General features: G+C 49.1%; 4 protein-coding genes across 7 annotated transcripts in view; all 4 read right to left on the minus strand.

The window, feature by feature from the left end:
• LOC109454915 (putative serpin A13) overlaps positions 1-5,434 on the minus strand; it is an 8,568-nt gene extending 3,134 nt beyond the window's left edge. Inside the window, exons 1-2 of one of the 2 annotated variants that reach the window (XM_019746097.2) lie at positions 4,959-5,177; positions 1,530-2,129 (exon numbers count right to left, since the gene is read on the minus strand). In XM_019746097.2, the coding sequence (XP_019601656.2) occupies positions 1,530-2,112 (583 nt within the window). In that variant the 5' untranslated portion in view covers positions 2,113-2,129; positions 4,959-5,177. Of the gene's footprint in view, positions 1-1,529; positions 2,130-4,958 lie in introns of both variants that reach the window. The other variant, XM_019746116.2, reaches the window with a different exon arrangement.
• A 3,565-nt stretch (positions 5,435-8,999) lies between these two features.
• LOC109454903 (alpha-1-antichymotrypsin) lies at positions 9,000-16,943 on the minus strand. The gene is made up of 5 exons (XM_019746085.2): positions 16,803-16,943; positions 14,255-14,908; positions 12,290-12,563; positions 10,485-10,635; positions 9,000-9,427 (listed from the first exon to the last, which is right to left on the minus strand). The coding sequence occupies exons 2-5, from the start codon at positions 14,889-14,891 to the stop codon at positions 9,224-9,226; spliced, it is 1,266 nt and encodes a 421-aa protein (XP_019601644.2). The 5' UTR covers positions 14,892-14,908; positions 16,803-16,943; the 3' UTR covers positions 9,000-9,223.
• Positions 16,944-28,633: 11,690 nt separating this feature from the next.
• SERPINA5 (serpin family A member 5) lies at positions 28,634-44,328 on the minus strand. Of its 2 annotated transcripts, none has more exons than XM_019746055.2 (5): positions 44,196-44,328; positions 32,360-32,992; positions 30,679-30,949; positions 30,156-30,303; positions 28,634-29,664 (listed from the first exon to the last, which is right to left on the minus strand). In XM_019746055.2, exons 2-5 carry the CDS (start codon positions 32,973-32,975, stop codon positions 29,476-29,478), a joined length of 1,224 nt encoding a protein of 407 aa, XP_019601614.2. In that variant the 5' UTR covers positions 32,976-32,992; positions 44,196-44,328; the 3' UTR covers positions 28,634-29,475. The 2 variants fall into 2 exon arrangements, with proteins under 2 accessions (XP_019601614.2, XP_019601620.2); XM_019746061.2 differs by having other exon boundaries at positions 44,186-44,310.
• A 6,280-nt stretch (positions 44,329-50,608) lies between these two features.
• Positions 50,609-60,442, minus strand: LOC109454887 (kallistatin). 2 transcript variants are annotated; one of them, XM_019746035.2, is made up of 5 exons: positions 60,335-60,442; positions 57,454-58,098; positions 52,823-53,096; positions 51,853-52,012; positions 50,609-51,060 (listed from the first exon to the last, which is right to left on the minus strand). In XM_019746035.2, exons 2-5 carry the CDS (start codon positions 58,079-58,081, stop codon positions 50,860-50,862), a joined length of 1,263 nt encoding a protein of 420 aa, XP_019601594.2. In that variant the 5' UTR covers positions 58,082-58,098; positions 60,335-60,442; the 3' UTR covers positions 50,609-50,859. The 2 variants fall into 2 exon arrangements, with proteins under 2 accessions (XP_019601594.2, XP_019601600.2); XM_019746041.2 differs by having other exon boundaries at positions 60,264-60,398.
• Between the last annotated feature and the right edge of the window lie 506 nt (positions 60,443-60,948).

Raw genomic sequence — 60,948 nt, forward strand, 5'->3', positions numbered from 1 at the left:
CAAGCCCAGCTCCATAACTCTCTCCTTCCTTTATTACCTGTGCGACCCTGGGGGCTGAGCCTCTGGCTGCCCTGAGCTTTTGTCTCCTCCTTTGTAAAGTCGGGTTGAATTGTATCACAACAGCATGACAGTGTTATGATAGTATCAATACCATCTCACTCACTGGTCTCAACCTCTCTCAGGGGTGATTAATTTTAAAGACAAAATGTATGACTATGGTACAAACCGCTCTGAATGCTGGGGTGGATCTGAGGGCGAGGCTGTGACTGGCTTTGACGTCTAGGGCGAGTTACCTAACACTGTGCCTCAGTTTTCCCATCTCTCAAGTGGACATAATAATGTCCACCTTATTGAGTTGTGAAGAGAAGTCAAAAAATTAAATATGCACAGTGACTGGCATAATAATAGGGACTTTGTATTCAGAGGGAGAGAGAGAGAGAGGGAGAGAGAGAGAGAGAGACAGACAGAGAGAGAGAGAGAGAGAGCGCGCAAACACGCTTACATAAAACATATGATAAATCTTCACAGACATATATTTGAATTATGCCTTACTGGCTCAAGAAAACAGCTTTTCTTCTTTTTTAAAAGATCTGTCTTCTCATTTGTAAAATGGGAACATTACTCTTGGCTTTATTTGTTTTATATAGGTGAGAAGGTCAAAGGAAGGCATGAGTGAGAACACCCCTCGAGACCCATAAAGCACTATACAAATGTGAGGACTGGATTCACCTGTTGAGACACCTTGGGGGTAACAGTGCCCTGGGAGATTAGAGGTCCCTACAGGTGACAATGTCCTAGGGGTGGCAGTTCCCTGCAGTGACAGTGCCCTGGGGTTGACAGTGCCTTGGGGATGATAGTGCCCCCTGGGGCTGAGTGGCCCTGGGGGATTGACAGTAACCAAGGATGACAATGACCTGGGAGTGACAATGCCATGGAGGTGACAGTGTTTAAAGAGTGGCAAACACCTTATTGGCTCTTTTGGAAAAATAAAAGGTCTCCTGCCTTGGGGTTCTTCCTGCTCCAATCCCTGCCTTCTGGGACCTGCGAGAAGAAGGGACTCATGCACCTAGAGTCAGTGTTGCTTACAGGGTTATTCAAAGTGAAGATGATAGGCGTCCTGCAGCAGAATCATCTGCCGGGGGCGGGGGGGAAGGAAAGATAGCTTCCTTAAATGCAGGGTCTTAGGTCCCTGACTTGCCTATCCCATAAATCAGAATCTCCTGGGGATAAGTGCAGGATAGTTGCATTTTAAACAAGCTTCCCAGGGAGTACATATGCACACTGAAGTTGGAAAAATCTTTCTTTGAAAAAATTCAACAGGGAGCATTAAAATGGAACAGGTGATGAGTTCCCCATCACTTGAGGTATTCAAGCAGACACATCAGTGGGCTGACCCCTAGATGTAAGAGTACCTCTTATACCTAAGTTAGCAGAGGAGGCTTCCCAGATGCTGTAGGGAGCAGGGCTGCAGTATGATTGGAACCCCAGTTCCCAGAAGGTGATTCCACATTGGATATAGTCTTTCTTACCTCTGAGGAGCATGTGATTCACCAGGACTGCAGCAGTTTCATTCCTCAGCTCCTCCACCCCTGCCCCAAGTTTCCCCTGAGTCTGCTTCTCTACATACTCGCGGATGCATTTCTGGGCCCCCACTGGGTCCTGGATGGCCCCCAGGCCCAGGCTGTTGAACCAGCGCTGGCCCACAGTCAGGAGGAGCCAGGGGTCCTGCACAGGGAGCCTGAGCAGCAGATCTTGGAAACCCTCCTGGATCTCAGCCTCGGACACCGTGGTGAGGTTGAACCCCAGGCCCTCGAGGAGTTGGGCTCTGCTGGCTGCTGGGGCTTCAAAGAGGAGCACAGCCAAGGCCAAGGAGACACTCGCTGGGGAGAACAGAATGTTCTCTCCGGGGGCCTCCAAAGCCAACTGTCTGTAGAGGTTGAAGGCAAAGTCAATGTTGCTCACGGAAAGTTTGTGGCAGGGCAGGGCAGGCCTGGCAGGGCTGTCCAGGGGGTTGGGGTCGATGGGGTCAGAATCTTCTTGGTTAACCAGGGCCAGACAATGAACCACAGCCGTGAGTGCAGGGACCAGCAGCCACCACCGTGAGGCCTCCATCCCCTGGTGTTCTGGGTCTGGAAACAAGGGCATGGCAGAAACAACAGTAATAGTGACCGATAGTAATCGATGATATTCATGGAGCATCTGCTGTGTGCCAGGCACTGTGCAAATGCTTCCCAGGCATGTCCCCTTTCCACCCTCACCACAGCCCAGTGTGGGGAGGCACTGTTTTTACATTCCCATTTGACAGATAAGAGAAGAGAGGCTTGGAAAGGTTAAGTAACTTGCCCAAGGTCAAGCAGCTGGCAGGTGGTGGAGTCATGACTTGAACCCAGATCCTGGGCAGGAGGTGGCTTCATGGTGAGATGAGAGGAACACCCAAGCAGACATATACACTGTGCCCCTGCTGGGAGGGCCCTGGTCCCACAGGGTATGTGGGGGCTCTGCTTTCCCCCAGGGACAGTGATCCTGGGTTCTGGAGGTGGCATAGCTCTCCAGTCAGCTGAGTCTTTTCCACCTGCTTCCGTGGCTTGGGAGGGGCCCCTCCGCCCTCTGGGGTGGGGGGTGGGAAGCTCCATTGTGTCCCCTCCTTTCCATCCCTGCTACTTCCTGCTCACACACACAGAATGGGTCTCATCTGACAAACTCAGAGCCTCCCCTCCAGCTGCCCTTTCTTCACATCCTGCCTCCACCGTATCCCAGGCCATGACCTTGAGCGTTCGCTTAGCCCCTCTGAGCCTGTTTCTCGTCCCTGCACTTGGACTTGCAGATGGCTCCTGAGGAGGAAAGGTGCAGGAGGCACGTCCCGGTGCAGGAGGCACGTCCCGGTGCTAGGAGGAGTCCTGGCAACCTGGGCTCAGCTCAGCCTCTGCCACTACGTAGGAGCCTAGCAATCCTGTCAAGTCACTTTACCTCTTGGGGACTCCGCTTCCTTTCTGTGGCTTGGTGCTATGAACCCCCATGTCACAGGGTTGTAGAAAGTCAAAGTGATAATGCACCAAGCTGACCCTGCCCAGGGCCTGGCATAGGACAGGCCTCCAGGAACAGCAGATATTATTACCCGGGCACACTTGACACCTTCCCTCCAGTGATTCCGACTCAGCAGATCTCAGTGGAACCCTAGAATGTATTTAGTAAGGGCCTAAGCTGACCCTTTTACAAGGTTAAGATTTAAAGGTTTGTTCACTTTCTGCTCAAGACCTGCAGTGGCTCCCTTCACACCTAGGAGAAACCCCGTACTCCTCATCACCCCTTAGAGGCCCCACATGATCTGGCCCTTGCCAACCTTCTGACCTCACCTCTGACATTCCTTCCCCTCCCTCCCTCTGCTCTAACCACCCCGGCCTTCTTGCTATTCTAGAATTTAGTAAGCTCATTCCTGCCAGGACCTTTGCACTTGCTGTTGGCTGCCCCAAACAGCCTTTCTCTAGTCCTTTCCATGGCTCCCTCCCTCACTTCACTCAGTTCTCTACTCAAAGGTCACCTCCTCAGAGAGGCCAACCCTCTGTGTTTGCTACTCCACCCCCTGCTTCATTTTTCTTATGTTCGTCTGGAATGATAGCACATATTTGTCTGGCTTCCCCACTAGAAGGTAAGCTCATGAAGGCAGATATTATGTCTGTGTCATTCCCTGCTCGATTCCTAGTGCTCAGCACAGAATGGACCCTCAGTCCGTGTTTGTTGAAAGGACAAATCTCCAGGGGCTCCCAGGGCCTCAGCCTACCCCCTGGAACACAAGCGCGTCCCTTGTCCTCTGGAACTCCACCCCTAACACAGGACCATTCCTAGCTCCCCCTGCCACAATCCTCTTGACCCCATTTGTCTTCTCTGGGTTTGGGTAATTATTGACAGAATGGATCACCACCCCACCCTGCTTCTGATTTTCCATGTGATCTTGGGCAGCCCTAGACTTTTCTAAACTTCAGTTCTCTTGTCCTTAAAGGGAAGAAGCAACGGAAACTCAGCCTTAATGAAAGGCTCATCAGTAAAGGTTTGTTCCATATTGTTTATTTATCAGCAGAGAGTGGACACATCTTCATTTGTCTATTTGCCTGGGAATTTGCTTTAGTGACTATCTTGGCTTCGATGAAAAGTTTATGAAAGTTCATTTCCTTATAACATTTAACATTCATTCATTCACTGGACAAGTATTGACAAAAAGTCTGTGTCAGGGTTTGAGCTTCATGCTGGGGATGCAAGATGGATGAGATCATTGCTCCCTTAGGAGTTTGGGGTTTACTGGGGACAGACATACAGGATTCATGCAGGGCAGTACAAGCTGCAGGGCCAAGTCCCCAGTACCATAGCTTTTGAGCCGACAGGAGGCTGGGAACCAATTCGAGCATTGTACAGGGGGGGAAACTGAGGCCCAAAGAGAACCTTGTTCATTCACTTGCTGACTCATTCAACAAACATTCCGTAGTCAGAGCATGAGAAACTGACAGCCTGGGCCCTGTCTGGAAGGAGCTCCCCAACCATTGTGGGAAATGGAAATACAGAGAGCTAAGTATAGCGCCCCGAGCAATGGCAGTCAGAGGTAATTGCTTACACAGCCTGGACGGGGGGCCTGCAGGAGGCAGAGTTCCTGGGAGGCTTCTTGGAGGAGGTGGCCCCTGAGCTGAGACTGGAAAATGGATCAGGAAGAGCCAGGAAAGGGGTTTCAGCAGAGGGAAGACCATGCTCAAGGTCATGGAAGCAGAGTGAGCCAGTATCACTCCAGACAGTTGTCCGTATGTGCAGCTCTTAGAGCAGGAGGGGTGCATGTGTGTATATATGTGTGTATGCATGCCCCTGTGTGTGTATGTGCGTACACATGTATGTCTCACGATGAAATAACTAGTGGCAGGTTTACCAAGCTGGCTAGGGGTCCTTGACTCTAGCCCTAGCCCCAGCCCCACACTCACCTGAAATCAAATGCTTCCCATGAGCCTTCAAAGGAGTTGGGGAGATTCAGCCGGTCTTCATGGCCCTTGGCACAGAAGTTTGTCCCTGCAGGGAGGATTGTGACAGGCTGGACTTCTGGGATTAACACAGACTGTCCTGAGGCTGCCCTTGGCCCAATGTCCACCTTCAGCACAACCAACAGCAAGGAAAACAACCCTCCCCCTCAAGTCGGGTTGTGTGAAATCCATGCACGGAAAAGCAAGAGAGCTAGAGCATGCCGGGACTCTGCCGCTGGGGCTGGTGTCCGGGGGTGTCTCAATTCCACCACTTTTGCAGACTGACACTCTCCTGGGTCTCAGTTTCCTCCTTTGCCCCCATTACTGCTCAATGTGGCCATGTAGAGTAAAGCTAGTGACGCATATGGACATTCTTTAAAACTAGTGCTGGTAAAAGGCTGAGCTAATTGCAGCAATGCTCCGCACTCTCCTGGTTTCGTTCCTTCATCCAACACGCATCTGTGGGCACTACTGCCTGCCAGACACTGCTCGTCGCAGGAACGCAGCCCAAGTCATAGTGTCTTGTCCCCAAGGAGCTTGGGTTATGATTTTAAAATGTCACGATTGCTTATTCATTCTGCATGTAGTGTTTTTCGATTGTAATTACTAGGTCTTCAGGAAAATCAATAGAACTCTCCACTTTGAAGCAGCATAAACAGAAAAGTTAATATGTACTCAACAGAGAGCGTATTTGCAAAACTTTTGCAACTCAGATACCTTCTCTTTCCTGAGTGCCAGCAGGGAAGGCACAAATGTGGCCTACCGATCGAATGCAGAGACAGAGTTTACATGGGTTAATCGATGTGACCCAGACTTAATTTTCTCCCAGATTTGTTTATTATTACTTTATTTTTACTCTTCTCATCCACTGTCTGGACATAAACACCCATACAGTCCTTCTTGCTTACGTCTCAGAATCTTCAATTCTTCTCTTGATGTTCATTCAAGGGAGAATTCAGCAGGGGTCTAGCATGAGAGTCATTCATTCATTCACTATAATGAAATTCATTCATTCATTCTTTCTTTTTGGCATATCCGAATTGATTAAGATGCATTAACTACTGGGGAATTAAGCACAATCCTGCCCTTGGTGATTTTTGTTGTTTCAGATTTGGATTATGGAAGAATTCAAACATACACAAAAATAGAGAGAATGACATAATGAACCCCCACACACCCATCAGCAGCTTCAGTTATTATCAACGATTTCATTTTTTCCACCCCATCCCTTTCCCCTTTGGATTGCTTTGAAACAAATTCTACACATCATTTAATCTATAAGAAATTTTTAAAAAATCCTAGCCACAAAAGGATGTATCACGCCTTTAAAAAAACCCGTAATTCCTTCGTATCAGCACATTTCAAGTCACTGTTTCCTTAATGGGTTCCCAAATGTTTGTTTACAGTTGATTTGTCTGAGTTAGGATTCAAGCAAGGTCTCCACGTGGCATTTTTAAAACAGCCGTCCTCTCTTATCCACAGGCGATATGTTCCGAGACCCACAGTGGATGCCTGAAACTGCAGGTGGCACTGAACCCTACATATATTATGCTTTCTTCTCCACATCCACACCTATGATAAAGCTTGATTGATAAAGTAAGCACAGTAAGAGATTAACAGCAATAACTAATAATAAAATAGAACAATTGTGATAATATACTATTATAAAAGTTACGTGAATGTGGTCTCTCTCTCTCTCTTGCTCTTTCTCTCTCATTGTCCTGTACTCACCCTTCCCCTTTCTGTGTGATGTGAGATGATACAGTGCTTCTGTGATGAGGCGTTGGCGTTTTGAGGTGTGACCGCAGAACTAGCACACATTTCTTCTTTCTTCGGCACAACTTCACGGATAGAAGATTCATTCTTACCGTAGATCTTAGTAACCTCAGCACATGATTTTTTTCCCTATTAAAGTTGAGAACTTTCACCTTTTCACTTAAAGGAAGGACTTCACGGCTTCTCTGTAATATATCCGAATTGCCAGCATCCCCGTTTCCGCTTGAGCGCCATAATTAAGTGAAATAAGGGTGAACGCAGCCGCTGCGCTATTGTGAGACACTGCTACATCCCACGGACCCACTCATTCCCACTCATCCACTCCGTTTCCCCTAAGTCCTCTCCCTGTCCCCTTGGTGACTCTCCTCTTGGCCCTGGGGTGACAACTCTCCTTCGGTTCTCTTCCCTCCTCTCTCTCTGGTCACGCTCCTTGCTCAGCTGCCCTTTCTTAGCCAACCCCTTCAATGGAGGATGCGACTTCTCCTCAGACTCCATGGCACTCATTTTGGGGGAAGTCCTCCCCCTCACTCACCCATCTCAAGGGGACAAATCCTGACTGCTCCCCTCCAGCCCAGATTTCACTCCTGAACAAATCCCTTGGCAGTCTCCCAGGAACAGCAGGGTTTTGGGTGTGTCCAAGTCTGAATGAATCACCCTACCCCTCCCAGCACGCGGTGTCCTCTCTCAGGGAATTCTTTCTTCGTTACCACCAGGAGCTTAACCCAAATGTGGGTTCTTCTCTCTTTTCCCTACACCTGCTCACAAAGTCGCATCAGTTCTCATAGCCTTCGATTCATCCCCATTCTCCACCTCCAGCTGGGATCCATTTTTGCCCTAGTTTCTGCAACAGCCCCCTCAATGCCCAGCCCCCATCTTTGTCCTGAACCCTGAATCACTTCTACTCAGAAGCCAGAGTCATTTTTCTAGTATGTAAATCTGCTTCTATCAACTCTCTGTTTAAACTCCTTTAAAGCTGCTGATGGCTCTAAGGAACCATCAGAGAATCCTTACTAAGCCTCCAGGCCCTCAGAGATCCAATGGCTCCATCACGGACTGTCCCTCTCTGCAGCCCATCCGTCTCTGCTCCAGAGCTGCCCATCTGCTTTTGTTTTTTTTTGAAAATACCTCCGTCACTCTTTCTCCTGCCCAGAACATTCTCCTGTCTGTTCACTTGACCACCTTCTACTCTTCCTCTGATTGCAGCACAGAAGTCACCTCCACCAGGAAACCTTCCCTGACTTCCCCAACGGAGTATGGTGCTGTCCTCTCAGCTTCCTTTTTTCATCACCTATCTTGCCCATCAGATTCTAAGTCCCGTGAAGGCCATCACTGTGAAAATCTTCAGGGCAGAATTGTTTTGTGGTTTAGAAAGTTTCTCTGACATTAAGCAGGTTGTGATAATATCCTGTTGTCACACCTCAAACCGCAAACGCCTCTCATCCTGTGTGGCCTTGGGGGAAATTACCAGGCCTCTGTTCCTCAGTTTCCTCATCTATAAAATGGGACTCATAATAGCATCGATCTCATAGGGCCATCACATCACAAAGACTAAGTGGGTTATTCTGGGAAGAGGTCCCAGCAGCTTGCCTGGCAGAAAGATCTCAACTACGCATTCACTTGTTGCCATCGTCATTATTGCCTGTGCTATTTCTGAAGATCACACAGTTTCTGATGACATCAGCGGAATCAATGACGGAGTGATCGCTTTTATTGCCATTGTGTGTCTATTGCTCGTTTACTCCCAGACCCTCATTCTGGTTGTTCAGGGGACCATCTGTCAGGGGGAAGACTCAGAACTGGGAACCTGGAAAGTAGCCACTCTCCCCAAACTGGAAGTGCTGGGGCGCTGACCTGGGATCTCCTAGAAGGGAGAGGGTCCAGCTCAGCTGCAGGAGGGGTTCAGGGACTATGTAAGAAGGGGTCAGGGTCTGGAGCCCCTGCAAGGGTCAGCACGTGTATAGAACCTGGGGGAAGGAAAGAGTGACACTGGAACTGGGGACCAGAGAGCCCACAGAAGTAGGATTCGGGCAGCAGGTTCCCTTCCTGGTCCTGGGCCTGAGGTCTAGGTGGGCTTGGTCCTGGCCAAGCTACTGAAGATGAAGGCAGAGGGGCCCAGAGCCTGGGGTGGGGCTGCTCCCATGTGGGAGGTCAGGGGCTTAGTGTCGGGCACAGGTGGCTACAGGGCATGGAATCAGGCAGATCAGGGTAGAAAGACACAAGGAAAACACCTTTCCAAGGAAGATGGTTTATTGGTGTTGGGAGGTCTCAGGGCCTCCGGTTGAACAGTCGACAGGCTTCTTGCACATATGGGAGCCACCAGGCAAAGTCACTGTCACTTTCCCAAGAATGAGGAGGCAGGGCCAGACATGTCAACTCCTCTGTGCACAGAGGCCAGACTGCACCCAGAGACCTGGGCACCCTTAACGAGGGGTCCCACAGCTCAGTGCGGAGTGCTATGCTTCATTGGGGTTGACAACTTTGGCAAGAAACATAATGCTCTGGGTGTCTTTGGAGATTATGGATAACAGAAAGGGCCTGTTGAAATTCACAATGGTCATCGGGCCTACTTTTCCGGACAAGGGGACAATTTTCATTCCTGTGGCGGCAGCTGCTTCCGTGCCCGTCTCGGCCACTTTAATCACGGTCTTGTGGACCACCTGTGGGGACACCAGAGCATTACCCACCAGAGACAGGGTGAGCAGGAGAGAAGCAGATCGCCTCGTGCCTCTGAGGGGACTGACATTTATCAAGCATCTACCGCTGACCTGTCACGGTGCTCGTCAACTTGTTCAATTTGTCTGTTCCTCCCAATAATCTGTTACCGGTTTTGCATAGTCCTGAGGCGCACACTGTGAGTGGCCTGCCCAGGTCACCCTGACCTGGGTCCTTCTCTGTCTGAGCCCACAGACTATGCTGCCCCCCAAATTCCCGCTATTGTAGGGGGCAGGGGTGAGAGCAAGTCAAGGCATTTTTCCTTCATCTTGAAGTAGCTGATGCAGACACCTCTGTGGATCACACAGGATGGACTGGCACTGCTTTCTACACCTCTCCTGCCCCAGCTCAAATGTTCTTGGGGCCCTGGGCTACTTTGCATAAGATGTAGCTTCACATTCTTGGACCATGCAGGCCCTTCCGCACATGCCCTTCCATTGCCACACCCTTTGCAAGGCGGGGTGCAGAGGAGAGTGGACAGCTGCCCACCTGACTCCCCCACCCCCTTTTCAACTACTCTGTTTCTAAGACTGCTATGCAAGGGTCCCTAGTATTCTCTCATATTCTTGGTGATATTGATCACCAGCGTCCTATAACCATTGCTATTACCTATAACCTCTTACCTGCTCTGCCGGGCCCTGCACACTAGCCAAGACTTATCACCCCATTTTACCTATGAAATAATTGACAGGTAGAGGACTTTAATTATTTGCCCCATTGGCAGTAAAAGGTGGAGCCTGGGATGGGGTCCACCATTGATTCCACTCCAGGCTCTTCCCCAGGACCGGCTCCTATGTCACGTTATATTGCAGAAAGGTAGGGACCAGCCCCCTGGATGGTTGTTGCCTAGCTTTCCTGGGCTTGGTGGAGTCCCAGGGAGGGTGATTGGATAATGAGAAATGCAGGTATGTATGCAAATATAAGATTACCCAAATATCTGCCTGGCTTTCTTCATTCAAGTTCCCATAAGGAGGGTGAATTATTCCAACTTTAAAGACTCACCTGAGTAACTGCCAGGTTCCTGTCCCCTGTGACTCCTGACAGGTCAGCCTGTAGGGTGAACACTTCACTCATGCCCAGCTGGGGGAGTGTGTCTTCCAGATTATAGTTGCTAGAGATGGAAAACTTTGGCAGGTAGAGCTCATCTATCACTCTAGGAAACGAGAAACATAAATGTGAACATCTGCTCAACTCTGCCCACCTATCTCCTGCCTCACAGTGTGATTCCCCCGGTTTCCCTCCAACCACCTTCTTCTCTCTGGAAGTAAATATTCCTTTCCTCACTTTCTTGAGCCTTTGTCCTTCCTCTTCTTAATTCATTCATTATCTACTCACATTAGCAAGTGCCTACATGTGCCAGGCAGTGTGCCAGGGCTGTGGCTGTGGCTGAGGCGGTGCCCAGGCCCATCCCTGCCCTTCCCCTGGAAGCTTGCAGTGCAGTGGGAAATGCCTTCATGCCAAGAGGTGTCACAGCATGCTGGGAGACCATGCTGGGGCAGCTGGCTCCTTGGGTACCAGGAAGGCTTCCTGTGGGAGGTGGCATCAAGCCTGAGTCCCAGAGGAGGGGAAGGAGCTGGCTGGGTAAAAAGAGGGCAGGAGGCAGATACATGAACTCACAAGAAGGTAGGAAGAGAAAGAGGGCAGCCTTAGCGGTGGGACAAAAGAGAAGTGAGGGGTCGGGCAGAGGCTAGGGGAAGGCCGTGAAGGGCCTGGGGGCTGTACTTGAAGAGCCTGGAAGATCCGGAAACAATTGAAGTGCCTCATCTTGCCTCCCCAGTGAGGGCCTTGAGGGCTGGGACTGCTTTTGCTTCTGAGCAGAGCTGGCAGAGAGTTCTTGGAGCAAGAGGTGATGTCTCTGGCCTCCAAGTTTCCCTCTCCCTTTGTATATATCTCCCTTAAGGCTCTTGTCACGGTGTGCCTCGTCATACAGTTCCCCAATATAAGGAAGCTGTTTCTCCCATGGGAGCAGACACTGACCTATCAACGCTCCCTCTTACTCACTCTGCTCTAGCCAGTCTGGTCTCACTGATCCTCAAACATACAAGGCTTGTTCCCACCTTACAGGCTTAGCGCTGGCTGTTCCCTCTTCCAGGAATGCTGTTCCCCAACATATCCATATGGCTCAGTCCCTTACCTCTGTCATGTTGATGCCCAAATGTCACTTAATGGCCACCCTATTTAAAACCACAAACTACCTCCCCGTCCCGTTTTCTTAATCCTTTTACCCTGTTCTGCTATTTCCCCCCTCTCATTTCTCACCCTTTAATGTACCAAATAATTCCTTTCTTTATTATATTTATGTATTGTCTCTCTCGCTCCCAATTACAAAGTAAGCTCCATGAGACCAGAGGATTTTGCGTTTCATTGACTGATATATCCTCAGGGTCTAAATTAGTGCCGGGCACATAGTAGGTGCTCAGTTAGCCTTCAACTGGTACAATTCCGTCTGCCCCTCTCTGCCTGCAAGAGGCTGAGACAAGGAGAGAACAGGCCTGAGTGTTGGGTGTCGTGTTGCCGATTCCTATGACTTTAAAGCACGTCATAGTCAGAGGCAACCCCAGCCCCCGTCCCAGCTGATGTCATCATCATAGAAGAAAAAACTGCCAGCCCACAGCCACACAGGCAGCAAAGGGTAAGGTAATCCCACACTCCACCTGCCCCAGTACCGGTTCTCCCACTGCTACACGCCCCCCCCCCCCAACCTTCGTGAGGCCCTGAGTTGGGGGGAGACGGGAAGCTGGGAAGAGTGGGGCTGGCTGAGAAAGAAGGTGGGCCAGCCGACAGCTCCGGGGCGCGGGGATAGTCACCTCATCTGCAGTGACTCTCTCCACCTCCTCAGCGTCTCAGGGAGCAACTTCTCTTCCACCTCCTCCATTTTGCCCTTGTCTGGGAGGATGAAGAGCGCGCTGTCGTTGCTGGTGTACTTGAGCTCCACCACGGTGCAGGGGAGCGTCTCATCCCGGAAGTAGGGCATGGTCAGGTCCTCAATGCTCATCATGGACACCTTCACCGACTTTCTCTTACCCACGAAGAACTTTGACTCGAAAGTGTCGTCGGGGTCAAAGGGTTTCTCCCACTTGGCTAGAGGCGGAGGGAGCGGTGGGAGAAGTCTGTGAAGGCCAGAGCTCCCCTGCCTCCACCCCTCTCTGCCTAGGTTCCCTGAGTGGTGAAGACACTCCACACACCAACAGCCACCCCATAGCTCCTCTCAGGGATGGCTCTGCCTTGGTTTGCAAAAACACCTTGGCAGGTGGGGAAGCCAACGGGAGTGGGATGAACCCCATGGATTGCAAAGGGGGGCTGTGATTCAAAGACCTAGTTTATTGTGCTAAATGAGAAACCCACAGGAATTTGGGCATAGGAAGTGCAAAAGAGAGATGGGGGCTAGGGAAAGAGGGGGGAAGGGGCCTGACACTGCTGTAGGAGGCTGGGCCTGGGGAGAAATGGGAAACCCCAGCTGCTTCAAAGGCGGCCCCAGTTGCTCAGCATTGCAGGGATGTGCACAGAGACCCACAGCTCGTGAAACAAGCGGAAGCAAGGAGAAACTGGGGAACCCGAGGGCAGGGTGAAGGTCAACTGAGAAGAGGGACACAGGTCTCCTCCCCCAAGAGGACTGGAGCACTCAGTGTGGGGGGGGACTTCCTGGGGAGATGAGACACCTGGGGGCTTCCTTGGAAATGTGAAGCCCCCTCCACTGCTTTGTGTGCCACCCCTGCCAGAGGAAAATTTGGAGGACAGAGTCCTAGGTTACGGCAGGCTATCGGGAAGGGAAAACAAGAGACTCAAAGAACAAACACGACACATCAGGCCTGGATTAGTTTTACAGAGGCATCCGGTTCCACGTTTCAATTTGCAGATGAGATGGCAGGCCCAGGAAGGCTTGCCCGGGCCTCAGCCAGGAGCCATAAACCGGGGCGCTCTGTGTCTCCACACAGCTCATGTGTCTCAGGCACTTCACCCCCCTCTGACTCAATGATCACTCTCTGCATCCCTATCTACTGTTTGTCCCCTTTTGGACTGCTGGCTCCATAAGGCAGAATCTATCTGCTTGCACTCTGCCCCCTCAGAACTTATGGCTGAGGTTTGCATTTGTCATATTCCTGTCTGTGAAATGGGTCGGGCACTGTCCCAAAAGGGTTCTGTCCTGGATATCGCCCTTCCCCACGGTTCTTCCCAGACGGTGGCTACACCATTCCCTCGAGATTACAGGACAGCACAATCACAGAACCCTGGGATAGCCAGGCTCCTTAGAGGCTGTCTTCCCGTGTAGATGACCACCAGCCCTGCCAGCACCCTCCCAGAGACCGAGTGCCCCTGCTGGGCCAGGACAGAGTCCAGGTCAGAAACGCCAGTGCAGGGTATAGGCAGAGGGCCTTCCTGGGCAGGCCCAAAAGCGACTCTCCAGGGACGGCGTTCAAGTTCTGACCACCCAGAGGTGATCTGAAAGGGGAGCGTCTTCCTTCTGGGAGCTGGACCAGTTTGAGTCAGAATGAAAAGTGCCACCCTGGCTCAGACGAAGGGTTGATGGGCTCCTCTGCAGTTATGTCCTGGATTGACAAACTAATTTGGAAAACCCCAGGAGAAGATGATGCCTATGGGCTGGGTGGGGCCTTGGGGTCCACGCTCACCCCCCCTCCGTCACCCCACAAGCAGAGGGCCGCTCCTCTGTAGCAGTGTGCCCACTAACATGGATTGCTGAGCCAGGACAGCAATAGCCCCGAGGGCTCAGAAATAAAGCCTGTTTCCTTCTGGACCCCAAGTCGGGCACTCACCTTTAAAGAAGATGTAATTCACCAGGACCATCGCTGTGTCTGGGTCAAGGTGTTTGACCAAATCCACGATGTTCCCCTGGGTTTTCTCCTTCACGTAGTCATTGATGAGCTTCTCGGCGGCGGCGGAATCCTGGAAGTTGGTGGCGAAGGCCTCAGAGGCGTACAGGGTCTTGGCATCGTCCTGGAACTTTTCCAGCAGCTTCAGCTGCTCGTTGACGAACATGGCGTTGCCCACGCTCAGCTGCAGCAGATTGTTGGGTTGGCTGAGGGAACGCAGCATGTGCTGAAAGCCCTGGTGGATTTCTGCCTCCGAGGTTTCCGTGAGGTTGAACTTGAGGCCTTCAAGGATCTCCACTAGGGTGGTGCTGCGGGCCCCCAGGGACAGGAAGGCCAAGGCCATGGAGATGCTCAGTGGGGAGAAGATGACATTCTTATTGGGGTTCTTCGAAGCCAACTGCTTGTAGAGGCTGAAGGCAAAGTCTGTGTTGCTCGAGGCTAATGTGAGCTTGTCCACATGTGCGCTGTGGTGTTGGTCCTCCTGGGTCACCTTCTCTTGGCCAAGCATGTCCCCCGGGAGGCCGTGGACAGTGGGGTAGAGCTGCACCATCAGCAGCCCCAGAACCAGGAGGGGTGACATTCCCTCTGCCGTCAACTCTGGAAAGCAAAGCTCCTTTCAGTCTCAGAGAGCCAGGGGGTGCCCTGCCCACCTCCCACGGCCCCCCACATGGCCTGCGTCCCGGTCTCTGCCTCTGCTAGCTTTGCGATCTCCCAGGGTTAGGTGCTCTCCTGGGCACCCAACGTGCATGATTATGCTCTAATGTGCCTTCTCTCTTTTTCAGGTAAGTACTGTAATTGTTGCCGTTCCCCCCCACCCCAGTGGAGAAACTAGGCACAGAGAGGTGAAGGGGCTAGCCCAACGTCACACAGCAAGCAAGTGGCAGAGCGGGGGTAGAAAGCCAGGTTTGCCTGGATCCTAGATGGGGAAACTAGTGATGGGTGTGAGGTGCTGTCCAACCAGAACACGTCCTCCTTCTCCTGCTTGGTGAGTGGACACCACTCAGAAGGGACTAGAAAGCAGGGCCTCCTTACCCCTTACACCTCTTGTCCGCCCCTCAACCAGAATGCCGGGAAAGAGGCCAGGGCTGAGTCAGAGACCACAGCGCTGCTCCTGGCCTCTGGATGACCAGTTGTGGGCAGACATTCTCTGCGTGATACCTGGTGGCAGTAAGTGCTCATCAAGAGAGGATACAGCAAGCAAAGCTGTAGCTAGATGGCCCTGATAAGGGTTGGTGCAAAGACCAAGGAAGGTAGAATGTTCTTTTCAGCCCTGCCAGGTTGACAGCTGATAGTTGTTTCTACCATAAGCCTGGAAAGGGCTGCTGGTGGGGAGAGAGCAATGTGGGCTTCAGAGTCTCAGAGACCTGGACTAGGATTTCATTTTGGCCACTTGTGATTGCTGTGTGGTGACAAGTAAGTGACTGAACCTCTCTGAGCCTCAATCCCCATCTCAATACAACATGTTGAGCTCAAATGAGATAAAGGACGAAGGTGCTGCCTCTTAATATGTCTTCAGAGATTATTATCTCCTCCCATGTTCCCCCTCTCTGAAACTATAAGCCAGAGCCATGATTCCATGGGGAGAGGGGATGGAGCTATTGCACTAAAAGAAGACCCAAGAGATGGAGTTCAAAGCCTGTGGCTGCAGCAAACAGAATTATTCACCTTCAGCCTCAGTCCAGAATTCAGAAGAGAAAAGGGCAGCTTGGGTGGTGGGGAGGGGTGGGGAGGTGAAGTGAAGAAGCAAGAGGGGAGGGGAGAGGAGAGGAGAAGAGAGGGAGCCAAGCTGATTCTCACTGGGAAGTCAGTGGAACCACCTTTGGACAAACCCAGGGACAAAGGCAGTTCAATTGCCCCGAATGTTTACTCTCTGGCTAATGTAACCATTTATTTGGAAAAAGAGTTCAACTTTTTTATCCCAAAAATTATTTCTGGAGAAAAAGGCTTGTCTGTTTTGGTAAGTTGGTGGCTGCCTCTGTTTCTGAGCAGCCTGTCTTTTCTGTGGTTGCTGGATAGCAAGCAGTCTGCTTGTCGGCTTGGGCCAGTGGCCTGGAGCCCCAGGACAGCCCCTGCTGAGACCCTGTGGCTTCTGTCCAGAGGCACCCAGTGCAGCCATCTGTCCACACCCCGTCTGAAAGCAGCACCTTGTGCCAGGCAAGGGGAAGCGCCTCCTGTCTGTCAGGGGAGTTCTGGCCTTGGGAGTGGAGACACAGCTGAACAGGGGTGCACAGCTGGCTCAAATCAGAATCCAAGTGTCAGGGGCAGAAATGACCCTGGATGTCCTCATGGCACTTCCACCCCTTTGCAGGTGTGAAAACTCAGACCCAGAGAGAGGACTGTCTTCAGAGCGTAGCAGCATAATTGCCAGCCCTCTGGCACACCTCCTCCTGGCTCCCTCCTGCCACGTAGTCTATTGCTCCAGGGCAAGACCTAGAACCACCCTGGAAAAATGGATTCCCTTGCTCCCAGTACGCGCAGCGCCAACGGTTACCTGCTTCAGATGGCTGAATGTAGTCAGAGGATTCCAAAGGCACAGCCTGCCTGAGTGCTGGACTTTCGTGGGTGCTAAGGCTTATTTAACCCTGCAAAGGACTCCTCCCCTTGGTTAGGAAATGCTGGCAGGAAGACCAACTGTCCTCTTCCCAGACTGGAAATGGCCAAGTGACCTCTTCTGGTAACATGGACTTAGTAATAATCTAGTTACAGGAACAGCTAACATTTTGTCTCTTCAAAGCAAAACTAAACCAAACCTTTCCCTGTTAATTTTTTCTTTTCTTTATGATGTAATTGTGGAGGAACATGTAAATACCCAGAAAATATACAAAAGGACATTGAAAAATATCCCTGATGATTGTCCTTTAAAAAACACACACAACAATTCTTGTTAGTGTTCTTTCCTGTTTATGAAATACTCATTGAAAAATGTTCCCCAGAATTTTGTCACCTGGGGAAAACTCCTGCTAGCATTTGTTGTATTTTTAAAGTCATCTTTCTTTGGTGTGTGTGTGTGTGTGTGTGTGTGTGTGTGTGTGTGTGTGTGTACGTGTGTATGTGATATGAGTCTCCATATAGAAACTCAGATATATTTTTTAAAATGCAACACTTTTTATTTTTCTATAGCTTGAGACAGCTGTGCTAACCGGAAGGCCCCAGGCATATGGAGAGCAGCAGTGTCGAGGGGGGCCCTGGTCTCCAGCCCCATCTGTCTTTGGGGGCTTTCTCTTTGTCCTGCTGCTCTCCCACGACAAGTTCACCCTAAGAGCTGGTTGTTCCTCATTCCTGACCTCAAGGTCCCTCTCTGAGCTAATCACAGGCCTTTCTTGAGCTCATGGGTAAAACCTTCCCCTTGACCCCTAATAATCACAACCCTCCATCTGTGACAAACTTCTGCGGAACCCTTACACAAGGCACAGTTTGGAAACCTCTGGATCAGTGGTGAGGGAATGGCTTTGGCATGAGGTAGACCTGGATTCTGAATATCCCACTCACCAACTGAGTGACCTCAAGCAATTTCCTGGAAATCCCTCCGTCTTAATCTCCTCCTTCTCTAAAATGCAGGTAACATTTCCCTGACAGGGTGGTTGCAAAGATTAAGTGACATCATACTAAATGTTAGCTCTACTGGGAGAGGATTTTTCGTTCATTTGTTTTGTGTAGTGCTGCATTTTAGCGTCCTTAATAAATATTTGTTGACTATAAAGCACTGAGGTGACCAAGAAGAGTTTGGCCCCATCCTCCCTGGGCCGCCCTCTTCTCCCAGTTCCTGGACAGGTTGTCGGATTGTCATTCATTCACCAGACCCATCGCGCTCCACAGACAGAAAGGCTCCATATCTGCTAGGTGGTCAATATCTGATATTGCCAGCACTGAGCTCCTCTCTGTATAGCTCTGGTTCCTGATTATGTCGAAAAAGAGCTCTGTCCTCCCTTTCATTTTAAGTATAGTCACCAAGTCTTGGTATGTACCAGCCTCCAGGAAGGAGGTTTGGGAGGAAGGAAAAATTCCAACATCTAATCTCATGACTTGCCCGGGGATCCACCAGATGTTAAGTGGTGGAGCTAGTAGAACTTGGGCAAAACCATCCCAATGCCAAATCCAGGTTCTCTCCACTCTCCCATGCTCTCTCTTAAAAAAAAAAAAAGAAAAGAAAAGAAAGGAAAGGAAAGAAAAAAGAAAAAGGAAAACATTTTCATCCTTGAACCATGAGATAAAATGACCATGTCAGGAGTAAAACTCTTGTACAGGTGTTGGGGTTACTGGAGGGTTCTTCCCAGCTTTGGTGGGGTCAGGGCCAAGGTCTCCAGGAGCTTCTTTTTATCGCTCAGGAAACCCGGCAGCACATGGGAGTGGAGACCAGCACAGGCAGGAAGTGAGTAGGGCCATAGCACCTGCTTCAAAGATAAGGAAATGAAAGGCACACTGAGCAGACTCAGTCTGGACCCGGGCTCGCAGATGCTCCATCCAAGGGACAGTCACGCTCACTGTCCCCAGACACACATGGAGTCCATGGGAACTGAACTGACTTGGACTTTGGAAGCTTGACCAAGCTGTTTCCTATTTTTTTTAGTTGGGGAATATTGGGGAACAGTGTGTTTCTCCAGAGCCCATCAGCTCCAAAGTCGTTGTCCTTCAATCTAGCTGTGGAAGGCGCAGCTCAGCTCCAAGTCCAGTTGCTGTTTTCAATCTTAGTTGCAGGGGGCGCAGCCCACCATCCCATGGAGAGCTTGTGCTGTAACCAACTGAGCCATGTGCTCTGAGCCATCTGGCCGCCCCTCCGGCAGCTCAGCTACAGCTCGTTGTCTTCAATCTAGTTGTGGAGGGTGCAGCTCACTGGCCCATGTGGGAATCACACTGGCAACCCTGTTGTTCAGAGCTCATGCTCTAACCAACTGAGCCATCCGGCTGCCCCTCCGCCCCTCCAGTAGCTCAACTGCAGCTCCTTCTCTTCCTGTTTTCCACAGGGCCTTTGTGTTGCTCCTTCTGAACCCCTGAATGCTGACCTGGCAGACATAGTTTTAGGGAAAACCTTAGGACAAGTACCCACTTGGGCTGGGATTGCAGTGGTCATGAGTACTTCTGGGACTCGAGAGGTGTGGACAAACAGCAGGAATCCGAGTCAGAGAGTGTACCACCTCCATGGAGAACATGAGGCTGAGAGGGAAAGTGCTGGTTCCTTCCAGAGAGGAGGGGGAGGAGGTGAGGTCATGGACGAAGCCTCACTCCTGTGGCACGTGGTTCTGCCAAGCTGGGTGACTTTAGGCCAGTTACTTCACCTCTCTGAACCTCTGTTGTCAATCATAGCACCTTAAGAATTCTTAGGAGGAAGAAATGAGATATTGGCAACTGCCCAAGTCCCAGAGCAGGGCCCGTCTTCTCTCTTACAGGCTGGTGGAGTCTCCGTTGGAAAAGTACAGAGACAGCAGCCTGTTGTTGCTGACACCAGCCTCTCTCTGGCTGTGTTTGCGCTGCTCTGGTTTGTGGCTTCGGGGAGGTGCTGGCTGCAGATTGGAGGTACCTTTGCAAATTCCCATCAGCACAGCCTGTGTCCCCACATGGCTTGGGGGGCTCCTGCAGAAGTATTTGGCAGGAGCAAGGAAAATTCCTGTGTCTGTTTTGCATGCTGTTTAGTCATCCATACCTCCTGTGTGTTGTGCCTTGTTTTCCATTGAGGACAGAGGACTATTGCAGCTGGCCATCATTGATGGCTATTTCAGCACTGCCTACCTCCCAGGTTCCAGGCACACCTGAGAATTCCCTGTAAGCCAGGACTGTGGGGGAAAGAGCACCCCTCTCTCCATCTTACTATCTGCCAACCCTACACACACTTCAACTTTCTGAGCCTCAGCCTCTTTCCTTTCTGTAACGTGTGGCAGGAACACTCTTTTCACATCATTCATTCATTCATTCATTCATCCATTCATTCCATGCATTTTTTTTGGTTAAGACTCTACTATGAGGATATTTACTCTGCTGGAGTCTGGGATTATAACACTCTGGTCCTTTTAGAGATGTGTCCACAAAATCTTTGATAATTCTGACTTCAAGAGACGGAGCTTAATGGTCGTCCTCTAGAGTTAGACCGACTTAGTGACTTGTTTCTAATGAAGTGAACAGGGCAAAGAGGTGGGGTATTACCTCTGAGGTACTGGGTTATAAAGTGACCACGGCTGCTCCTGTCTTGCGTTCTCTCTCTGTGTTGTCTCTCTCTCTCTCTCTCTCTCTCTCTCTCACACACACACACACACACACATCCCACGAGAAGCCATGTCTGAGCAGCCCTGTGAATAGTTCCACGTGTCGAGGACCTGAGGCCTCTTGCCAACAGCCACCTGAGCGAGCTTGGATGGGGAATTCCGCCCTTGTCAGGTGTTCAGGAAGAGCAGCCCCGGCCCATGACTTGTCTACCAGCTCGTGAGAGACGCTGAGGCAGAACCACCCAGCCCAGCCCGTCAGGAACTATGAGATAATAACTGTTCTCTGGTTCCCAGCTGCTGACTTTTGGAATGACTTACTCTGCAGCCGTAGCTTAACCCCACTCCACATCCCCTGCCTGCTTGTGGCTCTTAGGATTGGGGAAGACAGTAATCAGGGAAATCTGCTATTGCATAAGAAAGCAGGTCAATTTCACAGTACGTCATGGGCTACATGGATGATGCCTTAGTAAATGGGTGTTCCTTCGGCCCTCCTGGTTTTTAAGCAAATGTACCTATTCTTTCTTCATCCACCCATAGGCCCAGTCATAATGATGATGTAATCACAGTTGCACTATTCTTTAAGCTGAGAACTCTCACCAATACCTTCTGAGACAGGTTCAATTGTTCGACTTTACATATGAGGAAATTGAGGACGGAGCTGAAGCTAGTTCCCATGGTCTCAGGCAAGGAGTGCCCAGCTGGGACGCTGTGCCAGGCAGGCTACTGCCTCCGAGCCCACGCTCTTGCCCTCTCCAGAAACACAGTGCCACTCCCTGCTGACTTGTTCTCAGCCTGGCCTTGGAGACACAGTGACCTGAGACATGAGAAGCCCAGCAGGAAGGTGGAGGCGTCCTGACTCCGGCCTGAGGCTTTGCCTGTGTTCCCTTCCAGCCTGTGGAAAGATCCCGTGATGCAGTGTGGAAAACCCAGGCTTGTGACTTGGCGGTACCAATTATGAGTCACAAGGACAGTGGCAGGCTTCTGCTTTTAGGGATCCAGGGCCAGGAAGGTGACTGCAGGCTGCAGAGCTCTTTGTTAATTAACATGGGTGCTGCTGAAGGGAGGATCTTGCATATCCCCACTTCCTCCTGTGGGATGGACCCTCCCTCTTCCACATCCTGGAATCCACTCCCTACTCTCCATCTCGGCTGCCCACATTCTGGTCCCAGCGCTGTTCCCTGCAGCAGTGACCGCTGAGCTGTCTGCATACCTCACTGCCTTCCACCTCCCCCCTCACCCTTACCAGTCCATTTTCTTGCCAGTCTCCAGAAAATCTTTAAGAATACAGGTCATTCAGGGTGTTCTCCTGCTTGAAAGCCCCCCACCCCCACCCCCACCCCCGGCATCCTAATCCTTTCCCTGGTCCAGAAGCGGCACCAGCACTGCAGGGCCCTAAACACATTCCCTACAGCAGAGCTGTCCCTGCAGGATCTCTCAACTTGTGCCAGGAGAAGGGAGGGTTTCAACTCCCTTTACAAACAAGGGGACCTCTGAGAACATTCTGTCTCAGGCTTCAGTTTAATGCAATCACGGATGAATGGTCTTTGTTATACTCAGGGCTGTACAATACGTGACAGGAAGCCTCCCATGGTCCTTGCTGGTGAACCAGACCCTCCTCTTACTGGCCCAGACCTGCCCCACTCCCCTCCCAACAAACAGCCTTTGCCTGCTGTCCTCGTGATTGACTTCACCTGCTCTCTGCGTTGAGCCCTGTTGGCTTCTGGCCATCGGGCTGGCTGGCTGCTTCTCACTTACCCTTGTTCCCTACAGATAATGCTGCCAGATTTGGCAAACAAAAGTACCTCACAATTCCTGGGGTATATATGAGGCTGGACAATTAAGTTCGTGAACTCATCCTAGAAAAAGGGCTACATACATCACTGCTGCATATCACCTTCTAAGTACACCCCATGGGAAGCTATGTTCCAATGCCAGCACTTAGTCCACCCTTCTAAGGAGTTTTGGAATCCTTTTTCTGGAATGGCCATCAGAGCTGTCATCGTATTACCCCTGATGTCCTGAATGTCATCAAAATGTCTTCCTTTCAATATTTCCTTTATCTTCAGGTAAAGAAAGAAGTCATTGGGGCCAGATCAGGTGAGTAGGGAGGGTGTTCCAATGCACTTATTTTTCTACTGGCTAAAAACTCCCTCACAGACAGTGCCCTGTGAGCTGGTGCATTGTCGTGATGCAAGAGCCATGAATTGTTGGCGAAAAGTTCAGGTCGTCTAACTTTTTCACGCAGCCTTTTCAACACTTCCAAGTAGTAAACTTGGTGAACTGTTTGTCCAGTTGGTACAAATTCATAACGAATAATCCCTCTGATATCAAAAAAGGTTAGCAACATCGTTGCAACAAGTTCATGAATTTGTCAGACCACGTACACTGAAAAGTGATCCATTATCTGGAATCCATATTTATCTCAGTATCCTTTATGTTTTCAGCACCCCGCCTGCAGGGCGTGCTCAGGCTGTGTATTCTGGGGGTCTAATGCTCAAGGAATAGGGGAGTCTTAGGCAAAGGCCTGAGGACTTGTAGAGGCCTGGAATCTTCTGGAACCTTCCCTCGCTTAGCCCTTCCATTCATTCATCCACTATTTGTCAAGAGCCCATCTTGGGCCAAGGACCGTACCAGGCACTGGGGGTACAGAGATGATTTGAGTCCTTTGTATACATAGGGGGACCTCTGGCCAGAGTCTGAGGAAGTGTCTGGGTTGGTGTGTTTGTTGCTTGGCTGTTGCCCTGTGATGATTAGCTGGAAAGATGCCTGAAAGCAAAGAGCATCTGGCCTGTTAGCTCCTGGAGTATGGAGGTCTTCAGTCACTGAAGCTGGGTGAGGGTCACTGCAGGGAGAGGGGACATGGTATCCCTGAATCGGATACCCCTGCCATTGCTTGTACTGTGACAGAAGCATGGTGACGGGACTGTGACAGTGGAGAAGCAACAAGCTGCACGTGCGTCTGGATCCCGAGGGTGCTGGTTACAGGCCCGGCCTCCACCATGCTGACTTCTGGGTTGGAAGCGCAGGAACACTAACCAGCTCTCCGGGTGGTATGCATCTCTGTTTAAGAAACCCTGTGTAGGGTCAAAGCCTCTTCCCTTGCCTGTTTTCCTTACCGCCACTCCACTGTGAGGCCGGAGACAGGGACACGGTGTGTGTCTGCTGACAGGCGCCTCGCTGGGCACACCTGGGAGCAGAGGCCCAGACCCATGCCTCCTGGCCCCCAGTTTGTGCTTCTTTACCGCCCGCCCCCCCCCCCACCCATCCACCTGGTCCCTTCACATTTGTGGAGGAAAATACACAGGCTGATCAAACCCACGCATCGTTCCCAGCAGCCTCTCTGAGGGACTGAGGGAGATGTAGGGGCTCAGAGAGGAGAAGATTCTGGATACAGCCCCTGCCCCCCAAGCATACAATGAATGCTCAGCTCCTAGGACTGGAGGCTGTGGCTGTCTCAGCTGCTCAGTGGCCATACCACCCCCAGAAGGGTGTGTGTGCACGTGTGTGCAGCAGTGTGGGTGTTCCCAGGAGCGTTGTTATTTGTCCTCTGTATGACATCACAGAAAATCACCATGAGGAAGGGCTTGTGGACTCATGCTGGGTTCTCCCGACTTCTGTGTCTGTGGCTTTTGCCACCTTGGTGCCACCTCACTTCCTCTGGGAAAGATGCAGCTCAGCAGGAAGCTGAAGAGGTTCACTGATGTCACCTGCTTGCTGTCCCCAGCTCCTTTCAGCAAGTGCCTCTTGGCCTCTTTGTTCACGAAGATGATATCTGCCAAGGGCTTAGAGCAGTGTCAGACCCTCCGTAGGTGACATCCCAGTGCCACCTAGCATTGTGACTGCCATCACCTCCCCCTGGACCACGCATAGTATAACAGGGGCCAGTAAAGGAGGCGCCTCACAGGACACACTCTTTCCCACCTGGATCGCACAAATGGGAACAAAATGGGAAGCTCTTAATAGATTGTAAGGTTTAGGTCAGCCGTCTGCATATAAGACTCTGGCACATATTTGTATTTGGTGAGGTACTAACTTGTTTTTAAAGAAAAATCTGGTTGGGTTACTATGGAAGCAACTTGCCTATTCTGTTTCCTGGTATCCTTTGAGCGTTCGCAGTGTTACCAGGCGTTCTTTCACATGAGTACTATTTTAATGACACTATCAAGTTAATTTGAAATTAATATCAAATATGCTAAGAATAGGAAAGCTTTCCGCTGACCCCTAATTTCTTAAGTGTTATCCCAGCTCTTAACCTAATCCAGCTCTTCCCTTTATGTATATGTTTATTCAGGTTTCTCCAGTGCCTAAGAAAGGAAAGACACCTCAACATTTTAAGGCTGGTCAGCCATTTGTAATAATGTGCTGTCTTTGTCACTTCATAGGCTGACTTCCCCACACCCAAGTCCTACTTAAAGTAAAGAGGCAATTTAATCCTAATTTTAGACCATATTAATAAATACTCAAGCATACAAAAATAACAACACTAGGGAACTAATGTCCAGTTCGGTCCTGCTTGTCCCTCAGATTTTGGCTTCAATGCCACCACCTCAGAGCTCCCTCTGGGCCCCCTATGCTCCCCGTTCTTATCCTTAACTGGCTTCCTGCTTCCGCCTTTGAAACCCCCACCTGCTCCCATCCCATCTCCGCATTTTTTGTTTTAAGCACTTTACTAAACACAACTCATTTTTTATTTTGACACTATTAGGTTGGTGCAAAAGTAATTGCAGTTTTTGAAGTTATTTTTAACCCTTTAAACCACAATTACTTTTGCACCGACCTACTATTTCAGTTTTGCAGAAAAGTTGTAACGACAGTGTAGCGTTCCTGTGACATAAACAGCTCCTGTCACCATGATTCGTTTATCAAAACTAAGACATGAACATTGGGACAGCACAGGCTTGTTTGGGTTTCACCAGTTTTTCCACTAATGTCCCTTTTCTGTTCCAGGATCCCATCCAAGACACCACATTACATTTAGTTTCCATGTCTCCTGAGTCTCCTCTGGCCTGTGACAGCTTCTCAGGTGTCTTAGCTCAGCTGCTCTAACAAAATACCGCAGACTGGCTGGCTTATAAACAGCAGAAATTTGTTTGCTCCAGTTTTGGAGGCTGGAGGTCGGAGATCAAGGTGCCAGGATGGTTGGGTGAGGGCACTCGTCTCGGTCACAGATTTCTGGTTGTGTCCTCACATGGCAGGAAGGGTGGGCTCTCTTTTATAAGGGCACTAATTCTATTGGTGAGGGCTTTCAATGTGCGTAGATACCGGTCAGTAAGTCCAGCTCTCACTCCATAGCACTTGTCATCAACTGACAGGCGATGTCCTTTACTTTTCCCTTTTATTCTTGGTGACGTTTCATTTTGTTGTCTCTCCACACTAGAATGTCATTCAGCGGGGCAGGCATTTTTGCTGTTTTCTTCATTTTTCTCCAGCACCTGGAACAGTGCCAGTTCTACTGTGGACATTCAATAACCATCTGTGGACAAACGATGTCCTTCACCGTGGTTGGTAATTCTCTGTTTGTTTGTTTGTTTACCTGGCTATTTCCAGGGCCTGTGTCTGCTGGGGTCACCATGGAATCCTTGTACTAGGTCCGTACCTGACTCCCTGCAGGCACCTGAACAATAACGGCGTTTGGATGAATGAGCTAAGTAAGCAGGTGTAGGCTGGGCTGGTTGTTCCGTGGGGTGTGAAGTGTTTCCCCTGGAGACCAAGATCATTTTCTGGTCTGAGTTCCTGCAGGGAGAGGTGGGGGAAGGAGTCCTGGGACCTGGCGTTGTTCCTCTGTGTGTTGGTGGCCGTGGAGGTCACAAAAAGAGGTCCTGAGAGTTCATGTGGTCAGAGAGAGAAATAAAAGTGGGTTCCTAAGAACAAGAAGGAACTTGGCAATAACTGCAGGAACTCAAAGATGGGGTGACTGTTATGAGTTAAGATTTGATGTCCCTCCCTCCAAATTCCTATGTTGAAGTCCTAACCTCCAGTATCTCAGAAGGGGACTATATTTGGAGATAGGGCCTTGAAAGAGGTGATTATGTTCAAATGACGTCACTGGGTGGGTCCTAATCCAATATGACTGGTGGAGATTGGGTGATGAGGAGAAGAGATCCTGATGCAGACAGGAAGACACACAGAGAAGGCATCCATCTGCCAGCCAAGGAGAGAGGCTTCAGAACAAACCAACCTGCCGACAGCTTGATCTTGGACTTCCAGCCTCCAGATCTGCGAGATAAATTTCTGTTGTTAACCTGCCCAGTCTGGGGTACTTTGTTAGGGCAGACCTCGTAACCTAATATGGTGGCTAAGAAGGAGGGTCCCGAGGGGTACAGTCATGCCTACATGTGCAGGCACCCAACAGACTCTTATCTTTTCATGGAATGGAACGAATGCGGTCAATCAGAGGAGAGGCTGGTGGGTGTTGGAGAAGCAGGATGGGATGGGCGTCCCCGAGGGGGTTGACTGGAGGTGCCTACTGACGTGCAGATGAGACAGTGAGGGACAAGAAGGGACTCAGGGGATGTTCAGGGTGTGGTGTGGATGGCCAAATGACCCTGAAATCAGGAGGAGAGAGAACAGACAAAACGCCATCGTTGTGTTCAGGGTCCCCGTCACTGGACTGCAAGCACCGTCCCCATTTCCCCTGCTCTCCTTCACACACCCTACACTGGTCCAGACTGAGGTCTCGGATTTCCTGTGCACACCACGGCTCCCCAGCATCATGCTCTTCTCAAGCTGTTCCCCCTGCCTTAGAGACCCATCCGCTTCCAAATCTGCAGTCTGTCCAAGTCCTAATTATTCTTCGAGACCAGCTCAGTGCCACCTGTTCCATGAAAGCCTTTGTGATCCCTCAGAAGTTAATTCCCTCTCTCTCTCTCTCTCTCTGAGCCACTATACTATCTTGTTCATCTCAGGATCATGTGACATTTGAGTCACATGGCTCACCAGGACACCCAGCAGCGCACTTCAGTGTGTGACACAGCCAAGGCTCATGAGTCAGGACCCAGAGCCCATCCTGGTCTCACATACAGTAGCTGCTTTGTGACCATTTGATCAGGAAACTTTAGGCAGTGTTGGACCTTGGCCTTACACACATTACACAGGCAGAGCCTCCCCCTGACCTTGGACTGGCTGGGTAAATAGTGAGAGAAATATTTGCCAAAATAGAGGAGGCATTTCGCAAGGGAAGGCACATAGGAGCGGGTCTGACCCCGTGAGGAGGCCCAATCCTTAAAAGCTGTGCGGAGCTCGAATCACAAAAGTGGAAAAGCCATCTGGGTTGGGTTGTAGCCTTGCCACCAGCCAACACATGTCATCTGGGTCCCAGAGCCTGGGCCTCGTTCTAATTAGCTGAGGGTCTCTGGGTACGCCCTTATGTTCCCCTCTGTAAAATGGGTACAACTGATCTACCATGCAGGGTTGTTGAGGGATTAATGAGATTACAGGTGCAAAGTGTCCCCTCGGGCTGGCACCTAGTAGGTGCTCAGTACTTTGGGGGGATGGTCAAAGCTTGGGGTTCCAATCTTGTGAGTTCTAAGGGGCACCCTTCTGTGATATAGTCCAGGCTCTGGGATCAGAGTGGTGGGAGCTGCCCATGGAAAGCAAGCTAGGGACTTGCAGGTTGGGGTGGGCAGGTGTTCAAGGCTCAGAGTTTGGGGCAGCTGGTTAGGGACAGTCTGAGACTGAGTGAAGGACTCATTTGCTTATTCATTCATTGACTCTTTCAGATGTCGGATTCCCTTCATTTGATGGACAAGGAAATGTGGCAGGTTTTGTAACGGACAGTGAACCCACCTGGATTACAGGGCAGCTTATGGCGGAGATGCACCCGACCAGGGCTTCTGTTTCCTGGTCATGTCTCTTCTGCATCAGAGCACAGGGCCAGCAACGTGGGCCTGGGCCCCAATCCCGGGTCAAATCCTGCCTCCACCCCTTAGGAGTTGTGTCTTGGTAAGCTGCCCACTCTCCACAGGCCTCACCTTCTTCATCTGTAAAACGGGGCTAATCGTGCCTGCTTCCTAGGGGTATTGTGAGGGGTAATGCAACAATTCAGGTGAAGTGCCTAGCACCGAGCCTGGAGCATAAGCTGCTAATGTCACCGTTCCCAGAGCTACTTCCATAAGGACAATGACACCAGTGTTTGCAAAACGCTTTATTGTTAGGGCTGACACTAAAATCCACAGGAAGTCGTCAGTGTCTTCAATTGCTACTCTACAGGCCTCCATCCTCCCACTTACAGCCAAGCTCATGAAACTAACTTCATCTACAGGACGGTACAATCCTGTGATGGGCCATGTCCACCCTGCTGTCCACTTGCTTTTCTTAAAGGATGAGTGGCACCTGAATATATTAAAATCAACTGTGATTGGCAGGTAACACCCCAGCCTTTTTATATGATTTTAAGGCTCCTTCAGTCCTTAACCTGACCCTTTAATGTATACATGGGGCAGTCCAGAGAAGGACAGTATCACCGCGATGTCACACAGCTGGTTAGCTGGGACAGAAGCCCCATTCCAGACTCCCATTCCACTGTTCTTTCCAAACCATGATGAATTGATAGTTGGTATTGTGGACAAGTGGGGGACTAGGCTTGGAAATGCACTTCCTGGTAGAAATGTCTACAGAACAACCTTCTTGTAGAGCTTTGTGGCGCTGGTGTGGGAATCAGGGGCCTGGATCCTGGGTTTCTCTCTGCCACTAACATGCTGTGTGACCTTGAGCAAGTCAACCAAACTCTCTGGGCCTCGGTGCTCATCTCCACTGATGAAAGGTGAGGGCGAGATTGAATGTCCTCCAAGGTTCTTCAAGGCACCTGTCTTACAATTGTGTGAAAGGAAGCAATCGTCAGTATAACACTATTACTATGATTATTTGTGAAAGTCTCATTAGTCGATTAACCCTGTACAGATCACTAGCTCTCAGGAGATAGATGGTCGCCATGCTGTGGAGGTCTGTGGCCTTTCGGGAGAAATCCCCACCTCAGGGGTGCGTCACTTTGGCAAGAAACAGGATGTTCTCGCCGTTCTCCACAATGACCGTCAGAAAGGGCCTGTTGAACATTATCGATGGAGAGCCCACATAGATCGACCTAAACGTGAAGGTCATGTCCGTGGCTGCAGCCGCTTTGGTCCCCGACTCATCCACCTCTATCACGGCTTTGTGTACCATCTGCAAGGGAGACACCAGACACCACCAAGTCACCAGGGGCTGGGAGATGCCAGCACAGGAAATGGCAAAGCGTCTGCCGGGGGCATCACTGTCAGTTTCTGTGCAAACAGAACCCCAAAGCAGGCAGGAAAGGACATGTGCATGTGTCTTTCATTGAAAGCTAATGGCATTTCAGTGAGAGTGTGATTCTCCGATTTTGTAGATGGGAAGGAGGCTCAGGGAGATCAAGTAATTGTTAGAGGTCATGTAACTAGTGAATGAAGGAGATGCCACCTGATTTTCAGTTTTGATTGACACGGCTCCTTCCCAAGACAATGATGGATATGGTTTTCCATTGCACAAAGGATACAGGATACAAAGTGAAACCGTTGCTTCTTGAGGAGAAGGGGGGGGGAGAGAGAGAGAGAGAGAGAGAGAGAGAGAATGAATATGAAATGTGAGAACAGAACAGAAATCTCTGAAAGTTGATGCTCAGGACCTTCTGGGCTTACCTCAGACACCTGCATTTTGGTTTGGCTGGTGAGTCCGCTCAGGTCAGCGTTGGAGGTAAAGATGTCTCTGATTCCCAGCTTGGGGAGGACATTATTCAGCTGATAGGCACCCTCAATGGAGAACTTGGGCAGGTAAAGCTGGAGAGTCCTAGAAAGAGACAAGGACCTTTTGTAGATGCTTCTAGAGCCTTGGCTCACTGGGAGCATATTCCTACCAGCTCCCCTCAGCTTTATAATGATCCTTCAGCCCCTTGCCTAGAGTAGAGCCCATTCCACTCTGAGCTTAGACTTGGGCTGCCCCAGAGGTCACTGTCCACTCTAATGGCACCACCAGGAAAGCAGGTATCCAGCTTTGCTCCCTGTGTCTGGACCAGGCCTTGGGGGCTGGGACTTCACCTGATACCTCTGGGCTTGGAGATAGCTCTTGGGCTGTGAGTCCTTCCCACCAGAGTGGCCCTTGGGGACGTGTGTCTCCCTGGGAGTGTGTCGGGTTAGGCTGGCCCTGGTGGAAGCTGAAGAATACCTCTTTGTGAGCATCCTGAGCCACTTCTGCAGCGTCACCTTGTTCAGGCCAGCCTCCAGCTGCCGCATCCTGCCCTCATTGGGGAGAATGAAGAAGGCGGTGGCATTCCCTTGGTAGGGGACCCCCACCACCTGGCAGAAGAGGTTTCTGTCCATGAGGTACAAATACTGATCCTCGCGTTTCATCATGGGCACCTGTATCACCCTCTTTGAGGTCAGGTGGAAGTCCTGCTTTTTGGTGCTTTTGACGTCGAAGTTTGTCTCCCACTTAGCTAAAGAGGAACATGGACCAGAAATGAGAAATTCTCAGCTGCTCGTGAAAAGTACAGGGACAGTAAACTTATCACACAGCAAAAACCCTCCTTAGCGCAGTCTCCTTGGTAGCAGTGACTGCTGAACCCCTTGAAGCTCTTTACAACGTTGGGGACATGGTTGAATTTGCTGTGGGGCTTTTGTAACATTTGCAAAACAAAGAGGTTGGTTTTCCTGTCTTCTGAGGCCCTTAGCCCCTAATGTTGTTTGTGTGATTCTCTGATGTTATTCAAGGTCAAATATCCAAGTGGACTGGTGAAAAATACGGGTGGCTGATAAAGCTACACGATAGCTGGGTGAGTTATTCTGTTTTTCACTCTTTTCCAACTATTAAATTTTGACCTAAGCTTGAGAGAGAGGTTTGTAAGGTTCCTGGAAATACATGATTTTTTCCTACTGGGAAGTCTTCAATTATGCTTTCTATGGGACTTTTTGATCAAAGTAATACAAATAATTATCCATCTTCTTAATAGTTATCAAATGCAGACCCCCACCCCAATACCCCACTTAGCTTATTTGACAGTTGTACTCTGCACCCTGGTGTAATGGGGAGAGCCCTGGACTAGGGGACAAGAAATCCTAGAATCCAAGCTTGATACTCACCATCTGTGACCATAGGAAGGGGATTTGGTGGTTAACACTGAACGGTTTTTCTACTCTTTCTCTCCCTTCCCTTCCCTCCTCTCTGTGCCCTCCCCTCACCCCCTTTCCTTCCCTCTCTTCCTCTCCCCTCTTCATCCACTCCTCTCATCCTCAGCCAGGCCCCATACAGGGCATCGAGGGGCTCAGCCTCCAGAAGGAGAAACAGAAGTGTGAGCTGAGATGAGCAGGGATATTTATAAAAAATGTCAGGGAACTGAGGATGGCAAGATCAGCTCTTAGGGACGGGAGAGAAGACTTTTCAGAGGAACCAGCTCTTGACCCAGGATTTGTTGGGTAAAGAAATAGTCCCTATGATGGTGGGGCTCTGGGGAATCAAGGGAATGGCCGGGAAATGCTCTCTAAGGTCCTTCAAAGGCCCACAGTCCTGCCCTGAGTAACCATGGCGTCAGTTTCTGAGGTACTGTGGCCGCGACAAATTTATACTTCAGAACCTGTGTGGAAGCTGTGATTTCAGGTGTCCCCAGGGGCCTAAAGACAGGAAGCAGCTCTTCCCCAGTGGAAGAAACTGCATCCGGGGTTATTACCATCACCTTACACAGTAAGAAGGCCCCATCTTACTCATGGCTGCTTATTGGCTTCACTCTATCGACAAGCACCAGAAAAGACAATCTACTCCCACTCCTTTATGTGTGCGGGCATTGAGTATTCTTTTAACAAAAGCAGCTGAAAAGAAACAGAAAGTTCAGGTTTAAGCCCAAGGGTCTTACCTTTAAAGAAGATGTAATTCACCAACATCATGACTTCGGTGCCGTCGAGGTGCTTCACCAAGTCCACGATCCTGCCTTTAGTTTGCTTTGCTACGTAATCGTTGATCTGCTTCTTGGCCCCTTCAGGGTCCCCAAAGTTGGTGGGGAAAGTGTCGGACAGGTACAGCGTCCTCATGGCACTCAGGAAGGTATCCTGGATGTCCACATTGGACTTGGTGAACAGGGCGTTGCCGAGGCTCAGCTGAAGGTCCTCTTTGGGCCGGTTGAGCTCCTGCAGCAGCCGTTGGAAGGTTTTGTGGAGCAACTCCTCAGGGTCACATTGAAAGTCGAAGCGCAGGCCCTCCAGGATCTGTGCCTTTGTGTTGGAACGAGCCCCCAGGGAAATCATGCCCAAGGTCATGGCGATGCTCAGAGGGGAGAAGAAAATGTTCTGGTCAGGGCCAGCTGCCACTAAGGCCCTGAAGAGGTTGAAGGTAAAGTCCCTGTGACCAGGGGCCACCGTGGCGACGACGGGCAGCTCCCTGACTCTCTTTTTTGTCACCTGGGAATGCTGGCGGCGGCGGCTGACCACCTGTGGGCTGAGGAGCACCAGGCACAAGAGGACACAGAGCTGCATGGTGACTGCCCCTGGTTCTGGAAGGGAGAATGGGAAGACGTCCTCAGGAGAGTGTGCAGCCAGCGGGAGCGAGGCTTCTCAGAGGGAAGATAGGGTAGAAGCGTGCAAGACTGACATCCCAGAGAGCTGTCCCCAGCAAAGAGAAGGTGCAGCATCCAAGAGAAAGGATGGACCTGTGAGGCTGAGAGTGCAGGTTTGAGGAGGAAAGTAGGGGCTTGAGGACAGAGACATCTAATGGCAGGGAGAGGAAGTAGGCAGAGGGGTGTGGAGCCGAGGTGGGTACTGGCCACCAGGACAAGAATCCTCCCCTGGATTTCACATCAAGATACACATTACAGGGGTGTGGGATGTGGGGGCGGAGAGTTCTCCCGTGTTCTGCCTGGTCAGCATTTCTGAGGTTCCTGGGGAACCAGCAGCCTGCTTGCATACGTCACCTCCACCCTTACTTTGGCCCTGGGTGCAGTATCTGCAAGGCCTTGAGGTCCTTCTATGAACTTAGACCAAATGTCATCATGGGGCCTGCAGCACCTCTGGCTTTGTCCTTGTTCATTCAGCAAATATACACTGAGCATCTATAACACCGTGTGGCAGCAGGGTGCCAAGCTTCTGAAAGTCACCAGTGTACACATGGATGCCAATGAGTCTCCTCCTTCTCCTGCTCCCAGGGGCTGCTCCAGGACCCTGCAAGGACACCTATGTGCCTCATCAGAGCCACCTTCGCCTCTTAAGGAAATTCTGCCCTCTTAATGTGAGCACCCGGCTTCTGGGCTGCTCTGTGATGGGCTGAATTGTGTCCCCCCAATTTAAATGTTGAAGTCCTAACCACCAATACCTCAGAATGTGACTGTATTTAGAGTTAAGATCTTCAGAGAGGTGGTTAAGTTAAAATGAGGTCATATGGGTGGCCCCTAATCCCATCTGACTGGTGTCTTCACAAGAAGCGATTAGGACAGACACACACAGAGTGACGACCACAAGGGGACGCAGGGAGGAGATGGCCATCTGCAAGCCAAGAAGAGAGGCTTCAGAGGACCCAGCCCTGCAGACACCGTGATCTTGGACTTCTAGGTGCCAGAAACGTAAGGTATAAATGTCTGTGATACTCTGTTACAGCAGCCCGAGCTGACCAAGACATCTCTCCTTTCCAACCCCAGAGAGGAGGCCCTTAACTTTTGTCTCTCTATGGCCTCCCAGGTGGGCCCTGAGGGGTCCTTGATCGTTCAGGCCTCATCCTCGGCCTTCAGCCCTTTGTCCCCTTCCTCCCTCCTGTCCATCTCCCCAGACCCATTCTCTCCCAACAGAAACCCTTCCCGTGCCTGGGTCTCCCCAAACCCTCCTTCCACTCCCTGTGAATAGCCCCGAGTTTGCAGCCCGATCACTTGGGTCCAAATCTCAGCTCTGCTACTTCCTCCAAGTGTGATGTTGGGCAAGTCAGTTACACCCCGCGCCACCGTCCCCCACCAACGGAGGTAATGATAGCATCCCCACCCTGGGGGGTGACTGGGGGCTTTGATGACTCAACATATGTGAAGCACTTGTAACAGCGCCTGGCACAGATCTGGTGCTGGAGACGTGTGAGCTGTTGGGGTGGCAGCGTCTGGCCAAGACCCTACCGGGGACCCTCATTTCCTCAGCTATGCTGTGGGGTACATGCTTTCACACACACACTCTCATGTGAGCCCGGCAGCCATCAAGCAACCGATTCCCGTGTCGCTGACGACCTGACTGACTGCTAATGGAAACTCTTGCTCACATGGATTCCCTCCAGCTGGCTATCTCCCTTGACAGCCCCCATGTTGTCAGGCCCCCCAGCCCCGGGGCAGGTACTGCCACAGAGCATGTGACCCATACAAAACCAACCTCCAAGGGGCTCCAAACAGTGGCATTGGATGGTGCTTGCAGAGTGGCCTTCTGTGGGAGAGGGGGTTGGAGGGCAGAGAGAGACCAATGAGCTTGGGAGTCAGGCAGAACTGGGCTGCGGTTCCATCTTTGAGTGAAAATGAGTGACTCGAACAAGTCACACTCTCCGCCCCGACCTCCAAATTGCACCTGAGCTCACAGAGGAGGCACATTTAGAATGTGCTGTCTGCACACCCTCCAGCTGCCCAGAACCAAACCTAGCAGCCTCAGCAATCACTGTGCCCGTGGGAGGCCCAGGCACGGGGCCCACGCCACTGCTCAGTGCCACGTACTCCTCACGTGTCAACTCCTTCAGCCACACACCCACCAATGGGGGCAGATCCCACTACGAGCTCCGTTTTACAGATGGGTTGAGTCACTTGCTAATAGTGGCAGAGACCCAGTTCTGACTTTCAAAGCCCACATTCTAAACCGTTGCACTATTTGCCTTCCCCAGAGCCCTGGTCCTCCATTTCCGTGGCACAGCCTCCGCATTTCATGGTCCAGGTGCCTAATCTGCAGATAATTGGGAAACATGGTCTGGCCTTCCCATGCTGACACTCCCTTTCTGTTCCCACGAATGGCCTTCAAGGAGGCCTCTACGGGGCAGGGTGGGTGGTTTAATCTGTGTCCTTTAAACTCCTCTGTTGCACAGCACAGAACGTCCCTCTTGCCAAGAGTTAGAACCATCAAGGCAGCAGGATGCTGCTGAAGAAACAATTCAGCTCAATACCTCCCACCCCTGTTGACCGACACTGAGCGGAAAATGACCCTCAAAGAAAGGCTTTCAAAGAAAAGCTAGAGATGCAGACGCAGTTTCCTCCTTAGATGGAGCCCAGAGGCAGCTGACTAGGGAGCAGGCGTGAGTTCTGGCCTCCCACCTTCGCACCCTCCCAACCTGGTGACTCAAGGCCAAGCCCTCCCCGTCTGTGGACCTCAGTTTATTCATAAACTGGAGGTCTGTCACATGTGGTAGCCAGTAACCTTCCTCCTCACCACTGTCCCCACAGGGTCTCCCTGAAGAGCACGTCTCCTTGGAGAGGGCCCCGGCTTCACGCAGGCTCCCCCGGGCTGCAGGTTTGGGACCCAGAAATCTTGCTCCATTTGGGCCCATTCTCTCTCTTTTATTAAAGCCTCTATTTGTTAAGGACATTAATATTAAGTCAATATAAATATTACTACATTTAATCTTCACCAAAAGGAAGCACGATTAACCTCATTTTACATATGAATAAACTGAGGCTCAGCAAAATGGAATTGCTTGTCCCAGCCAGCGAGTGACGGCACTGGATTAAAATCCAGATTCCTCTGGTTGGTGCACAGGCTGCTTCTTGGCTCCCTTTATGGCCCTGGGGAATGATACCTCATTCTTCCTCCCTGGCAACTCCTGGTGCATATCCCCTGGTGCATATCCCCGGGGTGTCTCGGAAGCTGCTCACCTGTGTTAGCTCATTTACAGTCCTGCGCAGCAACACACAGTTGGCGTCATCATCATAATTGCACAGAAGAGGAAGCAGAGGGTCAGAGAGGTCACTTCAGAGAATGTGGAGGCCCCGGGGTACTCATTTCAGGTTTCCTAGTTTCAAAGCCTAGGCTTTACCATTACACTTCTGGGCCTCTGGAGGAAACACAGGCTTTGACAGAGTTTTGTGCCAATTTTGAGTCAAGGGTGAGTCTGCTCCAGGCCCTGGTAGCCTGGTACTCAGGAGATCACCCACAGGGTGCCAGCATGAGGCAGGGCCTGGTTGGCGCCCTCATAGTAGAGGCCTCCCAGTGTGCCCAGCCTCACCTTTCCTTGACCTACCTATACCTTGACAATAGATCGTGTCCCTGAGGGTTGAGCTTGGAATGTCCCCTGTCCCACCCAGTTCCGTTTTAGAAAATCACCCTGAAACTTATCGTTAATACCCTTAGGCTTATTGATCACAATCTCTATGGTCTAGCAATCTTTCCAGGCTACTCCCATCATCGTTCCTGGGTTGCTGACCCCACCAGAGAATCACTTGGCCAGAGGGAAGGCTCCATGCAGACCCCCAGGACCATCATGCAGCTTCTGGAGGAACGCCTAGATTTTCCTTTAAAGACCCGAAGCCAATCTGAGAATGTGAAGGCAGTTTTTGGAGGTGTTAACCTGCTGCCTTCTCAGACCACTGCTGCTCTGACAACAAATGCTTATTCTACAGCCCAACTCCTGTGTCGGTCTATTGGCTGAGCAGCGCAGGTAGCACGAGCCCCGGACTCCATTGGCCTCCAGTTTCAGTTTCTGGTGTCTCCACCGGGACAGCCTCGGGGTTCCTCTGGTGAGTTTTGGCTTGCAGAGGGTCTTGGGGGCTGCCTGGGACTGGGCAGATTCCTTGACACAGGACTGACCTCTGGGAACAGCTGCCAAGTGATTTTGCTTGCCAAGGTGGGGTTTGTGCCAAGGTCTGCCTGTCACAGACGCCTTTTCTGCTCAGTTGGATAGAATAAGCATTTGCTCTGTTTTCCTGCCTCTAATTACTGGTTCAGAAAGCGGGGTAGCTCCCGCATATGCAGCTGGAGGATTTTGCACTCACCCTCTGGGGCTCATCCTTGAGGGCCATTTGGGGGTCATACTGACCCATTGGCGCCAATAGGTGAGGCTGCAGTGTCCAGCAAGGCATAATACCCTCCCCAGTAAGGGGCTCTGGTTGCAAGCTTGCTTTGGTTTTGGAAGCACCCTATGCTTGACAACATTGTTCCCTGGGAAGCGGGGCCCATCTGCCACACCATGAAAGCCACCACATCTGGTTTCAGCCTTGGGATGTCTGGTGGTCTTAAGGCCACATCTGGTTTCTGGTTTTAGCCCACTGGCCGATTGTCTGATGGTTCGACGGACCATGTATATGGAGTAAGATGCCATGGCATCCAAATCTGGCACCTAGCTAGGTCTGGTTTCTGTATTTGGTGTTCGGATCCGAATCTGGTTTTTCTGGTTTTTGTCTGTCTGTCCGATCCAGGGAGTACTTGGGTCTGTCTGTCTGCTTAAGTCTGTGTTAAATGTGGCTGTATTTGCTCCAGCTCAATAATGGGAACTAAGGTTTTGATCCTGACCAGGATCCCGTTGGGAAAAATATTAGGCCATTGGCAAAACTATGGCTATGAGCCATTGATCAGAAGGAAATTAATGTTCTATTACAGTACTGCTTGGCCAATGCATATGTTATATTCTAGAGAGTGCTGGTTGCTCAATAGCTCATTGAATTATTATACTATTTTGTGACTGGAATTGTTGTGTTAGAGGTCTGGGAAACAGGATGAAATTTCTTATGTATAATAAGCCTTTATGGTAGACTCCAAAAAGAAGGGAAATAAACTGATAGTTCAGAGAAAAGGGGAATCTACCATCTCCTTGTCCACTTATAGCTGGGAATGCCTGAGGCTGAGGTAACTGAAGAAAAAAGGCATTTTTAAAAAACAAGCAGCTAATCTCACAAGCCAGATCCCCCACCCTTTGTTCCATCCTCTTTGAAATTGTACAGGCGATTGTAAGATCTTAGGGCCTCTCTGCAATTGTTAATTGTTCTGTTTATGTGGGTATGATCTCTGATATCTGTGTTTGTCTGCTTTATATATAATGTTTTTTGCCTCCGGATGGTACTACCAGATTATATTTGATTACCTTAAAGAAAAAAAGATTAAGCACTTATATAAAACTTAAATAATAAATAAGCTAACCCAAGTACTTTTCAGGATTGTGTGATCTAAGAAAATATTTGGTACTAAGGCTGGTTTAACTTTTGGTTAAATAGGTAAGTCTTTTAAGACTATCACCCTTAAATATGGTATCTTTTGTTTTACCTGGGATTACAAAAATAAATTCATGTTATCTCTGCTACAAAATTTGTCAAGAAAATAGCTTGGGTGATAATTATCTTTGAAATCTCATAGAGTTAGGAAATAATAAAATGTTAACTGAAATAAGGTTTTAGATGAAGTTTTTCAGTAATTATATGATGTGGATGCTTGGACACGGTTCCTCATCATCTGTTGGTAATTTAAGATTTCAGTTGTGTTAAATGATAAAAATTAATGAATGTCTAGGTATTTCAAAATAATGATATGCTGAAATATTAATTGATAGGTCTGAGTTCATCTATTTTTGGCTTCTTGTCACAGGAAAGCTAAAAGATAGACTAAGATCTGTTAATAAATATATTTTGTATTTTATTACAAAAGCCTATACTTTTGAAGGTTGCAAAATATGTTCCTGGATTTGCCACTGGAAATGCTAATTGCTTGCTTTTCGTTGTCAGTAAAAATTAAGGTTCTGAAAGTTATGGATTCTAATTAATATGAAGGGAAAAGATGTGTTTTCAAGGGAGGTATAAGGTACGGAAATATATTTTTGAAGGAATTGAAAGGAAGTAGTTTGTTGTAAGGATGGTTATTTCTGAATGAATGAGAGAAGATAAGCTAAGAGGAACTGGGAAAGTTATAGTAGGTTTGTGAAGAAAAATCTTGAGAATTTTATATATAGGTTATGCTAAATGTGATTAATTAAATAACTAAATATCAAAAGTAAGCTGGGACAGAATTAGAGTTAAATTTTCTCTCTGCTAAATAAGACAAAGTTGATTCGACTATTGGTCTACTACTGATATTATGAAAAAGTTTTCTGCCTAAAAAGCAATGATTATATGTGTCATCAGAATAATTTCTATGTTTTATATTGTCTTAATTAGGTCTTTGGTTACTCAAGAAAACGAAATCTAAGAACTAAGTTTTGCTAATAATTATATAAGGTTCTGTATTCTAGGACTGCTAGAGGTCATGTGCCCTCCTTGGTGTTAGATATGGGGCAAAATAAGGAAGCTTGGCTTGATGTTTTCCCTAACGTAACAGTATTATAATATAATGGTTCTGGCCCACTGTTACACCCCTGATAAAGAAGCTCAGATCCTAAAAGAAGGCCAGGGAATTTGTTTAAATATCTTTAACAACTGAGACAGGGAAAATGAGGAAAGAAAGGAACAGTGAGTCTGGAAATGATACCAGAAACAGGTCAGATTTTTGGCCATAGTTATAAACAAACCAAGCCTGAAGCCACCTCAGGGTACCCCAGAAACCCCAGAAGAGGAACACCAAGTAAAGGAGACTACTTTGGATGTGTAAGCCCAGACCAGTGGAAGCAGGAGTGTCCTAATCCTGCAAAGAAGCCTTGCCACCTGTGCAAACTAAAAGTGCACTCTTGGAGGGATTGTCCCCTGCTCTGAAAGGAGCAGGGATCAACTCCCTCCCCACAAATGGCTGTGGTTGACTGATGGGCCTGGGGTTCCCAGCAGCGACCCAGAGGAAACAGGCCATTTTCATCACAGGGGAGGAACTGCGGGTGACCCTTGACATGGCAGATAAGCCTGTTCATTTCCTGATTGATATGGAAGTCATTTTTTCTGTCTTGACAGCTCACTCTGGACCTATTTCCTCTGAAACCTGCTCATTTCTGGGGACCATCCTGTTCCTTACCATTGGTCTATACCTTAGAGGAAAGGTAAAACGAGCAAATCCGACTTTAAAAAGGTCTCTGGGAAAATTTTGTCAGGAGACCTGTAAGCCCTGGCTCTAATTGCTGAGATTCAAACCTCAATGTTGTTATTTCCTATGTTGTTAACTTGGGAGAGGTTCAGCAGGCACTTAGGAAATAGGGGGAACCGGCACCTTCCCCAAGCCGAGCCCTCTACACATTGTAGCCCCAGAAAGCCAGGGGACCAAGTACTATTAGAAGCCTAGAGGGGGAGAGGTCTCTAATAGACCAGTTAGCTCCTAAATGGAAGGGACCCTTTGCAACTTTTCTGAGCACCCCAACTGTTATCGGGCTTCAGAGAGTCAGCAGGTGGGTCCACTTCGCTCGATTCAAACTGATTTCATTTAAGTCTCCACAGGGCTCCCCCAGAAGGAAGACTGTCACTCCTGTTCCTGGGAGCCACCTGAACACCTGAAGCTCCTCTTCAAGCAGACCTGCTGGAGCTGCTCATTTTTGCCTCCTATTTGTGCCCCACCTGGGGTACCCACTAAACACCTTTTGGCTCTCCTCTTTCCCAGGCTCCTCTAAAGAGACTAAGAAACCAAAATCTTTGCAAAATTTTTCTGATATAATAGTTCAATAACCTCTCTGATTGTTGGATGTGCTGTAAACAGCCCCCTCCCAGCTATGATAGATTAGCAAGAAATTCTAGTGCCCATAGCCAGGGACATCGCCCATACTCAGCAGGAAGCAGCCAAGAATCGTCTTCATCCCTTACCCTTACAACCAGACTCATTTTATAAAAATGAATAAAATACAGGGGAGACTTGAAACAAGGCCCGGTTGGCACCCCCATAGTAGATGCCTTTCCGGTGTCCCTGGCCTCACCTTTCCTAGACCTACCTATAGCTTAACAACAGATCATCCCCCTAAGGGTAGAGCTCAGAATGTCCCCTGTCCCACCCAGTTCCCTGTTTTAGAGAATTATTCTGAAATGTATCATTAATACCCTTAGCCGTATTGACCACAATTTCTACCAGTATTGACCACAATCTCTACCACAATCTCTACGGTCTAGCAATCTTTCCAGGCTACTCCCATCATTGTTCCTGGGTTGCTGACTCCACCAGAGAATCACGTTGCTAGAGGGAAGGCTCCAAGCAGAACCCCACCCCCACCCCCCTGCCCCAACTCCCATCACGTAGCTTAACGTCCAGATTTTCCCTTGAATGCCCAAGCCAGTCTGAGGATGTTAAGGCAGTTTTTGGAGGTGTTAATCCACTGCCTCTTCAGACCACGGGTGCTCTGATAATAAACACTCATTCTATAGCCCAACTCCTGTGTCAGTCTATTGGCTGAGCGGCGCAGGCAGCATGCAGTTGGCCTCCCATTTCAAGCAAAGCCTGACTTGGCTGACTCTCTCCTGGCTCCCTAAAGTCGTGTTTCTGCAGTAATGCCCTCACATGTCAAAGGGAAGGGAGCGGAGCACTCAAGCTGTGCCCTCAGTTGTGTGCATCCTTTGGGCACACTTCTGTTTTCATTGCCTCAAGCACAGCAAGCCCCGGCTGAGCCCCAGGGCCCTTGCACATTCTGCTCTCTGCTGGAACCCTCTCTCCGCCTTTCTCACCTGGTCAAAGTGACTTGAGTCAGCCAGGGGTGGGCAGGCCCTGGGAAGTCCTCCCACTGCTCCCCTAACATCCATGGACCCCAAATCTGCTGTCATTCATTTTAAATGCTAGGCAACAAACTCCCATCCAGGTCAATTTTGGACTCAGCTGCCGGAGTTGTGTGGCTGAGGTGGGTGTGTCCACAATCTGCTAATTACAAAAATACATTTAAGATGGAGCCCAGGCAGAGAGACAAAAACCCAACTTCCCTTGGGACCTAAAGACCCAGGGGCAGAGCTTCCTGCGAGCTGTGGCCTAGGGCACTTTCCTAACCTCCCCATCTTCAGACCATCAGCGAGTCTTGTCAGTTTCTAGCTCCAGAATGTGTCTTAAATCTGCCTGCTTCTCCCCAGTTTTCCAGCCACTATCTTAATGGAAGCTCCTTCCATCTTTTACCTGGATCACCCCACTTCTGTCCCCATGAGCCATTCTACAAAGCATCTGAAAGAATCTCCTTCATTCACAAAGTCACAATGCTCCCCTGCCTAAGAATACTGTTGCTGCCCATTCATTTTAGGGTAAAAGCTAACTCTGATTTGTGCAACAACTCATGAAGTCCCATGCAGTCTGGCTCTGCCCAGCTCTCACCAGCCTCAACTTGACCTGCTCTGCCCTCAGTCGTGTGTGTCCTCTGGGCACACTTCTTTTTTCATTGCCTCAAACACAGCAAGCCCCATCCCAGCCCTGGGCCTTTGCACATTCTGCTGGAACCCTCTCTCCACCTTTCTCACCAGGACTAGCGTCTCTGCAGGCCTCAGGCTTATGCTGAAAAGTTTTCCCCTCGACACCCTCTTCATGCTTGGCCCTCCCTCTCCACTGGCCCCTTCATGGTTTCTTTTATCTTTCAGTCAATTATATAAGTACAATTACATATGCATTTGTTGTTGGCCTCCTTTGTTCCAACTTCTCTCACCCACTAGGATACCTGTTCACAATAGAAAGGCCCCTCATCTGTCCTCCCTGCAGTCAAGGGGTGGTGCTCTCGGCTACCTTTGTGGAATGAATGAATGAATGAATGAATGAACAAACCCGTCTCATCCTCTGTAATTCAGAGGTATCAGACCACATCCTGGACACCGAGTGGTTAGAAACACAGCCAGGCTGGGCTTCCAGAGCTGAGCTCAGGCGGCCCTGGGGCTAACTCGACAGGGGACCTTGAATAACTCCCCCTGCTGCTCTTTTTCAGTTTCCTTTCTTTTTCTTTTTGAATACCACTTCATTAAACTAGGATTTAATGTATACAGCCTGATGAGTTTGGAGATAAGTATACACCTGTGAAACCATCGCCACCATAAACCCATCCATCACCTGCCAAAGCTTCCACCGTGCTGCCTAGTCTTGACTGTGAGGAGGATATTGGCCAGGGGAGCAGTTTCCCTTTACTGTTGCATTTCTTGCCAAGAGCCTCATCCTTAGAAAAACTAAAAATTCCACTCATTTTATATTTCTGTTTTATTTACTTAACAAATGGCCAAAAAGCTTCTGGAGCTGGAGCAGCTGCCGTGGAGCACACTGGGGGGCAGCCCCCAGACAGGGAGGCCTTATCTGAGGGAAACAGATTATCGTTGATGGTTTCTCCTGATTTCTAAAGGTTAGAGATTCCAGGCACAGGACAACCCAAGCATGGTTTACGGGGCACCCTGTGTACCAGATATTTGTCCTCACTGCCTCACGTTTCCTCAGCCTCGGCACTGTTGGCATTTGGAGTTGCATCCTTCCCTGTCGTGGGGGTGGCAGCGGCCTGTCCTGCTCATTGTAGGATGTTTAGCAGCCTCTCTGGTCTCTACTCACCGGACGCCAAAACACCCTTCCCTCCAGTTGTGACAACTAAAAATCTTTCCAGCCTCGGCCAGATGTGCCGTGGGGATAAAATCATGCCTGGGTGAGAACCATCACCTTACTTAATCTTCAGTCACACCTTGCAGAGGTTCAGTACGTTGCATCTTACCTATAAGGAAACTGAGGCTTAGCTAGGTTTCATGCTGTGCCCAAGGTCACTTCTGCTGTCTCAGAGGCTGACTCCTCAGAACTGCGGGGAGTTTTTCCGGCTTACTCTGGGACACCTCCAAAGCTTTTAAGCCCTCCAAACCCCATAACTCCAGAGTCCATTTCTCGGCCCTCCTCACACGCACTCATGCCCACAGGTTCTCTGTCAGCAGTACCTGTACTTACTCTGTCCCGTGGCCCAGTATGCACACAGTGGAGGCACAACGGTCTGTGGGGCTCTGGAAAGAGCAGCCGGCTGGCTAGAGTGGAGCCAGCCTTTGCCACTGACCACAGCAGGGACCTGACTCCACCCCTCCCTGGCCCCGCCCCAGCCAGCCCTGCCCTGTCCTGTTGTAGCCGGCTTCCTGCCAACAATTAGGCTGTGGGCAAAGCCACCTGAGCTCTGACCAGGGCCACCCACCCACTGCCCTGCAAGCCCCTGAAGGGGAGCAGAGTTGGCCACCCTAACATATACCTCTTTGGGGGATATTGATTAGTCTAGGCTGGTTAATTTTAAGACACAGCAGTCTGGGGAGAAGCTTTGAAACTCACTTAGAAGTTCCCCTTTGTGAAAGGACATTTATATTTGGAACGTACCAGGCCTGATGGAGAAGGCCTGGACTGAAACCTGCACAACGACCTGACCCTTGTTTGCTGTGCTTTTCTTGGTCACCGTCCCATAACTGACTCCCCCTCCCAACCCCAACATTTTGTTTTGTCTTTAGCAGAAGGTGGTATTTAAGGTGGTGGCTTCAGACACCATTTGCCTGCAGTGGCACAGGAACTCCTGGGAGAAGAGGCTAGACAGGCAACCAGCTGCCAGCATTCCAGACACAGGGAAAGGGATACCTTCTGGCCGACCGCCCCTTCGCCAGGCTGATACCTTTGTTTCCTGCAGCCAATTTGCTGTAGATCTGGGGAGTGGGGTATGAATTCAAGCTCCCCACAGGCCTACGTGCTTACTGTGTTCATAGACCCCCCAGCCAGATTCTCGTGGAAATTAGAGGGGTCCAGAGAGTCTCATGATGACTGAAATGAAGGGATCATTGTAACAACCCCCCGTTATTGCTCCAGCAACTGAACTGAGGCTCAGAAGGATGAAGGGATTTTTCAGAGTCCTGCATCATAGCGGGGATAGAGTGGGGCTGAGTGTCCAAGCTTCCGACTTCAAGGCCAGTGCTCTGCTTAAAAAAGGGCTAAGATTTCTGTGGGTTCAGCTTGACTGTCCTTTTCTACCTTGAAAGTGGAGCTCCTGAACTCAGCCCCACACTTTCAAGAGTATTTCCAAGATGCTGATGCTGGCTCAACCCTTCAATCCCAAGTGACCACACCTGGGGCTTCCGAATACTGGGGTGCACTGTGTGTAACCATGATCCAGAAGGTTGTGGGGGTGCAAGTGGGGTGTGGAGTTGGCAGAGGAGACAGATGACCAGGCATTTCCTAGGGGAAATGCTCTTGATGCTCAGCAAACAGGTCTCTCTACAACCTCTGAGACAGTTCCCTTTCTTCTTCATGATTTTGCAGTCTGTTTATGGCCCATTTTCTCTTTGAATGCTTACAACAATGATACAAAGGCGATCCTCAGCACCCCCTCAGTCTAGAAACAAACACAGTCCCTACCAGGTATTGAGTACCTGCTTTGTGTTCACAAGGCCCTGGAAGGTGGGTACTAGCATCCACATCAAGCCAATGAGAAGATGGAAGCTAAGAGTGGTTAGGTAATCAGCCCAACCACTCTAGGTAATCAGCACACAGCTAATGAGGAAAGGCACTAACAAGGGGGTAGCTGGGTCCCTTCGGCCTAGGTTTTGCTTTGTTTCTATTGTGCCATGTGACATAAGCAAGAATCCTTTATCTCATAACGTAGAGATTCCTAAACTATGTTCTATAGCAGGGGTGTCCAAACTTTTTTCAACGTTTTTTACCAAGGGCTGTATGCAGTAAAATACACAAACAGCCGGGCCACTCACTCGAGGTGAAGTACGTATTGCCTCACCTGGTATATTTAACTAAATATATTTTTGGAATTTGCTGTGGGTCAATTAACAATGGATTGTGGACCACAGTTGGCCCGCGGGGCGCAGTTTTGATACCCCTGTTCTATAGGATGGAAATCATTATTACACACCTGTCGTAGGATGGAGAAGAGCCCCCACCCCCAAGATAGCCATGTCCTGATATCCGAAACCTGTGAATGCTACTTTATACGACAAAAGGCACTTTGCAGATGTAACTAAGTTAAGGATCTTGGGGGATTATCACAGATTACTCAGGTGGGTCCTACATGTGATCACAAGGGTTCTTATAAGAGAGAGGTGGGAGGTCAGAGCCAGAAGGAAGCAATGGGGTCATGGAAACAGGAGAACAGACAATGTGATGTGAAGCCATGGGCCAAGGAATGCCTGAAGAAAGCCCTGTCACCTTCTTGATGGTGGCCCTGTGAGACCTATTTTGACTTGTGGCCTCCAGAACTGTAAGAAAATAAATCTGTGTTGTTTTAAGCCACTAACTTTGTCATAATTTGCTACAGCAGCAACCGGAAACCAGAACAATAGCCCAGAATATGTCCCAGGTGAAACTACTTGGGGAAGATAGGTGTAACCAAGATACTAAAAGGCTTCTCCAGTCTGTGTGTGCTATTCATGTCTCCAAGCTTGCATTTTAAGGAATATCTCAAATTTGGGGGGATGTCTGTAGCAACTCCTGACTCCACATTGTTACTCAGAAAGGGTTCTGAAGGAATGGGGGTGGAGGATGGGTACATTTTGAAGGGAGAGGTTTGAGGGCTTCTTAGAACATGATACCCTCATGCTTTAGTCTGCTAGAGCTGCCATAACCAACTACCACAGACTGGGTGGCTTGTTGAACAAACTCACAAAGAGTCTGGAGGCTTTGGCTAGAAATAAATGATAAATAATTTTTCAAGGGTTTTAGGATTTGCAAACTACAAACAAACACAACTAGGCAATATCCAGAGTGTCTGAAGAAGAAAGAAAAGCTAAGAGCTCTTATAGAAAAAATTATGTTCTTGAGATGAATCTGTCCTCCACAATGAGCCTCTGGATTGGTCCCAGATGGTCATCCTCCAGAGGACCAGTGGTCTGGGTGCTGGGTGTCAGGTGGTCTGGGTACTAGATGTCAGGTGATCTGGGTACTGGATGTCAGTCAGACTGAATACTGGATGTCAGGTGGTCTGGGTACTGGATGTCAGATGGTCTTGATAACTGAGCAGTCTTTCCTTAGCCCTTTAGAGAGTCATCTGAGGGTTATCTGGAGGTCAGATATATGTCCAGGCATGAATGCAGAACTGGAAAGTTCAGATGTTTTTAAGTTCCCAGGCTAGTTAAAAAAAAAAAGAATAGGGGCTGGCCCGGTGGCTCAGGCGGTTGGAGCTCCATGCTCCTAATTCCGAAGGCTGCCAGTTCGATTCCCACATGGGCCAGTGGGCTCTCAACCACAAGGTTGTCGGCTCAATTCCTCGACTCCCACAAGGGATGGTGGGCTCTGCCCCCTGCAATTAAGATTGAACACAGCACCTTGAGCTGAGCTGCCGCTGAGGTCCCGGATGGCTCAGTTGGTTGGAGCGCATCCTTTCAGCAACAAGGTTGCCAGTTCGATTCCTCGACTCCCACAAGGGATGGTGGGCTGTGCCCCCTGCAACTAGAAAATGGCAACTGGACCTGGAGCTGAGCTGCGCCCTCCACAACTAAGACTGAAAGGACAACAACTTGAAGCTGAACGGCACCCTCCACAAATAAGATTGAAAGGACAACAACTTGACTTGGAAAAATGTCCTGGAAGTACACACTGTTCCCCAGTAAAGTCCTGTTCCGCTTCCCCAATAAAAAAAAAAAAAAAAAAATCTTAAAAAAAAAAAAAAAGAATAGAATCAGTTCCTCATAGCTCAATCAACCTGATTTTGGTAATTTGGCAGCTTGACAATAATGTCTCACTTTCTTCAGTCTTTTCTTCAGGTTTAGCCAGAGGAATTTATTTCTCATAGTTCTAGAGGCTAGAAGTCCAAGATTAAGGATGTCAAGGTTGGTTTCTGGTGAGATCTGTCTTCCTGGGCAATAGATGGAATCTTCTTGCTGTGTCCTCATATGACCTTTTGTGCACATGGGAAGAGGTAGGGGAGGGGGGAGGGGGGAGAGAGAGAGACCTCTGGGGTCTCATCCTCTTCTAAGGACACCAGTCCTATGGGATTAGGGCCCCACCCTTATAACCTCATTTAACTTTTATTATTTCCCTAAAGTCCCTGTATCCAAATGTCTCATTGGGGTTTGGGCTTCAATATATGAATTTGGGGGGGACACAATTCAGTCCATCACAATGGAGATGAGAACATGGGATGGGCCAGGGGTCAGAGTATTAAATGGACCAGATAGGTCATAATAGATTTATTTTTCCACTGATATGAAGAAAAACAAAGCGCACCATCCCCATAGTAATACCTTAGGTGGTATTATCTCTATTTTATAGCTGAGGGAACTGAGGCACAGAGAGGTAGCCCATGGCATTATAGTGAAGTTCGAACCCTCAGTGCCTCAGAAGGTGATTTTATTTGGAAATGGGGTCACCGCAGATGTAATTAGTTAAGATGAGGCCATTCTAGAGAAGGGTGGGCCCTACTCCAGTATGCCCGGTATCCTTATAAAAAGGGGAAATCTGGACACAGACACACTCTGGGAGAACGCCATGTGAGAGGAAGGCAGAGACCTACAAGCCAAGGAGCACTGAAGATTGCCAGCCGCCCCCGGAGCTGGGGGAGAGGCCTGGGGCAGGGGCTCCCTCCCAGTCTCAGAAGGAACCTGCCCTGCCGACGCCTTGATCTTGGACTTCCAGCCTCCAGAGCTGTGAGACATAAATTTCTGTTTGTTATTGTTATGACAGCCCTAAGAAACTAACACACTCAGTAACTGGTGGTGTTCAGATTCAAACTCGGGCATTCTGGCTCTAACACCCAAATTCTATACTCAGTTCTCTGAGGCCTCTTAATGTCTCTGGAAGTACTTGTCACCATGCTGTGCTCACCATAGGCGCTCAGAGCACAGGAGCTATTATTATTCATCTTAGACATACCCCTTCTTAGAGAAGGGACCTCCAACTTCCTAGGCAGCTAGGGATGGAATGGACCCACCACATTCAGTCAGAGCCAGGGCCTCCCAGGTCTGTACCTCCAGGGGACCCCACGTCCATCCTCCCCTCTCCACTACTGCAGTTGCTCTGAGTGCTAAACACTGGTCCCAAAGAAGTGTGCCTCCCAAGAGCCCTCACAAGGGCCCCACAAATAATAGACTCCGTGGGAGAGCAGCAAACAGGAAGAGAAGGAGGCCCAGGTCTCACTCTCAGGGGACAAGGTGTCCTGCATGAAGTCTTTTCATTTATTTATCTTTTTAATGTTCCAAAAGGGCATTTTGGAATCTGAGGAGCGGGACTAAATATTTACCCGATCAATCCCACGGACCTGTCAGGCGTGGTGATGCAAAGCAAATAGCTCAGGGACCTTGCTCAGGACACCGTCTTTTTTATTCATTCATTCACTCATTCATTCACCAAATATTCACTGGGCCTTAGCCACACATCAGACCCTACAATCAGCACTGGTGCCAGGTACTGGGGTAAACAAGGCCCTGTCTTCCAGATGTTCTGTCTAATTGGGGCTTGGGTTCGGGGGGCAGACATTAATATCAGCCAACCATGTCTGATGGTAGGGTGACAGTTTGCCTCAGGGAAGTGATGAGGCATTAAAGGGAGAGCCTGGCTGAGATTCTCAGAGATGGGGAAGGGAGCATTCTGGGTCATAGGAACCTGCAGGAGGAAAGGCCCAGGGGTAAGAAGCTACGGGCATCCTGCGAGGACAGCAAGACTATCCATGACTGATGTCACTGGATACATGAGAGCAAGAAGAGGGACTGAGGCAGGAGACGCAGGCAGGGACCAGATTGGGAGTCCCTGCACATAGAGGGGTTTGAACTTCACTTGTACGCAATAGGAAGCCATTGAGGGCTTTTGAGCAGGAGAGAGATGAGCTTAGTCAGAATACGGAGGCATCACTCTCAAGGCTGAACTGAGGGTGACTGTTCCCCCCTTTTTTCCCCTTCATCGTACTAGGGCCTCACTTCCACACATCACCCTGGCAGTGCCACTGCCACAGTAACCTTAGGCCCATGCCTTCTTTCTGGCTTGTGTGAGACTCTTGACCCTGCAGTGTATCCCATGACCATGGCCATCCACTCCGGGAGAGATACTGGCCACGTCTCCATGGCCACAGGTGGGGGCATTGTCTATGTGACCCGGGCGGCTGCCCGCCTCACTGAGCCTCCTCACCAGGTCTCTGTGGCAGCTCTTTGGTTAGTGTTCTCCTTGCCAAGGCCTTCCGAGCGCCCCCACGGGAACAAGGCAGCCACCCTGCCCGGGAGGCTGCTGGTTGCCCACAGTGCTTCCTCCTCCCGCAGACACCTTGCCAGCCCATAAGAACTTGGAGCACCTGGCATGTGGACCAGGTATGCCAGGGGCGTGCGGGGCTAACCTCAGAGGGATGGGAAAGGAACGCATCTATTGAGCATTTGCTATGTACAAGGCACCACGCCACTTCCTCACGGTCATCAGTTTGTTTACTTCTCACACTTTCTGGGGCAGACACTTATTCAGAGATTACATGATCTGCCCGAGGTCACACAGACCTAGAGAGCTGAGTGTCCAGTCCACACCCATCCGGTGCCACCCACTTCACTCGCCCTCACCAACAGCTTCTGCCTGGACACTTGGCATCTTCTACACCCCCCACTCCAAAGCATGGCCAGCCCTCCAGGCCACGTCTTGCTGCAGACCTGCAGCTCTGGGAGGGCTAGGATTTCGTGGGATTGACAACCTTGCCCAGAAAGAGGATGGAGTGGGTATCGGTGGAAAAGATCACCACAAGGAAAGGCCGGTTGAACCAAAGGACTTGGGGATTGAATGAGGCGGACAGAAAGGTGACAGAGACGCTGGTGCCCGCTGCAGCCTCGGTGCCAGCCTCGTCCACATCCAGGACTGCCTTGTGGAAACTCTGGGAGGGAAATCACAAGTGTTACTTCTGCGAGAACATGAGTAGGGGCTTAGGGAAGATTAGGGGAATCGGAGATCGCTGGAGATTAATACTGAGGTTCATTGCATGCAAAGACCCTTGTTGGGGATCTCACAGCAGGAATTTCTATGCTGGGTGGGTTGTTGAGCTAATGACCTCATGTTTATACAACAGTGATAGCTACCGTGAATTGAACACTTACTATGTCCCCAGGGCTCTTTCTACTCTTCAAAACCACTCTATGAGGTCAACATACTATGTCTATTTTCTAGACAAGGAAAACGCATTCAGAGACTAGGTAACCCTCTAATGCCGTGAGAGGTGGAATTGGAATTCAAACTGTCAATCCCAAGGCTCTGCCTTCTAGTATACTTTTGTCTTACTTAGCTGAAGTCATAGGTCCCCTTCTCTCGTCTAAGAAATCTCTCTGATACACATGCACCCAAGCCAGCTGCATCTGTGTCCTTCCTCTGTTTCTGGCGTTGCATTTGTCACTCTCGGTGGCCACAACCTATGGAGGCACTGTCTCCCTGATGTGACTGGGAGTACTCTCTGAAGATAGGGACTGGGTGGGCATAGCATCCCCAGCACCAATGCCACCCTCAGCGCGTGGTGCTTAGTTCGTGGATGTCCATGTCTGTGGATGATTCATTGAACAGACTCAGCCTCTGAGACCTCACATGGTGGCAGGGAAAGCACCCAACACCCAGCAACTCCCGAGGGGCAGAAGTTCCCACTGAAGCGTCTAGGTGTTGATGGCCACTGGTGACTTACCCTGGACACCAGCAGGTTTCGCTCTGTGGTGATGCCGGACAAGTTAGCCTGCCGCGAAAACAGGTCCCTGATGCCCAGCATGGGCAGAATCTGATCTAAGTTATAGGAGCCGGAAATGGAGAACTTTGGGAAATGCAACTTGAGCTTCCTGTAAAATGACCTGAAAGAGGCATTGGGTTAAAACACTGGACTCCAGAACAAACTAGGGATCGCTGCCAGGCTGTGCTCTCCTTGTCTGCACTCTCATTCCGCCAGGGTTCTATCCCCACAGGTACCCATTTGCTCATGCCATCCTTCCCATGAGTGTGCCTGGTGGCTTAAGGCCAGGCTGCTTTGTCCCGGGGCCTGTTGTCTGCGGGACCTCCCTCCCTTGGGTGCTCCTGTTCAGCACGGGTGTTTTCTGTGTGCGTACCAGGTGCCCAGAGAGATGCAAGTCTCTGTTGCAGACCTGAGGTTTTCAATTGTTTGGGACCAGATGACATCTTTGGCTCAAATTCCCGTGCCACAGGAATTGTGTGAATTTTCTATCCTTATGCGGGAGCCCCAGGGTGGTGGGAAACGTCCCTGCTACTTCCTGGGGTGAGTTATGAAGTTTTCTTAAGCCCCTCCATGCCAGTTTAGTCATCCATCTGGACTGGAGGTCTACCCCTCCATTGTACAGGAGGAGACCCTCAGAGGGCCAATGTCACTTCACCCAAGGCTTGCGCGTACAAGGGCTACATCTAGAACTAGGATTCCTGGTTCTCCTTTCACTGATGAGGGTGAAGTCATATTTGAGATGCAATAGGAGAGTTCCTTATTTAAGGAAATAAATAATGAATACATAAAAAAATAAATAAGACATGGACTGTCTTAGAGCAAATAAGAATTCTTCCATAATTTGGCCTTCACTCCCTGTTTTGGGCACTGGTTTTCATTAGAAGGGTCCATGTGAAGGGCAGTGCCGACTACCATGTGGCCCACTGATTACCTGTTCTGGAGCAAGTTGTTCCACCTCGCCAGCATCTCTGGAGTCAAAAACCCTTCCACCTGCTTCATTTTCCCTTGGTCAGGAAGGATGAAAAAGGCCTTTGCGTTTCCTTTGTAATCCATCCTCAGCACCGAGCAGGGCAAGTATTTGTCATGAAGGTACCAGTGGTGGTGCTTGTCTTGAAACATCATAGGTACCTTGACTGAGGTATTCTCATCCACATGAAAGTCTTCGAGCTTATTCTTCGAGGGGTTAAATGGTGTCTCCCACCGACCTGAGGGGAAGAAGGAGCGATGGTGTCCGTGGACCTCCAGCCAGGGAATGCCTCCCCCACTGTCACCCAGATGCCATCTTCCCATGTCATCAGTGTGTCTATTTAGATCACTCACAACCTCATGTGCCTGGGGAGTGGATCTCCAGGGCTCATTGAGATTCGACATTGAGAGATCCCAGAGGATCTCAGTAAGGTTGTCTTATGTCTCCTCTAATTCCTTAAAATTATTGCACTTACATTTTTTTGGTTTGTGTGGTGGAAGCTCATTGTGATTTTGAAGTGTACTTTCTTGGTTAAAAATGAGGTCAAGTAACCTTTTGTATGTTTATTGACCAACCAGATGTCGTCTGTTTTAGTTCAGTGCCAGTTCTTTTCTTTTTTTTTTCCTATTTGTATTTCTGTAGGGCTATTTCTTAGTGATTTAAGGGTTCTTTCTGAATACTAGCTATATATCAGTGATGTGTGTTGCAAATACCTTCTCCCTCGCTGACTGGTCTTTTTTCTCACATCATGGTGTCTTCTAGTGATTGAAATCCTTGACCATAGCTGTCTTTTCCTTTATGGTTAGGTCTTCCATGTCCTGGTTAGAAAAATTTTCCCTACTTCCAGTTCGTGAAGATAGCCTCCTACATTATCTTGTAGAAGTTTAGTCTTACCTTTTGCATTTTGGACTTGACCTGGAGTAAATTCTTATGATTGGTGGGAAGGAGGAATCAAAACTACTTTTCCCCCATATGGGTACCTAGTTGTTCCAATACCAATTTTTTTTTTAATCCACCCTTTCTCCAATGCTCTGTCATGCCAGCTTTGACCAATATCAAATGTTCATTTATTCACAGGACCATTTCTGGCCTCTCTCTATTTGTCCCATTGGTTTATTTGTACCATATTGTCTAAGTGAACATAAAGTTATAATAAGTACGAGGTGTGATCAAACAATATGGTGAAAGTTTAAATTTAAAAAAATTACAGTAAAAGACACATTGCCATTAACCCCCCTCAAAATACTCCCCATCGCTTTGAACACACTTATCCCATTGTTCTTGCCACTTTCTGAAGCAGTTCTGGAAATCCTCTTTCATGAGTGTCTTTAGTTGCGCTGTCGTGGCTGCTTGGTTTCCCAAATCAATTCAAAACATTTACTTTTCCTGGTCATTTTGACTTTGGGGAAGAGCCAGAAATCGCACAGTGCCAGAGCCAGTGAATAAGGTAGATAAGGAAACACCGTAATGTTTTTCTGTTTTTTTTCAACTAAAGTTTATTGGGGTGACAATTGTTAGTAAAGTTACATAGATATGTTTTTATTTGACAGAAGTTGCCTTATACCAGAAGTGATGTGTGACACGGAGTGTTGTCATGATGGAGGACGATTTACAGCACACTTTAAAACACACCTTCTTTCAGCCATAGCTCACCCCCGACCGACTGCATCAAACAAGTTGAAGCTTGTCACACACTGTTACTAAGGTTCAGTGCATCACTTCCCATATTGAAGAGCCCTGCCTTTCCATTGGGTGGCACTTGGCAGTGGCATTCACCACAGTTTTTGGTCACAACAGGAAGGCTCCGTGTCACACATCACTTCTGGTATATGGCAAATAAAAACATTATGGTGTTTCCTCTTCTACCTTATTCACCAGATCTGACACTGTGCGACTTCTGGATCTTCCCCAAAGTCAAAATGACCAGGAAAGGAAAACGTTTTGAATTGATTCAAGACGTGGAGGCAGCCACGACAGCACAACTAAAGACACTCACGAAAGAGGACTTCCAGAACAGCTTCAGATAAGTGGCAAGAACAATGGGATAAGTGTGTTCAAAGCGAGGAGTATTTTGAGGACAACTAATGGCAATGTGTCTTTTATTGTAGTAACTTTTTTTTATTTAAACATTCACCATATGGTTTGATCACACCTCATATTGCTCTCTGGCAGGCAAGTTGTCTCACCTTAGCTATTCTTGGCCCTTTGCACTCATATGCATTTTAGAATCAGCTTGGTAACTGCCACCAAAAAGAAAAAAAATCCTGTCAGAATTTTGATTGGGATTACATTAAATATTTAGATTAATTGGGAGGGAGAACAGATATTGTTACCATCCTCTTCATGAACATGGTTTATGTTTTCACTTAAGTCTACTTTAATATCTCTCAATATAATCTTATCCTCAGAGATCCTGCACATCTTTTGTTTGTATTCTCTTAGGTACTTTTCAGTTCTAAATACAAGGCACAAGTATTCCACTGCTCTTATCATGGGACCTACACTGAGGGCTGAGGGCTACATTTATAGCCCAAGTGCTGGGTAGGTGTGTCAGAGGGCAGGACATCTCTAGCTCCCTTCTGTTTCTGGAGAACCTCTCTTCCTTCTGCCAAGAACACTAACCCAGCTGGAACTAGGTCTCTTTCAGGAAGAACCATAAATCTTCATTATTTCTGGCCAGAGCTTTGGGTGAGGTGATGGTATATACTATACATTTAAATTCTATTTTAAAAGGAATGGAGTCAGAAGAATATTGTGCAGCCACTAAAGTGAGATCTAAATATAATTTCCCATAGCATAAAATCACACACACACACACACACACACACACACACACACACACACGAGTGCGTGCAAAAACTGGTAAAATCTGAATAAAATCTGTAGATTACACCAAGGTCAATTTCCTGGTTTTGCTGTTGTGCGACAGTTATGTAAGATTTTATCTAGGAAACCTGGGTGAAAGGTACATGTGACCACACTGTACTACTTTTGCAACTTCCTAAGAACTTATAGTTATTGCACAATTAAAAAGGTTTTAAAAAAAAGATTTTCAACAGTGCTTGAAAATTCCTCATGTAAAAGGCAGGTGATGACCCGTTTGGCTGGATTGTCAATCTGGGACTGTTTCCTAGAATCTGTTCCCTATAGATTTTTTTTTTATTAATTTTTAAAAAATTTTTATTGGGGAAGGGGAACGGGACTTTATTGGGGAACAGTGTGTACTTCCAGGACTTTTTTTTCCCCCAAGTCAAGTTATTGTCCTTTCAATCTTAGCTGTGGGATTCAAGCTGATTACAAGTGTGAGGTCGCGAGGTAGATGTGAAGCAGCCACTGCTCGCTGAAGGTCTTCACAGGGAGACAGGACACTGGCCTGACCCAGAGGAGCCCTGCGTGCTCCACCTATTCCATGCCATCCTCCAAGTTTGTTGTCCCAATTCTAGTGCTGCTGACAAACAGTGACCCCCAAACCAGCACGAGGTGCCCAGTATGGGCCTGTCTACAAGTTCCCCCTACATGGGACCCCTTGGGTGGCTGGATGAGTCTGGTATATGGATTCCTGATAAGCTCTAACTTGTCCACCTGCGCCAGTAACTTTTTCTCCATCCCTCTACCTCCCTCTTCCTCCAGACCTTCACTTCCCAGCCTCTCCCACCATCATGCAAGGTCTGATTCCTATAACAATCCCTTTTTCCTTAACATTCCTGGTGGCTTTGTTGCACGGATGGAACCCTGACTGATACACACAGTACAAAATTGTCCCCACACTGTGATTTCAACTGTGTTAACATATGCGTATAAACAAAAGACTGAAAAGAATTATGCTAAAATGTAACCATTGGTTGCCTCAGGGTGGTAAGATTATGGGCAATTTCTGTTTTCTCTTTTGTGCATTTATATATTTTTAAAGGTTTTCAAAATGAGCAGCATTATCATTAGAGTAATTATAGTTACTGTAATTATTTATTATGTATAATGGGGTTGGGCAAACTTCTTTTGCAAAGGGCCAGAAAGTTAATATTTTAGAGTTTGCAGGTTATTCTGTCTCTATAGCAACTGCTTGTCTCTCTGTGTGTGTGAAAGCAGCCAGAGGCTCTAAATCAATGAGTGGCCAATAAAACTTTATTTACAAAAACAGGTGGCCCAGCAGATTTGGCTGGGGGCTGTAGTTTGCCCATTCCCTTAGGCCGTCTTCTAAGGTGTACACATACATGTGACATCATTTGAGCCTCAAAACAAAACCTTGAAGCAGGGACTCTTATTATCCTTACTTCAAGCAAACAACCTGCCCTGTTTACACTGCCGGTAAGTGGCAGAGCTTCCATATGAATCCAGCAGTTCAACTCTTGATAATTGGGTGCAATGTATTTTATAAATTACTGTTATTAAGAAAATATGTCTAAAGATATGAAGAGCTGGAAACCTCAATACTACGCAATCTTAAGTATCTGACACTCTAGTATTAAATCTACTGAGGGCTGTTTGACCCTATTACGCCCAATGCATCCACTTTTTAAAAAAATCTTTAATTCATCAATAAATTGGAAGTGGGGGAGGAGGGAAGATATAGGATCTATCAACGAGTTGACTCTTACCTTTGAAGTAAATATAATTCACCAGCACCATCACTGTATCTGTGCTGAGCCCACTGACCAAGTTCTGAATCTTTCCTCGAGTTTCCTCCTTGATATGGTTGTTGATAAGCTGGGTTGTGCCGTCAGAGTCGAGGAAGTTGGTGTGGAAGAGTTTGGACTCGTAGAAGGTCACGGTGTCATTAAGGAAGCTTGGAAGGGGCTGTACGTCCTGGCTCAGGAAAAGGGAACTGCCCACACGCGTCTCTAGCTTGTCATCTGGGAGGTTGAGAGTGTGCAGGAGATGCTGGAAGCCCAGGTGAATGTCGGACTCGGATATCTCTGTGAGGTTGAAGCCCAGAGCCTCAAGGATCTGGGTCCAGGTGTGGGAGCGGGCCCCCAAGGACAGCATGGCATAGGCGGTGGAGATGCTCAGCGGGGAAAAGAAGATGTTGCTCCCAGGGTTTTGGGCAGCCATCAAGTGGTAGAAGCTGAAGGCAAAGGCGGTGTTGCTTGGGGCGATCTTTAGGCTGGGAGAGCCCTCACCTGTGCCTGGAGCCTCCTGATGGTGGCTGTGGGTCTGACCTTGGCCATCGTGAGAAAGGGCCAATAGTCCAAGCAGGAGGAAGAGCAGGTGGTCGGGAAGATGCATCTTCTGAGCTCTCAGGTCTACAGGAAGAAAGAGAGTACCAGGAAATTCCCACAGCAGAACACCCAACTCTACAAAGAAGTTGGGCAAGGGGCAGGGCGCCAAGGTGGTAACACCCTCATCTCCTGCAGATGGGCTTATGACAGACTAGCAAACACCTAGCACCCTCCACGTGCCTGGTGACAGTGATATTCTCTGGCACGTGCCTTGTGTCTACCATCTTATTTTATTCACCATCTTCATGAGCTCTGCATGGCACTGGACTCCATTCTCATCACAGAGATGGGGGAACAGAGGCTCTCCAACTGATTCACCAAGACATCTAACTGGTAAGTATCTGAGCTGGAACACAGATCTCCCAACTCTCAGCCTGGGAGCCTTCCACAAGGTGAGTTTTTTCCTTAGCCCAGCGACCTTTTCCTTACCAAGTGCTAAATCACCAAAGGTTATTTTAGCATCTATTCCACACACCTCCATGGTGTGATTTACAGTTTACAAAGTTAATTTTATGCCAATTGTTTGACCCCCTTACCGAGGTAAGAGGTCAGTAGAACTGGTATTCTTATCACCATGTACAGATGAGACCACGGAAGTTGGATAAATGATTTGCCCAAAGTCACAGGGATAGGATTGGTCCCTTTTCCTAATGAAAACAACCTGCCCAAAACAGGATTTCCAGTTTTCTCCACCAAATCTGCTCTGTCCCCTCCCGTGGCCCTACCATTATCTCGTTCTCCAAACCCAGTTGTCATCTCTAACATCTGTCTGGCCTTCCATCCACACCCCTAAATCCCCTGCTTCTATCTATCAGCACATCCCACAGGGTCCTTCAACCTCTCAGCCCCTCCACTGCTGTGACCCTCGTTCAAGTCTCCAGCGTCTTTCACCCAGAGCAAGGATCAGAAAACTTTTCCTGTAAAGGGCCAGGTAGTAAACAGCTTGCGTTTTGTGGACCATGTAGTCAGTGTTGCATCTACTCAGCTCTGCTGTGCAAGCTGGAAAGTGGCCACAGACAAGGCATGTGTGGACAGTCGTGGCTGTGTTCCAGTAGAGTTTTATTTATGGACCCTGAAATTTGAATTTTATACACTTTCGATATGTCACAAAATGCTGTCCTTCTTTGATTTTTTCCCCAACCATTTAAAACTTTTATATTTATATCTTTCATTCTTAGGTCATGGGCAATACAAGAAAAGGCAGTAGGCCAGATTTGATCCACGGGCTGTAGCTTTTGGACCCCCTGACCTAGACCTCTGTAGTAGCTTCCTAACTGCTCTTTCTTCTCTCTGTCTTCCGCACAGCTGTTGGAGGGTCATTTAAAAACACACATTGAACCACTTCGTTCACCAGCTCAACACTGCTCCCCCCAACATGGCTTCCAAGCAACCCGTAATAACTTCTCCCCTGCCCCCAACTCTCATATACTTGTCTGTAGCTTTACAGTGAGATTACCCAGCATTCCCCTGGCGGGAGCTCTCCTGAAGCATCTGAATTCGGACCTAGAAGACCTGGTTCCAGGCTGTGGACAGCCTTGGAAGACGCTGTTTTTGGGCCTGGGCACTAGTTCCCCCACCGGTGCAGTGAGGAGGTTGGTGCAATCATGTGTGGAGCCTTTTCAGCCTTAGGATTTGTCACCCCTAGGAAGGGGGACCAATTGTCCCAGTTTTCCCAGGACTTTCCTCGTTTTAGCTGTGGATGAAGAAGGGTTCTATAATAAAACTGACAAATCCAATGACAGAAAGTAACCTCACGGAGTAATTTGACCATAAATTCCTAGCTGTGCAGGTCATGATGGGTAGTCATGCCCCTCGCATGTAACTTCTTCAGGAAAACGTTTATCTTGTTGCCTTAAACTAGCCCTGTCCATTGTTTCTGTGTATCTAGGTTAACAGATCTTTGAAATGCCCCTTTTTGACCCCTCTTTCTAAAGCTTTACCCCCCTCAAGGGAGCACATAATCTTTGTTAACTATCTTGTAACGCAATCTTCACCTTGCTTCCTCTCACATCCACTTTATCTTCCTTAGTTCTCTCTTAATTCCAAATGCATATAGGAAACTGCAGTCATTTTCAGAAGCACTTTTCTCAGTCTGTTAAGATTTTGCTTCCATAGGTCTGTTTGGCTCAAACAAACTCTAATAAACTCTTATAAAATTTTTCTATAGGTTTGGATGTCCTTACACTGACTTTGCACTGAAAGTCTTATGTCCCAGAACCCCCAGTCCTCCTTTTAGGGTCTCCCTCAGGGGGTTACTCACGGCACAGTCAACCCTGGAGTGGCGCCCCGTGCAGCTGCCTGAGCTGTAGAAGTAGCCCAGGAATGTGGCTTGGGTTTATTAAGCCTGGAAAGTTGGAGAACCCTCTCGGCACCACCTACTGCCTCCATATTTAGGTAATTATTAATGAAAAGACCAGTAGGTGCAGCACGGAATCCCTACAAAGAGAATAGCCTCACCGGAAGTTGGCTTTCCTCCTCCCAAAGGAAAGCCTTCTTCCCTCCCAGGAGACCCCAAGAGGGTTCACCCCTTCTTGTTTCTATTATGCATTGAGGTTTGCCTGGTACTTGCTTCTCCCTGAGGCTCAGGGGGAATCCCTTAGTGGGTCTGGTCCCCTCTCTCGGTTTTCATCTCCCCTTTCCTCCCAATTTTTACCTGCCTCCCTGCAAAATGAAAAGTTGGACCAGACCAGGGACAGCAAACTGCAGAGACTTCACAAACCTAGGAAGGCCGCTTCCAGGGTGCCACGGTGGCTCATAGTGAGTAGGCACATGGAACTGGAAAGGCTTAGCTCGCTGCAGCCAGAGGAGCCCCATCTGGGGCCTGGATCCTGCCCAGTGCCTCCAGTTTACAATTCTGGACTATGTGATTTCTGA

This window comes from Rhinolophus sinicus, linkage group LG03 (genome assembly GCF_036562045.2).
Source record: "Rhinolophus sinicus isolate RSC01 linkage group LG03, ASM3656204v1, whole genome shotgun sequence".
Lineage (NCBI taxonomy): Eukaryota > Metazoa > Chordata > Mammalia > Chiroptera > Rhinolophidae > Rhinolophus > Rhinolophus sinicus.

Bases quoted from the DNA above. Each gene is read 5' to 3' on its own strand.
- LOC109454887 (XM_019746035.2), bottom strand. From the start codon at position 58,081: ATGCATCTTCCCGACCACCTGCTCTTCCTCCTGCTTGGACTATTGGCC. The intron at 52,013-52,822 runs GTAATCAGTGGG...TGCCTCTTTCAG, and splicing joins AACAACTTGCTCCAGAACAG to GTCATTTTACAGGAAGCTCA. The intron at 51,061-51,852 runs GTAAGTCACCAG...TTTCCCTCCCAG, and splicing joins GAAACCTGCTGGTGTCCAGG to AGTTTCCACAAGGCAGTCCT.
- SERPINA5 (XM_019746055.2), bottom strand. From the start codon at position 32,975: ATGCAGCTCTGTGTCCTCTTGTGCCTGGTGCTCCTCAGCCCACAGGTG. The intron at 30,950-32,359 runs GTAAGACCCTTG...GTTCCTCTTTAG, and splicing joins GAATTACATCTTCTTTAAAG to CTAAGTGGGAGACAAACTTC. The intron at 29,665-30,155 runs GTAAGCCCAGAA...TCTCCCTTGCAG, and splicing joins CCAAAATGCAGGTGTCTGAG to ATGGTACACAAAGCCGTGAT.
- LOC109454903 (XM_019746085.2), bottom strand. From the start codon at position 14,891: ATGTCACCCCTCCTGGTTCTGGGGCTGCTGATGGTGCAGCTCTACCCC. The intron at 12,564-14,254 runs GTGAGTGCCCGA...CTCCGCCTCTAG, and splicing joins GAATTACATCTTCTTTAAAG to CCAAGTGGGAGAAACCCTTT. The intron at 9,428-10,484 runs GTGAGTCTTTAA...GTGTCCCCACAG, and splicing joins GGAACCTGGCAGTTACTCAG to GTGGTCCACAAGACCGTGAT.